The following is a 71,584-nucleotide window of genomic DNA, read 5'->3' on the forward strand; positions in this document are numbered from 1 at the left end:
TCAGAAGACATATTTTTTACCACTTTTAAGATGATAAGATCACCCTGCAACTTATTCCAAAACATGAAAGGAACAAGAAGAATTGATTAAACTAAAACCCTTGATCAACTCCTTAGACTTAATTAAACCCTGTTTTTCAATGCAAAAGTTTCTTTTTTTTTTCTCTCACAATCGTAACTTCTAATGTAACCTCTCATAGGCATTTAGTCGAACAGGTTACGTGCTCTCAAGATTCATGAATGAACAGATGCCACATTTGCCAAATTTGCCAAATTCACTTTTTTGTTTGTTGAACCAGAAAGAAAACCGAAAAGTGGTTCTGCTGGCAAATACCCAGACAAAACTCGATGAGCTACATCCACTGTAATCCAGAAGTGATTTCACAGGTTTTATAAGATTGAACTGACGAAAACTCAAGATACCCATTTCGCAATTTTCGCAAATACCCAAGAAACTACACCCGCTACAATCCAAAGCGAATAAACAAAAGTATATATGGTATTTGTAGAAATAAGTAGTCGCATTCCGTGATTCCCTCCACGTGGAATGTAGAACGTTCGTTCTTTCTGATTCTCTTGCATGAACAGTGAACACAAAAATACTCCAAGCGGGCGGCTGTTGTTCCCATGCATTTGAAACTTGAAAGTGTAGTGTAGGTATATATACAAACAAAACATTTAAAATTGATACAGTATTTGAGTCAACTCTATATAGTGCCAAAACGGTTATAGTGTCGGGGTGCTTGGACCCATGTGTTTTTCAAATACAGAAATTAGTATTTATTGTTTAGGCAAGATAACGATTTTTATATTTATAGTGTTATTTAAGAATGAAATAACAAATTTTATAGCATTTGTTTACTAAATTCACAATATCCTCCCTAATAAATGAAAATGTTTTTGACACACGTCATTTTCTTTTTGATTTGGACAAATGACATTTTCTGATTTTATTGTTTTCCACATGTAATTATCTTATTTGTTCAGAACAAATAAATGTCACATACTCACATATTATTCCCTTAAATCTCATAATAAATGCAAAATCAATCTTAAAATAAATAATAATCAATGCTATGAATAATATCACACCAAAAATTGTTTTCTTTATAAATCCGTAAATTCAATCTATATTCACAAAATTCATTGTCATTCATACAAACTTTCCATAGGTGTCAATGTCTATTTCCATAAATAATTCTTTAATGTTAATAAGTTGATATTGATTTTTTTTTAATAAACTCATGTAAAACACGGTCTCACACCTATTATATATATATATATATATATATATATATATATATATATATATATATATATATATATATATATATATATATATATATATAGGGTTGAGATCGGTTGAGAACTCAAAGTTTTCCGAGAACCCGAGAACTAAAAGTGAAGTGTTGGATCAAAAGTAATTCGTTAAGAACATGATCGTCATCTTACCAATCTCATTTAATGTTTAACTTTTTTGTGTTATTTAATATATTAATATAAATGTCTAAAAATTAACAAAATAACTCAAAATTTCGGATTTATTTTTTTTTTAAATATTTTTCGATTTTTTAAAAAAATGGAGATTTTTTAATTTTTTTCAAAAAACATGAATTTTTAAAAAAAATGAAAAAAAGTATTTTTTTTTTTTAAAATTGCATATTTTTTTCAAAAAAAAAACTGCATTTTTTTTAAAAAAAAAACTGCATTTTTTCTAGAAAAAAAAACTGTATTTTTTTTTTACAAAAACACTTCATTTTTTTTTCAAAAAAACTGCATTTTTTTTCAGAAAAACTGCATTTTTTTCAAAAAAAAAAAAACTGCAATTTTTATAAAAAAAAGTGCAATTTTTTTCAAAACTGCAATTTTTGAACAAAAAAATCAACGTTTTAGGTGCATATATGCATATTTTTTCAAATGCATATATGCATTTTTCTTATACTATAATATTCGTAAGTAAATTATAAAAATCTCATTTTTATTAATCAATCTATAAACATAATACAAGTATTTTATTCGATACAAAATAAAATATAAAAAAACTACAAAGATTCACAATGTTATCATTTCTTCATATCAGCATTTCTATATTTTCTTCAATTTATCATTTTTCACCTATTCAATATTTTCAACAAATTCTTCAAAACCTACAAGAAAATTTAAAAAAAAATTGATTAATGCAAGAACACTCATAAAAATGCACAAGTATATATCATGTAAGATTCACATGTGATTATATCATGTAAGATTCAAATGTGATTATATAATGTGATATTCACATGTGATTGTATCTTTTAAGATTCAAATGTGAAATTCACAAGAAAATAAAAAAAATAATTAACAAAGACCACTCACACAAAATGCATGTGTGCATATTGACGTAATTCATATATGATTCACTAGTGATTTACATGTGAATCACATGTAATTCATATGTTATTCACTTGTGATTTACATGTGAATCACATGTAAATGATATGTGATTCACTTGTGATTTACATGTGAATTACATGTGATTAATATATGAATTACATGTAATTTATATGTGAATCATATATGAATTACATGTGAATCACATATGAATTACATGTGATTCACATATAAATCATAAATGAATTAGATGTGATTCACATGTAAATCACATGTTATTCACATGTAATTCATATATGAATCACATCTAATTCATATATGATTTACATGTGAATCACATGTAACTCATATATGAATTACATGTGATTCACATGTGAATAACATGTGATTTACATGTAAATCACATCTAATTCATATATGATTTATATGTGATTCATATGTGAATAACATGTGATTTACATGTGAATAATATGTGATTCATATGTGAATCACATGTAAATAAGAACAAAAATTGCAGGAGAAAAGTTTTTGGGAACAAAATTGAAAAAAACAGCAACACTCAGGGACCAAAATTGTAATTTACTCTAAAAACAAATTTGAATCTCATTCTCACCACTTCAAATGTGTCAAGCAATCTACCAAGCTGGTGGGCATGCTGCTCCTCATCATTCACACCATCCAGCATTATGTACTCAATGAAAATCTTTTGCTGACTGTAAAGTCAATACCAGAAGGGTATTTTAGTAATTTTACACTTTGAGGAAATTAAAAAAAGAAGCAAAAAAAGAGCTACCTTTTCTTTTGATATTCTGCTAAATCATTCATAAGTTTTTCTAAAGGAAAAGCGCGAGCTGCAGGCATTATTTGACACCTAATATCTTGAACTGGTGCATGAAGAGACACTGCTAGGTTTATATTTTGTAAGTCACCATGAAGCTTGTTTATTGCATGAATTATTCCAACCTACAAGAAATTATGATAATGATAGATATGAATCCAGAAATGTTCTTAAAAAGACTAATATTGAGGATGTAAAATGGAGCAAACAAAACAAACCGTTGAGACAGTAATTTTCTTGGGTGAAAGCTGAAAAGGGAATGTTGTCATTACTCGAATAGCTTCAACTAAAGCATTGTAGTTGTTTAATGGCTCTCCCATTCCCTGAATACAAGATGATGGTATCAGTTGTAGTGACATAAATTTCAAGGAAAACAAGTTTTTTTTGAGGTATTTACCATGAAAACAACATTGCGAATGGGTGATAATCGAGAAGCATGTACTAATTGTTCTACAATCTCTGTTGTTGAGAGGTTGCTCTTGAATCCCATACTTCCAGTTGCACAAAATGTGCAGCCCATTTTGCATCCAACCTGTTGAAGAGAATGACTCACATACATGTGTTGTGATATAGAGCAAAATGTCGATTGAATCTATCAACTTAAGAACTCAAATCAGGAAAGAATTTCGGTTTGGAAGGAATGGATAGGGTAATGGTTTACCTGTGAGGATATGCATAAGGTAGATCTTGGACCACCAGGACGAGGTTTGCCTCCATATTTCCCTAAAAAAGTCAAAAAACAGCAAGAGTACCTGAAGTTGAGGTAGATTAGATCGCATGAATGGATTAGTTTCTAATTCTTGTTCAATGATTGATGGAATAGTTGCAAGGCCAGATTGTGTCTGACATGTATAAAATATGACATCTAGTATTAATTAATTTTAGTACAAACTAACAAATACAAAAACAATATAAGTATTAATTTACCTCATGCCCACAGTAAACTTTAGTTGGTTTTGACAAAGAAGCCAAAGTCACACATAGTGACTCATGCATCTGTTCTGTTGTTCCCTCAAAAACTTGCCACAACCACCAAAAAACTTAAAAAAATACAACATGAGAAATAAAAAATGGAAGTAGAATGCTATTTCTAGCATTTAGCAGAAAATGTATATCATGAAATGACACCACCCAGCAGTGTGTCGCCTGTAAACACAGCAGGGTCCTCTTCTTTTTTCCAAGTTACATAGTAACTTATGTGTCCCTTTATGTGGCTGACAAACCAACAAACCACATTAAAACTGCTTTGTAAAAATATTTGGCAATGTATTTTTTAGATTAACCTTACTTTTTTATCTACTAAAAACATTTACATTTTTGTGTAAAACTAAAAGATTACTAATAGTATTACTAATAATTAAAATAGACGAATTGGAAACGTTAAATATTTATGACCAAATCCATAACAATACAAAAACAACACCTTTTGTGATACGATCTTCAATGGCGTTCTTCAGTGATAAAGCTTCCCTCCAATCTGGTGCAATCTACAATACAAAACCACATCACTTAATCACTCATAAAATCCATGTCAAAAATAACAAACACAACAAATAATGTAAATCAGACAGTTAATGATTCCTATTAAATAACTTGACTTAATGTGGCTGTTTCGGAACCTTAGAATTTTGCTAAGTTGTAATTACTTGTTACATTTAATACTTTTTTATTTACATACTTCATAAATATATAATTATTCATATCAAATATTTAAAAATCTATATCATTATTATATCAGTTAACTTTTGTTTGGATATTTCGTTAATTTGTAATCTTTTTGTCAGACATTCAGACCGATTATCAAACAAATAACCCATTTTTCATTCGCATTAGTTCCAAACAAAAGGGTAAAATAGTCAGTGACGGTTCATTCAACTCAAATAAGAAACATCATTTACAGATAACACTCAATAAAGAAAAAAGAGAAACAGACCTTAGAGTTTCCTTAATCATATGATTATTATTGGTCTATATTCTCATCAAGCACTTAATCATATGATTACTATCAAACAGAGAAGAGAGTGTCAACTTGGCACATTTTTGTTTTTGTTCCCTGTGGGGTGGGTTGCAAGGAGAAGGATTTGAAGATAGTTAGTTTTCTTTTTTTTATGCAAGTGACATACTTTTGGAACGCTTTCTTAGCTATTTCTTATAAAAAAAAGTAAATAAAAATGTGAAATGAGAAGACTTTTACCAAAAATGCACTTTTATCCACATCTCATGATAGCCATTCAATACATCAACTTCGTCGGATGTTAGTAATTTGTCTCTAGAAAAAGAGAACATTGGAATCACTGATTCTTGAGGTAATTGGCAAGAAGTAAAGAGTATTAGAGTAATAGTATGTACCTCAATTCCGGAAGGAGAATCCATCCTATCACTGTTCCGTCTGCATATGAGATTCTAGCTATGTGGTTACTTTGTTAAAAAAGATGTTACATTTTTTTATAAAAAAAATAATATAGAATAACAAAATATACTTGTCAAATGTTTGCATGACGAAATAAATTTTTTTTTGTAAATAATTAAAAAAAATATTATACAAACCTTTCATTGTCTGAGGGTTGATGGTTGTAATGAATCATGTTGGAATTGGATCCTACATATCAATTATGTTTGAAGTTAATTGGTACTGGTCATATCAGATACCTTAAATGGTACTACATGAGTACATGGTGTTAATCGAGATGCAACATGATGGGTATTGTGTGAGTAGGTCAAAAATCTGATTTAAGCATTTTATCAAACAGTTGGTGTGCAACATTAAACTTACTTTGTAATCTCAAAACTAACTGGGTGCGTATAACCGAATTGTATTCATGGGATACGATGAGTCATCCTCCTCACATAACCTGAAAATAGAAAGTAAAAATAATTTGAATTTCAAGATATGGCGAAATTGGTAAGCAATTGTAGATATTTTTGCAAAAAGGGGTAATCTTTTTCTTCCTCACAAAGAACATTTGATAGGTTTTGGTTTCATAAGTGGTTGCCTAAAAGAAATTACAGGTTCGGGTTTATAAATCAGAATTGCATCAGACCTTATTCAGAATTGTATCGGACCTTCAAACAACAATAAAAATGTAAGAACTAAGCACCAATTTGAAAGATAATCACCTGATTTGAAATCCTCACAGGGTCGATTTTATGGATGGTCGACGACAGAAGTGCAGGGTTCGAACTTGGAAGGAAGTAACGATTCATACAGCAATTAAGCATGAATTGTTGATGATCAACGACAATTAAGCCTAGATTATTGGAGGATGTTGGATTCCATATCGATTGATGATAACGACTACGAAATATAGATCGATTGTGGATCCAGATCTGAAGGCGAGAAAGTGATGACTCTGGATTGAACGGACGGTGTTGCTGCTTCCGAACATCGAGTCGTCCTCTGGCTGAGAGACCGGAAGCTCAGAGGCGAAGGAGAATCGGGAGGTTCGGAGCGATCAGACCTCTGGTTGATTTATTAGGGCACGAAACTTCGAGAGGGAAGAATGACGCAACCACCGCGATGTTAAATCTATCAATCATCGGAGAATCTTCAATGAAGGCGGTGGTTGTTAACAGAGGTAGGGTGGTTGTTAGAGGGGGGAGGGAGGGGTCTACGAAGAGGGAGGAGGTCGATGGAGTCGGTGAAGAATCGGAGAAGGGAACGAGCGATAGAAAGACTAATCACGATCTGATATGTTTATTTGGGGAGCTAATTACATGTTCCCTTAAATGCCCTTATCTTATTTTATTAAGATACCCTTCCTTGTTTTTTTTCTATTTATTTACAAAATTGCCATCAAAGATCTTAGCTCTTAACTTTTTTAATCTAACGGTCCACTTTTAGTTTTCAGGTTCTCAGGAAAATATGAGTTCTCAAATGATCATTGCTATATATATATATATATATATATATATATATATATATATATATATATATATATATATATATATATATATATGGAAAAGTTCAATAGAGAACCATAATTATTGGTTCTTCAAGGAACCAAAACTTTTTTTCAATTTCTAGAGCTTATTCTTTATCGAAAAAAAAATCTAAAAATATCTAAATTCATATATTAACATTGTGAATGTGAAAAATATTTTTCGGATTCACATTGTGAATTTTCAAAGATTCACATTGTGAATTTGACGTAAAAAAAATTGAATTTGATATCATTGGAAAAAGGATAAAAAGTTATGAATTTCTGTATTTTTACTTTTTTTTTTGATAAAAAATAAGTTCAAAAAGTTGAAAAAAAGATTGGTTCCTTGGTTAATTATGGTTCTCTATTGAACCTCACTCTATATATATATATATATATATATATATATATATATATATATATATATATATATATATATATATATATATATATATATATATATATATATATAGGCTAATATTACTAGATGGTTAATTTTTTAAATTCTATCAACAAATGATCACTGACTATGCAAAAATCATACTTCGTAGTCACATAACATAAATATCTATTTAAATACTACAGTATTAAATAAAAAAAAATGTAGTGGTTATTGGTTAAGACATGTCTTTCTGGGAACTTGTCTAAGGTAGCCCAAAATGGAGTTTCATCCCTCTCATGGCTGAGCATTTCCAATCATCAAAACAAGTGCATAACCTCTTCGGATGCCCAATTTCTCGGCATTTCATCATGTCAACAAAGATATGAAAATTTTCACTATGAAGAGCCACAAAGGCCTGAACGAAAGGGAAGAAATCAGCATCATCATCACAATTCACAACCACCACAACATGAAGAACTACTAAAGACTGTTTCTGAATTTTCCCAACTCATCAACTTTAACAAAAAAAAAGATATTGAGAATAAAAAACATCGAGTGCAGCTAGAGGGGTTCAAGAAAGAGAAGTTGCTTATCATAAAGGAGAAACAGGAAAATAAGATATATACATTATGGAGTAGTTGTGCATGATGCAAGAAAAGAATGAATAAAGATATACAGTTCAATGTCACCTACCACAATGCATACAAATTTAATGAAATACAGTTCAATGTCACCTACCACAATGCATACAAATTTAATGAACCTTTTAAACCAAAACCCAAAAGTTGGTTTGGTTATAGTGACATTATCCCTTCAGAAAATAACTATAATATGAAATAATGAAAACTAGTGTAATAAGTTGTAATAAAATATATTCCAAACAAAGTCACTAAAACTGTAATAATCAGATAATCTCTTAAAATTGAAAAAGTACATATAAAGATAGCTTTCTCTAAAACACTCAAAACTGCCATTTTAACCAAAATCTATCTACGATTCCTCCTCCATTTCATTTGCATCCCCTTTTAACTCATTATCAGTGAACAAATCCTCTTGAACAGGCACATCCTTTAACTGCTGTGATGAAACAATATTCTCAATGCTTTTTTTAGCAGCCAACTCTTTACTGTTTTCATCAGCTACAGCCACATCATCTTTCTCTAAACCACTTTTCTTTTCACCTTCTGCTGACGTGTCATCTAGTTTTGGGGGTGGTACAAAAAAGGGTATTTTACCCCTTTGCCAATCATGAAGAACCATCTTTGCAGCAGTCGTCAAATCAGGTTCACCTCCCTATTACACACAATACAATATCTTTTATTTTTTAGTAAACATTTCTGATTCCATTCCATCTGTAGACAATTGGAATTGGAATAGAGAATTAATTACCCTCAGAAGTTTGCCTGATAACTTGCATAGCTGAAGCAAAAAGTCATACTCATCTACCCTGTTTTACACAAAACACAATCCACTTACAAATTGAATAACTTTTAATTTATTAGTGTTGAAATTACTATAGTTCAAAAAAAATGAAACATACCATTCTTTTATCTTGTATGCTCTTTCAAGGTGCTCTTTCTTGACACGATTTAACACTTCCCCAATATGCTCTGTTGCATCATGCAGATTTGTAACTCTCACCTAAACAATAACAAAACTTATTTACATTCAATCACAACAAAAAGAATCTTTTAGGTCAAAAAATTTGAAACCCTAAATCCTAGGGTTTAGAGGGATGATAAATCTAATGATAAAACTAACCACTCCCTTCAAAACAATATCAGTTTCAGTGTCACTGCTTCCATAAACAACACCAGGGCAATCAATCAAGAATATCTTCTTTGTGAGTGTTATGTATTGCCAAACTTTAGTCTCCCCAGGGATTGGAGCAACTTTGCAAACCTTTTTATTAAAAAGAAATAGTTAAATAATTTAACAAAAGACATCACATTGTAATTCTAAACACTAAAATAAATACAACTTACATTTTTCGTGCGCAAAGTGTTGATTACAGATGATTTTCCAACATTGGGATACCCCACAAATCCAACTGATATTGCTTGCTTGTCACTTTTTAGACGCGAAAATTGTCTCAACACAGATAAAAGAGAGTTCTATAAGAAATAAAAATAACATAATTAGACAGGAATTATATAATGCAGAGTAGATAATATGATATCAACTATTACCTTTCCATAAGACTTGTTAATGCTTGCATGAAATGCTAGTGTAGGATATTCCCTAGATAGGACCCTAAGCCATCCTTTTGTAACCCATGGAGGTGTCAAATCACACTGTAGAAAATACAAAAAGAAAAGTCAATAATCAGTTAACTTTCTTTGGGAAACTTCATAAAACAAATCATTGTTACCTTGTTTAACAATAAAATCATGTGCTTGTGTTTGCAATGTTCTTTCAGATGTTTCTCAAGATGATGGCATCTTGTACCTTGGGGATCCCTAGCATCGAGTACCTGTAATTGATAAAAACAAGTATGATTTGATAATGTGAAGTGATATTGTGAATTATACAAAATTACAGTTGCTGGTAGCAGAAGAAGACTAACCTGGATGACAACATCTGAAGAGTCTATGACTTTGTAAAGTTCACCCCAAATGCGTTTACTTTGACCCTTTTCAAACATTGTATGGCGAACAAGATCCCTGAATCCATCTGCATTTGCATCCTCTGGATCATCACCATGTTTTTCTTCAAAAGCATCTACAGAGTTGGCACACATGTTAGTGCAAGTTTTGATCAATTAGCAATTCACTAGAAGAAGACAAGGAGTTGCATAAAATCAACTCCAAAATTGAAAAACAAAGGATAGATTTTCATGTCTAGATAAGGTTATTTTACCTTGAGAACCATCGGCCCTCTTAGCTAATGATTCATAATCAGAGACAGCTAGCTTTGGACGTTTTCTCTTCCCCTTTGGTCCAAATGCATCAGCAAATGGCTCTGTATCAAGAAGGTGAACTCTTGCTTGCTGCAAAATAGGTGAAAAAAACCAGTATTAGAAAGGGTAAATAAAGATCATAAGGTGAACTCTTGCTTGACTAATGGTTTACCTTCTGATGATCATTCAATAGGGACATTGGCAACTTTCTCTCCTTCATTATGACATTATAATTGCTTGAGAGTCGACTTTGTAGCTCTTCACGGAAGAATTCAAGCTCTTTCTGATTTACAACTCTAGTGTTACCTGAATGCCACAATTTTATGTTGTTAATACGTATAACTGGAAAACCGATGTAGATTTTGTTACAAACCGAACACCAACAAGGTCAGTCATCAAATCCTTCTACAAAAATTTCATATCAATACCAAATTTCAAGTTGAAAACTAATTTTTTTAACGTCCAACTAAAAGCGCCGCCCTAAATTTTTTTTGGAACAGATGCAGTAGCTCAAACTTGTTAATCGTGTGTTTTGGAATCATGCATCTGCCTTGAATGCCTTACTATGATACATATAGAACATCATGTAATAACAGTATACAGTACGAACAAAAATCGAAAATGTTACTTACCAAACCAGCGGCGATCAGGTTGTATGCGAGTAGATGGCAACTCCTTTGACTGCAATTCGTGTTTGAGAATTGTTCCTTTGCTGTCACGCTTCGGCCTCGTCTTGTACATCTTAAGACGACGAACGGTGGCGGCGGTACGGGCGGTGCCACCACTTTTGTTCTTGTTGCCGGCATCTCTGTTGACATCGAGAGAATGCTTCGGCTTTCCCGAAACGTTCACTGACCTCTCTTTCTTCTTCACCATTTTTTCCGATCAAACTTGCTACGATAAGTTGATCGCCTACAAGTTCTGTGCCGCCCGCAAATCAAAGATGATAAATAGGAGGTCGAGACCGACACCAATGCGGCAGCCGGTTGTTTATAGGGTTTTGATGATGTTTAAGTGATTTACAAAATAGTTCCTTTACTATTTTATATTGGCAATTTCAGTCCATTAAACTATCTTTTTCAAAGAAAAAATACATAATTTGATTTTCAACAATTACATGAGATCTATCCTTGATCAATACCATAAATTATTTAATTTGATTTCAATGGTCATTATTTGCTAAAGAAATTGAAAGGTAAGAAACCCTAGAGACATATGGTCAAAAAACTCCGATCAAAATCCATTATGTATTTTTTGTGATTGAGATTACACAAGTATCGTAGGAGAATTTAAGCTAAGTTTGATTATGTGTTAAGAGAAGAGGATTGCATACTTACATGCGAGTTCAGCTTCGTACTTAGTAGTGCACAAAGTGGGTCTTAGGGTCTACCTTTTTTTTAATAGAACAAATATATATGAAGAAAAAAAAGACAAAGGTGCATGAATGGTCCTTGTGCTTAGGATGAAAGTGGGTCCAAACCTAGACCGGATGGACCCTGACCCGGAAAACTCAAAACCGGTTAATAGGGTTTTGTAGAATCGAAAACCGGACCGGTATATAGGAACTGGTTCCGGTTCGGTTTCGGGTACGGTACCGAGTAAAGTGGGTCTAGAACCGAAAAACCCAAAACATCAAAGTGGGTAGATTAGAACCGGATAAAGTGGGTTTAGAAACGGAAAACCCGAAAAATCAAATTTTTTTGGTAGTTACTTACTACTTAGTGGGTTGAACTTTGAAAATTTTCATATTGATATCCTGAATTCGGGGGACTGTAAGTCATTGAATATGAAACCAAATTTGACAAAATTATAGTCTAAAATCATGTGCAAACTCTATACTACACTCTGGAAAAAAAACGCATGTCAATCCGACTTTAGACGAACGAGATATGTATGTGTTAACGTTTTCACATAATTCAAAATACAAAAACAAATAGCTGAAAAGTTGAAAATTTTTCAGTTTTGATATCCCGAATTCGGGGGACTGTAAGTCATTGAATATTAAACCAAAAATGGTAAAATCTAAAATCATGTAAAAACTCTAAACTACAAGTTGGAAAAACACCGCATGTCAATCCGACTTCAAACGAATTAGATATGTATGTTTTAAAACTTTCACAGAATATAAAAAAGTTGAAAAACTAAAAACTTCCATCATTAATATCTTGACGTTAAGAGACTGTAAGTCAATGAATATAAAACTAAAAATGACAAATTTATAGTCTAAAATCATGTACAAACTCTAAACTACACGTTGGAAAAAACCGTATGTCAATCCGAATTGAAACGAATAAGATATGCATGTTTTAAATGTTTCACAAAAACCGGTTTCGGCCCCTAAAAACTTCCATCATTAATATCGTGACTTTAAGAGACTGTAAGTCAATGAATATAAAACTAAAAATGACAAATTTATAGTCTAAAATCATGTATAAACTCTAAACTACATGTCGGAAAAAACCGTATGTCAATCCGAATTGAAACGAATGAAATATGCATGTTTTAAACGTTTCACAGAAACCGGTTCTGGCCCCTAAAAATGGTTTCGGTTCCTAACATCGGTTCCGGTTCTTGACCCGGTTTGCCCGGACTCGATGGACCTAAACCCGGATTACCCGAAACATAGATAAAGCCAAATTTTAAACCCGGAAACAGAACCGGTTCTATATATTCAGGTTCCAATGTTTTCGGTTCCGATCTGATTCTAGTTCCGGTCCGGTTTTCCGGTTTTAAATCTCATCCCTACTTGTGGTTAGCTGAAATTTGTCACTTTGGTCCAAAAAGGTTTGGACTGACACCAGAGTTCCAAACTTTTTATTTTGTTACGAGTTTGATCCAATCATGTTTGAAATTTTTTATAAAGACGATTTGCCCCTTATTATTTAATTTTTCATTTTTCCTTCTATTATAGAAATTAAAAAACAATTAAAAATTAAACAAAAATAAAATACCTCCCCCCTCGCTAAAGTCTACAACACCATCTTTTATAAATGTCGACGCACCACCACTTACCAGAAGATATGAACGTCGACGCACCACCGCCAGCCGCCGTCGTCACCATCGTCAACCACTGTCGTCTCCATCACCATCACTTTACCAGTCGATCTCTCTCCCTCTCTCTCTCCCCCTTTTTCTCTCTTATCTCCCATATTTGTTTCATCTGTACACATCATCATCAGTCAACAATACAACCACCACCACCGGTCAACACCCCCATTTGTAAAACAATGTCACCATCATAGATCTGACATTAACTCCATTTTTCTTCTCTTTTTCACTATCTCTGTCATATATTGTAACACCCGCATATTATGACTAGTCAATTTGAATATTATAGGCGTTAAAATTGACTTTTAATGGAAAGTTATTTATGATAAATAATCTTAACCAAAAATATCATATACGTGACAAAGATTCAACACATATAAAGAACGTCTAAATCTGACTTCGTGGGAGGAAGTTATGAGTTTTCTAATATTTCAGCGTAACAGTATACGACTCAGAAACCGAAATTGAAATCAGTCGATTATTAGGAAAAACAATCTAAACGAGAGTTGAAGATCTCGTCAATACCTATCTGTCGATAAAAAGACAGTCGAGAACGGATATCATATAAGAGAGTTATGAATTTTTAACGAACTTTAACAGTGTAAGTCTATTAAAAATATAAATTTAAAAATAAAGTCAAAATTAGCCGACTGAATCTAAATGAAAGTTGTAGATCTTGTCGATAACTATGCGTAGATATAAAACCCATCGAAAACGGAGCTCGTATGAATAAGATATGAATTTTCTAAGAAACATAAATTCTTCGCGCGCACTTGCACGCAACGATAGAGTGTGTCACACGCACTGTCACTCCACTCAGAATGCGACACGTGGCACCACGCAGAAACGACACGTCATCACTTCCGACCAAATGTGCGGCGCACAGGGGACATATGTGCGACGTGCACTTCGATTTCGACTATAAATACCCTGCAATGCCTCGTTCGAATTCCACACCATTCCTACGTTTCTCTCTCAATTTCTCTCAATTTTAAGCCCTTTCTCCCTTAAGTTTTTTAGTCGTCGAAGCCCTGCAGTGTCTGATAGCCGGTAAATAGAAGCTCTCGAGTTAGAGTTCTGCCCGCTTTATTCCCAGTTTTCATTAGTGTGCTCTGTAAGTTAAGCTACACTTACTTTATTCAAGTGTAACTTTTAATTATAGTCATAGTCGTTATTATGAACCTATAATTAATATTTATCAGTGATTCCAAGTCATTATACTTATTGCTCTACTTATGAGAGTGATGTTTAGGCTGGATTTAGTGAGGTGTTTAAAGTGAGATTTCCAAACATAATACTTTGTATACCAAACGGACCCTACCTCCGATATGATCCTACCTGGTTGTTCCTTACTTGATAGATCTTGATGTAGACATTGGGACTAGTGAGGAATTTAGATTGTTATTAGTCACCAGGAATGTAAGACTAAGACTTAGTGACATCCGTATTTAGGTCACGTCAGAAGAAAAGTCAAGGAGTTTGGCGGAGCGCGGCCGAATTCTCCAGTCACCCACCTAAGTCAAGTAAGTGCATAGTTACTTTCAAACTTACACATAGATACAAGTAATCTATTTGCTTAAATGTTATGTGCGCTGTTTTTTATGTGTTTAATATATTTGTACGATATGACATGATTTTTACTTGATCTAATCATATATTATACTTAATAATATAACTATGTAGTAAAGGGTTGTGTGTAATAACAAATGAGAGGTTGTGATAGGGTTGTGTGAATTAGTGGTCGTGATAGGCTAGTGAGAGATGTATGAAATAATAAGTCATGACTTGACATGCATAACCAAAAGTACTATTGTATTGTCGTGCATGTTGTGTTGTCCAAGGTACTTTTGTACTGTTGTGCTTATCAAAGTACTATTATACTATCGTGTTTGTAGTGTTTATCAAAGTACTATTGTATTGTCGTGTTTATCCAAGTACTTTTGTACTGTCGTGCTTACCCAAAATGTTATCATGTTGCCAACAAAGATCCTTTAGGAAAGATCTCTCGAGATCATCATATTAGGATTAGAAAGTGAGGATAACGGGAATGGGGTAATTGGGTTATTTGAATGTTGAAGAATATATAATTATGTGGGTTGAAAACCCTATGTATCTCACCAAGTTTCCCAACCTGACTCACTCAGTTTCTTTGTATTACAGGTAACGATATGAATGTACTGATAGATAATGTAATTATCTGCTGAGAGATTCAAGGAGATGTAGATCTTTAGTATATTGAGATTTTGTAAGTCTCCATTTATGCTTATATTTCTTGTATCAGTTATGACATGCCAGGTTTTTAAAATATAAAATCTTCTAAAATGCCTTGATTTTGATTTTATATCATGTCAAAGATATTTTGGGACCAATTCCGCAATCACAAATGTTTTAAATAAGCATAAACAAAAATTTTAAAAAGGTCGTGAAAATAGGGATGTCACAGTTGGGATCAGAGCATTAGTTTAAGCGAACTACAGATTTTAGGGAATTTCTAGACTTAAGCTTAGAATGCTAAGCAATGACTGTGAGGTGAGTGTCTATTTTATTTTAGGTAGTATACCTAAATTGACACAAGCACTATAGTACATTAGAGAATGTGCCTTAATTGATATTATGTGTTAAATGATTTATATTATAGCATTCCTTAGGTTGCCTATCCAAATTGTTGTTATTTGAATAAGTTTAAAGGTCTATTGCCGACCTAAAATTAGGAAATTTTATGTGTTTAGGTTTCTAAACGTTAAATTACGGTATTAGAACTGACATATAACTTTTCGGAGTAATAAGGAGAATTACGCGTCTAACCTTCCTTATCTATATTTTCGTCTAGTTACACTGAATGACTACTTTGGTATATAGAATGTCATGATAAGGACTCGTAGCGGATTGAGAAAATGGAGGAAATGATAAGGCTTACGATATTGAACGATACATATTGAAAGGTATCGTAAGAATGATATCTTACCTTTAGAATACGCTGATAAATAATATGTCCGGTACGGGAGAAGTACACTTTTGATTTGGCGGAAGGATATAACTTTTGGTGTAAATCCCTGAAGTCGTCCCATCGTCTGGCATTTCCACCGTCGACCAAGTTGAAGCAAATTGCTATTAAAGATACGCATGGAAAAATCCTAGTGGAGTCTAGGGAAATTCGTTATATGTGCTTGTTTGGACACATTTGTATGTGTTAAATCGTTGTGTGAAATTTAGGAATAAGAACTTGGGGACTGCGAGACAATTCTTGGGATGAGTATGAGTAGGTGTGAAAGGTATTAAAGGCCTATACTACCGAAAGCACAAGACTCACACTTGAATCAGAAAGGGTCACAAGGTACCACAACACTAATAATTGATTGTGTTTTGAACGTGTATGTCGTTACCATCGTTTTGGTAATGACTAAAGAAAATGATTGTTATTCCGACCCTAGTGGTCATATCGAATTGAGTCAGGCTAAGATAAGTCTACAAAGTAAGTTACATAGAACCATGTTCGATGTAGCATCCGACTTAAGCCGGGAGATTAAAGGAAAATATAATTGAAGTGGTCAATAAAAGTATCGTAGTCGTCGTTAAGGCTAAAGCAGCATGTAGCTAGAAGAGCTATGTGCTATAAAACGATTATATCACATTAGAACATGATGTTGGGATTTGATACGAAATATAAGTTTGTTTTTCACAAAAACCGACAACGAATGACTTTAAAAATAATAAGTTTATTTTTAGTTAATAACAAAACCAAACCATCATCGTCGTGGGGACTAGTATGAACAGCTCAAACGAACTTAATCCATTTTCTTCCGATTTCAAGAACTCCAAAGCTTAGATATGATCCTTTCCAAGGTCTTAATGGATAAAGTTTCTAACTTTATCATTAGAAAGGTCCAAACCACAGGTATCTAGAATTTAAGTCTCAAAAGGGACCCAAAAATGCATATTTCTCAACTTAATCCATTAAGTCCAAGTCTCCAACTTTCATATATGAATCAACAAGATGTCTAAATGGATAAAGTTTCCAACTTTATCCATAATAACGCTACAATCTTTCAAGATCTAAACTTTAATACACCAAAATGACCTTAAGGACCAAGATAACTTTCATGACTTAAATGGAAGGCAAAAGATCACAACTTTCCTAGCCTATGAGGTACAAGAAGCATTCTAAACTGATCAATGGATGTTGGAGTCCACTCAACTCCAATATCTCCCATAAAATGGACCAAAAGAGCCAAAAATCTCAAATGACAAGATCTAAGGAACTAGATGGAAAGATTGGAACTTTATACTTACAATAATCTAGAAATGTATTGCCTTTGATGGATCCAAACTTGAAGCATTATTCCTTGAAACCAAAAGAACCTTCTTGATATTTAAGCTCCATCAAAATAGCATAAAAAGCATCCAAAAGAGTAGAGATGAGAGAGAGGAGAAACTCAAATCTTGAAGGTGGAGGTTAAGATTTCTCCCAAGGGGTCCTAGAGGTGATGAAGGCTGATAAAATGCCAAAAATTGAGGAACATTAAACTTAAATACATTGTAAATCCTAAAAATCATAGGCTTGGGCCTGACTGATCCCCACGTCGTGGCCACGACATTTCACCTAAATCCATTTCAGCTTCAAACAACCATAACTTCTTCGTTTCAACTCCGTTTTTGGCGATCTTTATATCCACGAAAAGGTATTGACGAGCCCCACACCCCTATATAATTACTATTGGCTTAAACACGTCGAACTAAAATCCTTAATTCATAAAAGAAGTCTGGAACATCACTTTTCCCATTTTACCCTTTGACTCCAAGACACAAACCAAAGCTTTAATCACTTATCCAACACTATCATCATCCAATAAGGTCTAAACCCCATTACCTTGAAGCCCAAGGCCTTTACTTTATCCATTTATTGTCCATAATCCCGAAATAAGAAACTTCTCGAAACAAGATGTTACACGATTGAAGGCTTCCTTATTATCATTCCTTTTCTCTCGCTCGACTTCTTTATCACGACCGTCCCTTGGTTTTTTTCCTTCTTCTTTCCTGATGGACACAAGTCTCACAGCTGTGGAAGTGCATCATGGATCAGGAGGTGGTGGTGTCGCTGGATGACATCCAGGTCGATGAGCGCCTTAATTACGTGGAGAGGCATGTGGCCCTACTGGAGAGAAATATGAAGATTTTGAGGAACAAGGAGATACCTTTGGTGAAGGTACAGTGGGAGCATCGGAAAGGGTCCGAGTGGACATGAGAGTCGGAGGCTGAGATGCGGGAGCATTACCCAGAGTTATTCGCTACATCAGACTCCGCGGACGAAGTCTCAGTTTAAGTTCTACTCGACGAGTTGACGCTGTGACTCGTCGAGTAGCAGCGGGCCAGGACACGTCGTTTAATGAGTGACTCGGCGAGTCTGCATGGGGGACTCGATGAGTAGGAGCTGGCAGTGGAAACCCTAAGTTTCAGGGTTTTTGCACCCTATATATTGGACCATTAGCGCCTCCCACTGTCCTCTATCACCCCTTGAGAGCCAGAAACCCTAATTTCCGTGAGTGAGAGCTTGGAGAGTGTTTTGGAGCTTTGAGAAGTGATTTTTGTGAAGGGAACTTGTAGATCAAGAGGCTAACATCAAGGATTTCGTGTGGATCCAGAGTCTATTTCAGTTTGGGCACACCTTGGAGGCAATAAGCTGTTACCTTGACCTCTTTTCTTCTAGAATCATTCATATATGGAGGCTAGGGCTTTCTTTAGTTATTCATTAAGGGATTTTGGTATGAGAGCTAGAGCGGAAGCTGAAACTTCAGATCTGAACCTCTTTTGGGTCCTAAGTCCATAAAGTTTCCAGCTTTTGCAAGGATGAGACTCTCCTAAGGTGTAAAGCCCCATTAGAAGCTTAGATTGGTCATTTAGAGCCTTTAGGGCCTTGCATGCGTGTAAAGTTTGCAACTTTACGTGATAAACATGCCTTAGAAGCTTGGATCTGTAATCTGGAACCTTGGCATGGCTTAAAAAGTGTCTGCATGGATGAAGGTCTGCAAGGACTCGGCGAGTTGCATAGTCAACTCGGCGGGTCATATGAAGATGGTCATGAACTCGCCTAGTTGATGAACGAACTCGGCGAGTCCGTTGAAGATTGCCTTGAACTCGGCAAGTCGTTTGAAGACTCGGCGAGTCGGCTAGGGTTTCTCCCAATTCTTGGACACGTATGAACTCGGCGAGTTAAAGGGGAACTCGACGAGCCAATCAAGGATTTCACGGCTTCTCGAGTTCAGGAAGGACTCGACGAGTCGGTGAACTACACTCGACGAGTCGAGTCAACATGGACTGTTGACTTTGGCTGAGGACTTTGACTTTGACCAAGAGTTGACCAGTTGACTTCTGAGAGTATTTTGGTAATTTGGAAACTTATGTAAAAGGGTTTTATGGTAGCTATAGGTGGGGGAGTTCGTGTGGGTGATCCGGGAGTCAAGCTTTCTAGTTTTAGATGACAGTTGCGAGGTGAGTTATCCTCACTATACTAAGGGGACTAAGGCACCAATGTCGGCCCATTGGATATGTTATCCTAGTAGTGTTAAATGTTGAGTATGAGTTAGTGTTGCATGCTAGTGGTTATGCCAGTTAGGTAGACCTGTAGGAGTACCTGTGATGTTATATGATTATTGCATGCTCAGTAGTTATGTTATATGTTATGTGGGTTGGGTTGAGGTTGTACTGCTCCATGCGGTAGCCAACAAACCCTAGAGTATTCCAGATATGAGCTGAGGGCCCGGTAGGCATTCCCGACTCATACTGAGGACTCGGGAGCATTCCAGATACTAGTTGAGGGCCCGGTAGGCATTCCAGACTCATACTGAGGGCTCGATGGCATTCCAGATACGAGCTGAGGGCCCGGTAGGCATTCCAGACTCGTACTGAGGGCCCAGGGGTAGTCCAGCTTGTAAAGCTGTTGACCATTACATGTTGTTCGGTTTGTTATGATATGTTATTGTTGATATGGTTATGTGGACTGTATGTGTATCGGTATTTTGGGGGCAACTCACTAAGCTTTCGGGCTTACAGTTTCAGTTTATTGTTTTAGGTACATCAGGAGATCGTGGCAAGGCGAAGGCATGATCGTACATCTCCTCGTATTTTGTTTGTGTTTTTGGGAATACTCTGATAAATAATATTTTGAAAACAAATTGTAATGTTTTAATGTATTTGGCATGTTTCTAAAAGTTTAAATTGGTTTGAAAATTTTGGGTGTTACAAGTTGGTATCAGAGCCTTAGTTTGAGTGAATTGGAGGAGCATTCGTGTGAATCCAGTCTCAAATCAAGGAAAGGTTTTCAAAATGATTTATAAAATGGCTTTCAAAATAAGTAAAGGAGGATGCAGGGTGTACGATCAGCCGGAGCCAGTAAGTAGACCCTAAAATACCATACAAGTTATTTGATTATGTGATATGTTAGAACAACATGCTAGTACTAGGTTAGGGATCTTCAGGAATTGCATGATAGAATTGCCTGATTACATGATGCCTGTTAGCCTAGGGTTTCCTTATATGAGATTGACATCATTAATGTAGTTGCTTAGTGTATGCATCACGGTTATACATAATTAAGATATTGTAGCCTGAGAATGTTTGATTTGGCCTTATGTTCTGTTCTTGTTTGATTGGGAGCTTAGGGTAGGATTGGATATTCGAAAGTCTATAGGGTCCAGCGTTATGTATGGCTAGCATACACTAGTGCTGCAGGGTTGGTCGAAGTTTCATGGATGGATGGGTTGTGTGAGACCGGTAGGTCAGTTGTGAGACAGTTAGCCTTCCTCTAGGAGTGAGGTTGAGCGACCACCAGGGGCATGTATAGTGTTAGGGTGTTGTGGTGAAACTTAAGACAAATATGGGTAGGTGTGGAAGGTAGTAGGGGCCCATACTACTGAAAGCACAGGACCCATACGCGTAGCAAGAAAGTCACAGCCCCTAGGGTTGGTCGGGAGTTGGCTCCCAAATATTATGTGGATTATCTGACATCTTGTGGTATGTTTCAGAATGGTGATGACGAGACGCTTTGTGGCTGGATCCGGTTCGGGGTCAGGATCAGGAGACAGAGGCCAGGAGGGGCCAACAACACCTAAGTCGGTGGTGCAGATGAGTACAGAGGAGTTGGATGCCAGGATTCGAGAGATCCTGCATGATGAGGTTGCTGCTGCGTTCCGAGCACAGCTGCCGGAGATGTTCGGGTCGATTAAGACCGCCATGGTGGAGTATTTTGATGAGCGCTACGCAGCCCTTACAGAGACAGCTGCCGCAGTAGCTGCATCAGCTGTATCCGGGGCAGGGGGGGAGTTGGTAGGGGTTTTCAGTACAGGGACTTCGATAACACGAAGCCCCCTACTTTTGATGGGACGCAGGATCCCATCAAGGCTATGAGATGGATTTCAGATGTGGAGGGGTGTTTTTTCACCTGCTCGTGTCCTACTGACCAGAAGGTCGGGTGTGCTCTGAACCTGCTTAGGTCCGGGGCCAAGGACTGGTGGAGACTTGTGACTGGGTCGTACACTGATGATCAGAGAGCTGATGTTACTTGGGAGCAGTTCAGGGACATGTTCCACGCCCGTTACATTCCACGGGTTGAGCGGGAACGTTTGGCACAGGAGTTTCTGAGTTTGAGACAAGATGGGGAGTCAGTGACGGAGATCACCCGTATGTTCACTGAGAGGGCGATGTTTTGCCTGGAGTTTGATTCAGAGCAGGCTCAGATGACCCGTTATCTGAGCATGCTCAAGACGGATATCCGTCAGTTTGTGTCTACCCAGCGATGTGATACTCTTCTAGAGTTGCAGGAGGCCGCCAGACGGCGTGAGTTGGAGATTGAGCTGCAGTTGAGAGAGCAGCGGCAGGCCCCGACACAGTCTCAGCCGGCGCCGAAGCGGTCTAAGACCGTTGATACTAGGACCGGGGGTCAGCAGAGTCGCACTTGTGGGAAGTGTGGCAAGGGTCATTCTGGTGTGTGTCGAGTTGGTAGTAGGTGCCACAGGTGTGGCAAGGAGGGGCATTACGCGAAGGATTGTCGCCAGGCCGCCCTAGTTCAAGGTATGAGGTTATGCTATCACTGCGATCAGGTTGGCCACATGAGGTCCAACTGTCCACTACTTGCTGCCAAGCTGGCACAGGCTCCTGCACCGGCTACGTTGAGGATTACCGATGGGAGGCAGGGTAGAGCAGAGCCTCCGAAGGCTCAGGGACGCGCATTTCAGCTTACGGCCGAGGAGGCCAAGGCAGCACCGGATGTGGTTGCTGGTATGTTTCTATCCTTTATCTCATTTACTATATCTGTTGTATGCTTATCTGTTGTACCTGTGATTAGGTACGTTTCTAGTGAACTCCTTACCTGCTTTGGTTTTGTTCGACTCGGGGGCGAGTCGGTCTTTTGTATCTCAGACATTTAGTAGGGAGTTCAGAGTGCCAGTAGGCGAGCTAGAGTGTCCGTTGTGAGTCTCTATCGCCAACGAACACGGGGTTTCTGCTACTTCGATCTATCGAGGGTGTGAGATGGAGATCTTCGGGGTACTTTTTCCGATAGACTTGATTCTGATTCCCATGAGGGATGTATGCGTGATTGTGGGAATGGACTGGCTCAGTAATTTCGGTGCCATGATTGATTGCGAGGGTCAGCGAGTAGTGGTTCGAACCCCAAGTGGGGGAGAGTTGATTATATATGGTGAGGGCACCAGAGTGGGATCAGGGTTTTGTTCAGCCGCCAGGGCTCAGCAGTATATTCAGCACGGGGGTGCGGGTTATCTAGCGTATGTATTGGATACGCGAGCCAGGGAGCAGGTTTCGGTTACCGATGTGCCTATGGTCAGGGAGTTTGTTGATGTGTTTCCGGAGGAGTTGCCAGGGATACAACAGACTTCGAGGACGAAGTCTAAGTTAAGTGGGGGAGAATTGTAACATCCCAACCGTCAGGTATCATTATTATTCCATTTAGATTTCATATTGTAAGGTCTACTCGACGAGTTGACGCTGTGACTCGTCGAGTAGCAGCGGGCCAGGACACGTCGTTTAATGAGTGACTCGGCGAGTCGGCATGGGGGACTCGATGAGTAGGAGCTGGCAGTGGAAACCCTAAGTTTCAGGGTTTTTGCACCCTATATATTGGACCATTAGCGCCTCCCACTGTCCTCTATCACCCCTTGAGAGCCAGAAACCCTAATTTTCGTGAGTGAGAGCTTGGAGAGTGTTTTGGAGCTTTGAGAAGTGATTTTTGTGAAGGGAACTTGTAGATCAAGAGGCTAACATCAAGGATTTCATGTGGATCCAGAGTCTACTTCAGTTTGGGCACACCTTGGAGGTAATAAGCTGTTACCTTGACCTCTTTTCTTCTAGAATCATTCATATATGGAGGCTAGGGCTTTCTTTAGTTATTCATTAAGGGATTTTGGTATGGGAGCTAGAGCTGAAGCTGAAACTTCAGATCTGAACCTCTTTTGGGTCCTAAGTCCATAAAGTTTCCAGATTTTGCAAGGATGAGACTCTCCTAAGGTGTAAAGCCCCATTAGAAGCTTAGATTGGTCATTTAGAGCCTTTAGGGCCTTGCATGCGTGTAAAGTTTGCAACTTTACGTGATAAACATGCCTTAGAAGCTTGGATCTGTAATCTGGAACCTTAGCATGGCTTAAAAAGTGTCTGCATGGATGAAGGTCTGCAAGGACTCGACGAGTTGCATAGTCAACTCGGCGGGTCATATGAAGATGGTCATGAACTCGCCGAGTTGATGAACGAACTCGGCGAGTCGTTCAAAGACTCGGCGAGTCGGCTAGGGTTTCTCCCGATTCTTGGACACATATGAACTCGGCGAGTTAAAGGGGAACTCGACGAGCCAATCAAGGATTTCACGGCTTCTCGAGTTCAGGAAGGACTCGACGAGTCGGTGAACTACACTCGACGAGTCGAGTCAACATGGACTGTTGACTTTGACTGAGGACTTTGACTTTGACCAAGAGTTGACCAGTTGACTTCTGAGAGTATTTTGGTAATTTGGAAACTTATGTAAAAAGGTTTTATGGTAGCTATAGGTGGGGGAGTTCATGTGGGTGATCCGGGAGTCAAGCTTTCTAGTTTCAGACGACAGTTGCGAGGTGAGTTATCCTCACTATACTAAGGGGACTAAGGCACCAAGGCCGGCCCATTGGATATGTTATCCTAGTAGTGTTAAATGTTGAGTATGAGTTAGTGTTGAATGCTAGTGGTTATGCCAGTTAAGTAGACCTGTAGGACTACCTGTGATGTTATATGATTATTGCATGCTCAGTAGTTATGTTATATGTTATGTGGGTTGGGTTGAGGTTGTACTGCTCCATGCGGTAGCCAACAAACCCTAGAGTATTCCAGATATGAGCTGAGGGCCCGGTAGGCATTCCAGACTCATACTGAGGACTCGGGAGCATTCCAGATACGAGCTGAGGGCCCGGTAGGCATTCCAGACTCGTACTGAGGGCTCGATGGCATTCCAGATACGAGCTGAGGGCCCGGTAGGCATTCCAGACTCGTACTGAGGGCCCAGGGGTAGTCCAGCTTGTAAAGCTGTGGACCATTACATCTTGTTCAGTTTGTTATGATATGTTATTGTTGATATGGTTATGTGGACTGTATGTGTATCGGTATTTTGGGGGCAACTCACTAAGCTTTCGGGATTACAGTTTCAGTTTATTGTTTCAGGTACATCAGGAGATCGTGGCAAGGCGAAGGCATGATCGTACATCTCCTCGTATTTTGTTTGTGTTTCTGGGAATACTCTGATAAATAATATTTTGAAAACAAATTGTAATGTTTTAATGTATTTGGCATGTTTCTAAAAGTTTAAATTGGTTTGAAAATTTTGGGTGTTACAAATCATGCATGCATCAACGAACTCCTTGAAGGTTTGACTATCCCATACACATTTTGTTCTATTCTTTTTACAGATGGTCACAATCAACGACATTAGTGTAGTTTTCGTCTATTATTTGAGAACTACATAATAAGATGTAAACAAACTAACAATTAACACAACTAACAATTAACAACCCAAGGAAATTCACACACATATAATCAATTTCACAGTTAACACAACTAACATGAAACAAACTAACAGTTAACATCAAACCAAGGCAATTCACACACATATAAACAATTTCACAGTCCCACAATCAACACAACTAACAGGTTCATCAATTTCACTATTAACATCAATAATCCATCTCTAATTTCATAATTTTCTAGTTTTATAGTTATAATTTCCCAGTTTCATTGATTTTAGAAAAATAGGGGATGCAATACCTACTGTGGCTACCAAACCCAGAAAAACACAACAATGATCTGTTTCTTCACCATAACTACAATCCACTGTGTTTTAAATTGTGAAAAACCAATAAAAATCGGAGATGGAACTGATGAACGTAAAAAACAATCGAAGATACATGTCTAAATGCATCAAATCTGAGATGCAATGTAAACAGAAAAAAATCGCAGTTGTTACCAGATCGGAAGTGGAGGTTGAAACCCAAGTCGACGACACTGAACTGGTGTAGAAATCGGAGGAGGATCGTGCAGAACTGGAGCAGAAATCGGTGCTTTCATGGTGAAGAACGAGAGACACAGGGGTGAGATTGAGATGAATGAATCTTATGAATGTTTTCACCTGTAAAATTGAATGCGGTGGGTGAGTGCATATTTGTAATTTTGGGGTTAAAAAGCTAAAAAGCTTCGATTCTTTAGCTTTTAGAACTCTTTCCATTTTGCCTATCAAGAGGGTGTTTGAGATTTCTTTTTAATCAACATTTTGACTTTTAACTTTTTCAAAAAGTTAAAAATTACCAAAAGTTGTTTGGTAAATTGAAAAGTTCTTTTCAATTCAACTTTTAGCTAAGAAGGAAAAGTTGGGTGGACAAAAGATAATAATTTCTATCTTTTTGTGACTTTTGGCTTTTGTCACTTAAAAGCCTTAAAAGACAAGCCAAACATATTTTAAAAACTTTCTTTTAGAAAAAATTCTTTTTCAAAAATCCTTTTATAAATATAACTAGGGATGAGCTTTAGAACCGGACCGGTTTCCCTATATTATAAGAACCGGGAACCGGACCGCCGGTTCTAGCACCGGTTCCGGTTCCGGCCCCGAGTTTTCGGTTATTTTTCAAACTAGAACTGGTTAAAATGTTATAGATGATATGTTATATTTCGGAACCTATAAATGATTCAATATTTAACCAAATTATAACTTTTTACATTCTAAATTGAAGTACAAACACTAAATTACATGATGAAAAAAGAATCAAGTAATTCCGACTTCATATAAGTGAGTTATGCACATTTTAAAAGCAGGACGAATTCCAAAAAATAAAAACAAAATGTTGAAACAGAAAATACGCAACATTGATATGCTGTCTTCCGAGGTCTATAACTGATTCAATATCTAACCAAAATATGTGTTTGTACAGTCTAAAATGGAGTACAAACACCAAATTATATGCTGGAAAAAAATGAAGTAATTCCGACGTCACATGAATGAGTTATGCACATTTAAAAAAGCGGGACAGATTTAGAAAAACAAAAAAGTGCTGAAATATAAAAAACGCAGCATAAATATTTTTTCTTTCGGGGCATGTTTCCGATTCAATATCTAACCAAATATATGTTTGTACAGTCAAAATAGAACTACAAGCTCCAAATAACATGTTGGAAAAAAAATCAAGTAATTCCGACTTCATATGAGTGAGTTATGCACATTTTAAAAAACGTGAAAAATGTCAAACCGGTTCCGGTTTTTAGAACTGGGACCGGTTTTCATAAAAATGGAGAACCGGTAACCGGACCTTATTACCAATTCCGGTTCCGGTTCGGTTCCGATCCGGTTCCGGCGGTTCTAATGCTCATCCCTAAAAATAATTTTGAGTGTAATAAGTAATCCCCGATCACACCCTAAGCTTCAAAAAACTACTTGAAAAGCTATTTTCTCATATCCAAAACACATTTTTTTATGAAAACCTAATAAGCTAATCAAACTACTTTGAAATCCCAAACACCCGTTTAGTTGCTAAAAGTAAATAATGTAAGAAAAATAGTATGAAAATATTATTGTAAGAAAAATAGTATGATGGAAACCCTAGCGATAAATGTAAGAAAGTCAGAATCAAAAGACAAATGAACCTTTTACGAATTTATATATCGTGGTAAAAACATAAGTGATTTGGTGAGATTCAAATGAACGACTCAAGAGGCAAAATCAATGAATCTTCGATTCGATGTTCAGATAATCTGATCGTCTTACTCTGATGTTGTCAGCAGCGAAGTGATCTACACTACAGGAATAGATCAATGGAGCGAATGCTAAAAGCCGCCAGAGCCTCTGGCTCTCTCAATCTATCAAATCGCTCCCTCAAGTAATCATTTTTCGATCTCAATTTCTGTTGTACTGATATAATTCATTGATACGATTGTCTCTTCAGCTGGAAATATCTGTTTAAAAACATTCGGTTTTAATTAGACTATTTGAATCCGCATTTTGAAAACCACCTCATCAAGATCTATGAAATTCTTCTGAATTTTGAAAATGTCATCAGTTTGTGAACAAGTATTATCTTCGTAATCATGTTAGTGTTTTGTTGTGCTCTTGATGTTTGTATTATGTATCAGGGAAGTGCCCGATGATGTATACAAAAGCTTGGATGCAGTTGGTGAAGGTGAAAACTGGTGGGAGGTAATCGCCTAACATACCTTCTTTCTTATATTATGTATCATCTGTCTGTATTAAGTCCATTAAGTATAAAATAAAAACAAAAACTCACCTGTTTCACTACTACAGGCAGTGGAGTTACAGAAGCTGATATTAGCTCATAATGACATTGAATTGTTAAAGGAAGACATAAGAAACTTACCTATGTTGTCTGTGTTGAATATTAGCCACAACAAGCTTTCCCACCTTCCAGCTGCAATAGGAGAGTAAGAAGACACTTTAAACCTTCATGATCTAAACTATCTCCCTCCTCTTTCTTGATTATTTATGATCTGTGTTTCACCTTTTTATGATTTTATCCATTTACAGGCTCAAATCACTGAAGTCATTAGATGTCTCTTCTAATTTGCTACATGAGATACCTGAAGAAATCGGATCAGTGACTTCTCTGATCAAGTAGGTTTCATTTCCCTTTCTATTGCATAGCTTATAAAGAGTCAATTAGAGATCTTGACCCTTTAATCTAGTAGATGTATTTAATACAAGTAATTCACAGCTGAATGTTTTCATCAATATGTGGTTTTTATAGGTTTGATTGCTCCAACAACCAACTTAAAGATCTTCCTTCCTCCCTTGGTAACTGCCAAGATCTATCAGACCTCAAGGTGTGGCCTTAATCCTTATCATGCATTATGAGACTTGTACTTATGAATCATGATTATATAATTATTTACTACTTGCAGTATCATGTGGTAACAAATTTTGTCACCCCTTTAAGCAAAAGTTTCTTAAGGGCTGTTTTTTTATTGTTGATTTTTTAGTGCTTCCTTGTAGGCAACAAACAATGGCCTCATTAGCTTGCCAGAAGACCTAAGCAATTGCTCAAAAATGTTGAAGTTGGATTTAGAGGTATCACTTCACTTATCACTTATTCATAATATTCTTGTCTTTTTTCTTCCTTGTTATTGTTCATATAATCGTTAATTGTGGGCATAAATCATTTTTCTTTTTGCATTAGGGTAACAAGCTCACAGTATTATCTGAGAAGTTAGTTGGATCATGGACTTCACTTACTGAACTTAATGCAGGCATGTCATTTTCTTCCAAACATCTTCAGTTTTTAAGCCATTTTTACATGCTAATAACCTTTTAAGTTGCATTTCTATCACTAATAATGCAGCAAAAAACACACTTAATGGAATCCCAGAGAGTATTGGAGGCCTTTCACGTCTCATTCGCCTTGATTTACATCAAAACAGTGAGTATTTCACTGTTTCACTATTTCACTACTTGTTGTTCATTTTACTTTTATTAAAATCACTTTTTATTGTTAAATATTATCCATGTCATTATGATACAGGAATTTCAGTGATTCCATCATCAATAATGGGATGCTCTTTGTTGGCGGAGTTTTATATTGGGTATTTCTATGTTCTTCTTGTTAAATGGAAAAAAAAAAGATTCGTTATATTAGTTTTTAAATTGTTTTTTTTGTATTTGATTTTAATATTTATCTTCTTCTTTAATATGTAGGAATAACTTTCTTACATCAATACCAGCAGAGACAGGAAAACTTACGAATTTAGGGACACTTGATCTTCATTCAAATAAGGTAAAAACCAAAAACTTAGAGTAAATTACAAAAATGGTCCCTGTGCCTTTTGAATTTTACCGGGTTTAGTCCAAAATCGAAACTTTTATCAGTTTTGATCTTTATTTCACGGTTTCATATTGATTTTGGCTCTTATTCTGTACCAAACACACTAAAATTCAGAAAGCAAAGTGACAATTAATCTAATTTACTCTAAAAATTAATGTAATTTATAATTTACTAATGTTAATTCTTTGGATTTACTAATGCTCATACTTTGGATTCTCATTATTATTTATATAGTTGAAGGAATATCCAGTTGAGGCATGCAAATTGAAGCTTTCAGTATTGGATTTGTCTAATAATTCACTATCTAGCCTCCCCCCTGAGATTGGTAAGGTTAGCATTTTATTGTTATTTATTTATTTATTTGACTTTTTTATTGGAAAAGATATACTTTTATGAATTAATAATATTATTCTTTAATGTCTTTTAAGGTTTGATGACAACTTTGAGGAGGCTTGTACTCACTGGCAATCCTATAAGAACTCTAAGAAGGTTTTAAAAAACACCTCCATTTTATTTATTTGATCCAAATTTATATTCTTCAAGAAAGTTGCTTAACAAGTTTCATCTTTTTTTATTTTTTTATTTTTTTTATTTAGCTCACTGGTCACGGGACCCACTCCTGCATTGTTAAGGTTCCTGCGAAGTAGACTTCCTGCTGAAGAAGGTATTGAACTTTATTTTTTTAATTTATAGATTTTATAAGTTTGAATGATAATAATTTATGATGTAATTGTCTCATATGATATAATTCATAAAGTTTTTGTAATAAAAAGGTTGTGAGTCAAATTTGTCAAAAAATATTTAATATAATTAAAAATGATGCAGAAAGTGGAACAACATCTGAGAGCAAAGAAAAAGTTATTGTTATGGCCTCTCGTTTATCTCTTGCTTCAAAGGTTATATATATTTTTTTACTTTTTTCATCCAAATAGATTATTTATTAAAGAACTTGAATAATTTTGTACAAAATGTGAAAATATAATTTAAAAAAAAAAAATCATTTTCAGGAACTTTCTTTAGGAGGGCATGGGTTGAGTGTTGTTCCACCACAAGTATGGGAAACAAGTGATATAACAAAAGTTGATCTTTCAAGAAACACAATTGAAGATCTACCTGTTGAACTTTCTTCATGTGCTTCCCTTGAGGTTAAAATCGTCCACTTTTTAATCCAAATATGAAAAATATCAGTGGCATTTTGGTAATTAATTATTAAAGGGTTATTTGTTTTTGCAGACTTTGATTTTATCAAGGAACAAGATTAAAGTGTGGCCAAGTGCAATCTTGAAGTCACTTCAACATCTGGTGTGTTTAAAACTTGACACTAATCCACTTAAACAGGTATATTGAACTTTTTAAAAGGGTATATTGGTCATTTTTCATATGTTGTTATCTCATTCTTTTTCATTTGTAGATTCCATCAGATGGGTTTGAAGCTGCTTCCAATCTTCAGATATTGGATCTAAGTGGTAATGCAGGTTGTTTACCTGAATACCCTGCATTTTCTTCATTGATGCAGTTACAGGAGCTATATCTGAGGTGACTTTTTTTTTTTTAAATATTATTTTAATTAGAATGATTTTTGTTTTATTAAGTTTTACTTTCTGTTGAACAGGAGGATGCGGATTCCAGAAGTGAGGGTGGATATTATAAGTTTGCCTAAATTAAGGATTCTTGATATGAGTCAAAATTCCATTCAATCGATTCCAGAGGTAATATTTTCATTTTCATCAACCACTTATTTATCTATTGTAATATTACTTTCTACCACCTCATTTTAATAAAAATTTCATTTTACCCCCCTTGATGTTTTTTGTAGGGTTTTAAAAATGCGACATCTCTTCATGAGCTTCGGTTTTCAGACAATAACATTAGTGCACTTCCTGCTGAATTGGTTTGTTACTCTCCCCCATTCTTGTTGTTAACAACAATGATACATAAAAAATGTTTTATTTTAAATGTATATATTAATAATAATTTTAATATATTTATGATAATTGGAATATTATATTGGAATCTGGTTTTTGCAGGGTTTACTGGAGCCCACTCTTCAAGTGCTACAGCTTGATGGAAACCCTTTGAGAAGGTATGTATGATTGAAATATATATATATATATATATATATATATATTGACTTTTTACTGTTTTTGTAGTATACGAAGAACAATTCTTGATCGAGGAACCAAAGCTATATTGAGCTACCTCAAAGACAGATTACCCAATCAGTAAAACATGTTTTAAGAAAAAGAAAAAATTCTATTCAAGACAAATGTTTGTGAGAAAATGTGTGTTGTATGTGTTTCTATTTGTTTTCCTTTGATTTTGAAGTTAATGTTATATTCTAAACTTGGTTGTTGATATGTACTTGTATGAGAAAATGCTAGAATGGAGGAGGGAATGGAATGGAGGATTCCATTCCGGTCCAAAAAAGTTGTTTGGTTGTCTTTATGGGAAGGAATAATACATTGTTTGAGAATGAGATTCCTTTTAAATCCCGTGTTTTATTTTTTATTCCAACAATCCTTAATATATAAAGTATATTTTTTTCGTTTGTTTCCTCCATTAATAATTGACTAATATACTATATATATATATATATATATATATATATATATATATATATATATATATATATATATATATATATATATATGATTGTTTTTGTCATTTATCTCTGGGAGACGCTGATATATTTTAATAAAACAATTTAGTAAGGTGTGTTATTAATTATTATGTAGATTTACCTTCACATAGTTTGTTTTTATATGAAATTAATATTTATTTAATATGTATATTTTTTATATAAGATATACTTTTTTAGTAGATAATATTGTAAAAAAAATATAAATTATATGCACTTTTTGTTATGAAGTATTTTGGTGTTTTTTTAAATGAGTTCCATGTAGTTTCAGGTAATTTTGTTGTTATCAATAACTATTACATTAAAGCTTCTATATAAGAAAAAAAAAAATACTAAATATAGCTAATTTCCTTATTGCCAAAAAATAGTATTGAAAAAATGGCAAATTGCAAGAAAGTCATTATATACCATAATATTTTGATTTTAACAACATTTTTTTATGCCATTATAATTACAATTTTTTTGTAATATCAACCAAATGACCGGTTCTTCCTGTTCTTCCGGTAGCCATTTTTCCCGAATTGCAATAAAGTTACTAAGTTTATCAAAATTTCGATTTTGACACCGAGTTTCATATTGCAAGAAAGTCATTATATTACCACAAAATTTTGATTTTGGCACCGAGTTTTTTTTTTCTCAATTATGTTATTACATTTATAATTTTGTTGTAATGTCAACCAATTGGCTGATTCTGGAGATGTTATTGTGGTCTAGAAGCTCGATTTGTACAACAAATAAAAAAAGGCCGGTCTAATAGTTCAAACTCACTTACATGTAAACGAAAATGACATAGTGACCATTTCAAAAGATGTTATTGTGGTTTAGAAGTTCGATTTATACAACAAATAAATGAAGACCCCTACAAGGTTGATTTAGTGGTTCAAACTCACTAAGCATCTCCTGGATCGACCTTGTAGGGGTCCTCATTTGATTGTTGTAAAATTCGAGCTGCTAAACCACAATAACATCTCTTGAAAGGGTGAGTACACCCTTTTCACCGACTTTTAAGTGAGTTTGAACTACTAGATTGACCTTCAGACCCCATTTGTGAAGAAATACTCTGATGAGAATTAAACATTAAACATTATAATAAAAAGTGCCACCTAAAAGGGTGAGTATGTTATTTTCGTTGACTTTTAAGTGAGTTTGAACATTGGATCGACCTAAAAAGATACATGAAACTGGGTTCGATGCAAACCTTATATTTGAAACTCAATTCTGTCACATAAGATCTAACGTGACTTCCACGTCATAATATTCTCATGTCATTTATTTGATAAACTGCTAGATTGATGGTAACCGGTCAATTGGTTGATATTGCAACAATTTGGTTGCCACATAACTATATTGTCATGTCATTTATTTAGAAGGTCGATTTGTACAACAAGTAAATGAAGACCTCTATAAGGTCAATTCAGGAGATGCTTAGTGAGTTTGAACCACTAAATTGACCTTGTAGGGGTCTTCATTTATTTGTTGTACAAATCGAGCTTCTAAACCACAATAACATCTCCTGAAAGGGTGACTATGCACTTTTCGCTGACTTGTAAGTAAGTTTGAACCATTTGACCGACCTTTATTTATTTGTTGTACAATTTGAGCTTCTAAACCACAATAACATCTCATGAATCGGTCGATTGGTTGAATTTGCAACAAAATTGTAAATGTAATGATATAAGTGAGAAAAAAACTCGGTATCAAAATTGAAATTTTATGGTAATATAATGACTTTCTTATAATTTGAAACTCGACATTAAAATCGAAATTTTGATAAACTTAGTGACTTTATTGCAATTCAAAAAAAATGGTTACCAAGAGAACATGGAGAACCAATTATTTGATTGATACTACAACAAAATTGTAAATATAATGATATAAATGAAAAAAGAACAAAGTAAAGTATCAAAATCGTAATTTTATAGTAACTAACGACTCTTTTGCATTTTGTGATACAACTAATTCTTCCGATAACTTTTGCTTCAATCTAAGAAGTTGACAACTCTCACCCTCTTCAATTAAATCCTTCATAATAAATCAAAATGATTTTGTCACTTGTCATCTTCTAATGCATTATGCCACATTATTTTTTTTATTTTTATTTTTTTTATTTTTTATTTTTTTTTTCTACATGTTATTTTATAGTTTTTCCATTTATTAAATTCCAAATAGTATTTAAATGTAATAATAAATATATATCAGTTTCATTAATGAACTTTCCTTCTAATTTCAAAATTATTAAATTAAAGCATCATTAGTTTTCTTGATTTATTTATTTAAATTATTTGTTTAAATTTAAAAGAGAAAAAAAAACACTTTAATTTTAATAATTTAATATATTTTTTTATTTTTTCTTATAAATTCAAAATTTTTAAATTTTAAATATTTTTTTAAAATAAACCTGTATATGGATTTCAAAGAAAAAGAAAAACAAAAATTACTTCATCCGATAATCCAGTAGTAAATTGCAGTGAAAAAAAAAAAAAGAATGCTGACAAATTACACGTGGACAACAACAGTCTTTCTTTTCAATTATCATACAACGATTACTATTACAAAATCCAACACCGCTTGTTGTTACCCGAAGCCGCCGCCGTTACCTTCTCCTCGCCGTCACCCGACGTCGCCGTTACCATCTCCTCAACCGGTCCACTCGGAACCGGAATATCTTCTTCATCAGGTGGTTCCAAAACCCAATCTCCATTTCCATCCAGAATCATACCTTTATTCTTCTCAATCCACCATGACCCTGGAACCAGAAACTCATCTTTCAAGAACTCACTCGATTTATTAACCAACGACAAGCTCCGATTCACCTTCAATTCAAACTCACCATCCTCCCCATTCCACCCAGCGACTACGTGCAACATTCCCTGCAAATTATGCCAGTCGCCTGTGTTCGTCGACTCCTTCAAGCTCGAAGACTTTCGTGTATCGATCACGAAATCTACACCGGAGTTCACGTACCCGAGTAACCCACTTGGGTAAAGCGGAATGAGATCGATCTTGTTTTTAATGTGAAGGATTTTGACATTTGAGAACTGGTTTAGACGATCGTTGAATGCTTGGTTGCCGACTTGAGGAGAACCGAAGACGAAGGCGGCAATTGGGACGTCTGTGATTCCGTTTTCTGCTAGATCGAAGGCGGATAAGATCGATAAACTTGCACCCAGGGAGTGTCCGGTGATAATGATGCTAGTTTCTTCGTTTTTGTAGATGCCCACCAAGTGTTTGATAGTTGTCAACACTTGTGTTCTTACGCTTTGTTTTGTGAAAGAGGAATTCGGATCATCTGAGGTGTAAATCGTTAGCCAACCCTGCATTACCCTCGGAATTTCATTGTTGTCACTATCGCTGCTGCTGCTAGTCTCGCCTGAATCTGCCGTCGTCGGAGTAGCACCAAATGTTTTCTGGCGTAATAGAGGTTCAGCAGACTCGCTTTTCGCGCCAAAAACATTAAGCCACTCGAAATCCCGACTTGTGCCTCGCCACACGATGTAGATCTCACGCCGGCCGAGTGTTCGACTCACCTCATCGGTGGTCGTCGCGATGTATCCAATCCAGTTTGACTCTCGATCCCATGACTCGCGAGACAGGGAGTGAACAAAGATGGCTTCAGGGATGGAGACTTTGGCGGTGGCGTAGAGGAAGGCGGCGATTTGGTAGTCGGAAGGAGATGGTCGGAGCATGACTTTCTCGAAGAAGGATTTCTTGCCATAGCGACTGCTGCCGGCGTACTTTGAGTTCTTGTCGTTGTTGAAGGCGTCGTAGGTGGCTTGACAGAAGTCACCGCACCGGAGGATGAGTAACCGGAGAGTGATGTCGAATGGGTCGAGAAGTCCTTCCCAATTGTTGCTTCCGAGGACTTCCGGCCATGGCGCTTTGGATTCGGTGGTGGTGGATTCCATGGCAGTGGTTGCAGTTGCAGGTATGAAATGAATGGTCGTATTGTATGCATGTTTGGTATATAAGATAGGGGATAGGGGATTTTTCATCACGTGACAAATTAATAATTACTCAAATTTGACATAATTAGTTGGTCCCACTTGGTAGGCTTTTGGGTTTGATTTTTGTACAAAAAATCGACATAAGAATAGTTACATAAATGATAAAAATGACACAATGATTCGTTCATTTAAAGCCTACTTTAACAAAATAAATGGGAGTTGATAGAGAGTAAGCGTCAATCTATCTTGAAGAATAATAATCTTGTAACAATAACAAAACTCATACATAAGCAATCATACAAACCCCCTAACTTAATCACGAAAAGGGTATGTAGAAAACTCAAAGCATGGAACACAACTGGTTTTTCCTACGAAATGGAACTTCTGAAATATTTTCGGTTCTTTTCGTGTACAATTGTAATGGAGAAATGAAAACACACTCTTTCTAATGCGGCTCTCTTACATTTTCTCCTTATTTCCTGTCCACTAATGCATTTGCATTTGGAGAAGATCGAAAGAGTTTAAGATGGAAAAGAATTAGATATAAGGTTAAAAAGAAGAAGAGTTATGTGTGAGTAAGGGAAAGATGAGAGGACTTTTGACTGGAATCAAAGATGGATAAAAAATTTCGATGTGGAGAAGGTAAGAGGAATATTTATGAAATGGACCATTCTAAATAAAACCTTGACATTATCATAATCATGAAAATCTTTCGTCCCAATTGCTTATGATTTGAATTCCTTCGAGAAGTTTTTGTTTCAAGAAAACGAAAACTCTAATTAGCAAAATAAAACATGCTGATTTCTAAACATAACCTTCAAGATTAGGGGGGTGTCGAGGTCGGTCCATTCTTGGTGAGATAAATGATGAGGTATTGGTTATACTGTAAAATCCATAATTAAAAAGGACTATATGATTGAATAAAGAGGATGCAGTTTCTTGGGTTGTTTAATAACTCATCAAAAACTATATATTAATATAATATAATATAGGGATAATAACATAAAACCCTTAATATTGCAAGTTTTTGTCGTTTTACACATAGTTGTATTTTAGGTCCATTAATGTCTCAAATTTACATTTTTTTTTTCAAATTTACCATATCGTTTATTAAAGCCCTTATATTTGGCAAAAAATATTCGATTTTATATTTTTTTGGTTCATAAAAGCTCTTAAGTTTGAACGAAAAAATTCATTTTTACCAGATAAAAATACAAAAAGGGTAAAATTGAAAAAAAAAATTGCAAATTTTCGGCATTAAGGCAGGAGGGAGTGGTAACACCCTTCGCACTTTGCCACAATATTTTTTTGAAGCCACATAAGATTTTTTGAAGCCACATAGACTAAAAGAAATGGTAGCACTTAAGTTGTAAAAAGGTAAGGAGTGGGGATTTGTTATTTTAATAAGGTTTAATTTACAAAAAAAAATAAATTAAAAAAAGAAAAAGAAAAAAGCTACAGCCAATAAGAAACCAGCTATGCACTTTATCTCTTCTCTCTCCTATCGCTAGCTCCTTGGCGAGTTGTTGCTGGCGAGTCTTGTAACACAAAGCAAGGAGTGGTGCATGAACTTTGTAACGAGGCTGGTAGCGAGTGGTTTAGCGAACCACTCCTCCAAACCTAATGAACCTAAATACAATTTTAAGTAAAATCAACAAAAACTTACATATTTATGGTTTTTATGACGTTTGGCGTATAATAAATAGAATACAATCTAATATAATTAGACTAAATTATAGACAACGGTCACATGGTTTAGTCAAAATGTAGTTTTAGTCCAACTTTTAATAAGTTGATATGTTGAGACAATTGTCAATTGAGTTCTTTTAGTTTTATTTTTTGTAATTTTGGTCCATGGTCATATGAAATACCTATTTTCCTTTCCATTAATTATTTTCTTTTACTTATTATAATTGTTATATCTTATAATAAAAAAAACTACAAAATATTCTATATAAGATTAGAGTTGTAAAAATTAAATTTTGTTTTCATAATGACACTTGACACCATGCCGATTTTCCTTTTAACCATGATGATGGTAAAGTTAGTGATGAAAAAGTGATTTGGCCAAAAAAATTATTATTGTTTAATAATATAAAATTTAGCTTTCTTATTATAACATTTAATTTGTATTTTTTTTATTTGTTTAACATTTGATGTGGATGCAAAAAGAAAACTAATCACATGTCCACTTCTTTTCTTTTGTAACATCACATGTTCACTTGTTTTGGTTACCTCTTATTTAACTTTTTCTATGTTTTTTTCCCTCCAAAACCATAACATCCATATTCACTTGGTTTTGTTTTGTAACAGAGTGATTTTTGTTTTATATTTGACATCATATCTAAGTATTATATTATGCTGGAAGTCGAGTTTTGTAGCACTAAAATTAAAATAAAGTGAAAAAATGGAAGAAGATGAAAAAGGTAGGGGCAAAAAGGTCATTTTAACGACTTTAACAACTATAAACATACAAACAAAATTTCATTCATTTCACGTCTCAACAATTAAAAACTAGTCGTTCTTCATGGTACTATGTTCAATTGTTGGATCTTCAACAACATTGTTGGTTTGATCATCTTGTAACAACTTGAACCTAAGAACCTTTTGAAGTTGACAAACAGGTTTGACTTGCTTTCTTGTAACCTCATTTGGATTAATTATACATTTTCCTGAAAAAAGGTTTACTTCGGATGATCCCGTTTCTTCATGAACCACAGGCGAAGCATCTACAATACAAACTTTATCGGTACTTTTATTTTGAAGTTTTTATTTTTATTTATTTTTCTATTTTTATCTGTATTCAAAGGCACAAGTCTTAGAAGCTTGAACTTACCGTGTTCGCTGAAAACAAGACATGTTCCAATAGTTTCCTCGTATTCGCCAATCTGCAAAATCCAAAAGCCCACAACATGTAATTAAAAATCACATAACTTGTTTCTTTTTGACTTAATGGATTTAAGAAGAATGTGACTAAATCATGTAAGCTGTATATGAGTTTTTCTGTTTAACTTAATGCAAAAAAAAAAAAAATTAAAAAAAAACGACTTAATACCAGCTTTATTTTGTCATCAATAATTAGGATTGGGTTCAATGTATCCAGGCCCTGCATTTTCAACCAAATGGGTTATCTAAAAAAAAACTAGGGTTTTTATAATACTGAAAGTGTAAATTTTGTAGGCTAAATACGTACAGAGAGAGCATAGGGAGCATTAGGTGGAATGTGAAGTTGCCCAGAAACTGAATCCAAGTCAAGCAGCACATATTCTTCTTCACGAGAGGTTGCCATACACTTAAAAAATCTGCATAAATATATCACAATTTCACAAAACTATATGGTAGCTGAATTCTATAAGGTTTTGACGACGACAAAGATTCACCATTTCTTTAACAGAAAAACTGAACTATGGAGAATTAACAATCCACACTGAATCAATTGTCCTATACACATCAATAAACATAAAAAATAAAAGATTAACAGAAGTTGAAGTAGGAAAGATTAACAATCGAGAAACCTGGAAGTGGGAATTACAAGAAAGTAATCAAAAATGAAAAACAAATGGAACCCAACTCCGAAACTCTCTGTTTTCACTTAAATTGATATACTCAACAATCAGCACAGTAAAATTAATCACATATATACAACATTCAGAGCACTCAATTTTATCAGACACTTAGAAAATGTATTGGAAAAAGAAAACCATAGGCTATTAGGCTCCAGTCGAGAGTCGAGACTGATTGGGGCAAGATCAAAGAGAGAAACGTTCCAGTCGCCTACAGTCAAAATCATCGTTCCAAATTAGGCAGAAAAACAGAGTACCTGATTACGTTCGAGTTCGTGGTGATGGTAGAATCACCGCCAAATAGAGTTCTCTCTAGTTCTGAGGATTAAACACACATAAACATTGGTTAAACTCATAATCTGTTTGTGTGTGGGTTACGACAGTGGTGTTTGAAAGAGGCGATGGAGGGGAGTAGTTGAGCGATGGTCGAAGGCGGCTGGATTACTAACGGGAGTTGGAGCAGTCGATCTCTATAATAGAATAGGGGATGTAAGGTTCAAGGGAGAGGCAGCGGGAGATGAGGGTGCGGAATTGGCAGTTTAGGGACTGAGAGGTGTTGTTGACGTCGACGGAGGCAAGGGCGGCGGTGGAGGTTAGGTCTAGCCAGAGAGAGTAAAGAAGGATGAGCGAGAGAGAAGATGCAGTGGGTATGGCGTATGCATCCGATATATTGGGGTGGAGTGGTGGACCACATCTTTATTTTTTAATTATTAAAAATGACTAATAAATAAATAAAATAGAAAAAATATATATATTAAAAAAAGGGTAAAACGGTCATTTTAAAATTTTTACGAACCAAAACCATAAAAAAATTTGGTTTTTGGACCACTCATGTTTTGATTTTTGGATTGGTTAGAGGGAATATAATAATCATAAAATTCATTAAAATTTAAAACTTTTTCAAACATCCAAAAACCATTATTTATTATAAAATGTCTTCAAAATAGTTTCATATCAGAGTATCCCAGAAATCAAAATCATAAAATGTGAGGAGGTGCACAATTAAGCATTCGCCTTCCCGCGATCATCCGAAGTACCTGAAACAAAATCCAAAACTGTAAGCCCGAAGCTTAGTGAGTTCCCCCAAAATACCAACGTCATACAAACCATAACCATAACATAACAAACAACATGCATACAAAGTCTACAGTATGACTGGACCACCCTCACCGGGCCTTCAGTCTGTCTGTCTGGCCCACTCTCAGAACCTTCAACATGTCTGGTCCGCCCTACCGGGCCTTCAGCCTGGACCGTTCTCCGGGCCTTCAGCCTGACTGATATGCCCCATTGGGCCTGCAGTCTATTCGGGCCGCCCTGGGTATGTTGGCCTACAGCACAAAGTAGGTCCGCCTCAATCCACTCCCAAGCATACAATCAACACATAAATAACAAATGTTAGCATATACAAGCAGTCAGACCAATCTAACAAATCACTAATCATAGCATCATCCTATATACCAGGATACCGACCTAACAGGTCACTAAGCATATCATCATGCGATAACCGGGATAACAAGACATGTTCCAACAGTTTCCTCGTATTCGCCAATCTGCAAAATCCAAAAGCCCACAACATGTAATTAAAAATCACACAACTTGTTTCTTTTTGACTTAATGGACTTAAGATGAATGTGACAAAATCATGTAAGTTGTATATAAGTGTTTCTATTTAACTTAATGCAAAAAAAAAAAACGACTTAATACTAGCTTTATTTTGTCATCAATAATTAGGATCGGGTTCAATGTATCCAGGCCCTGCATTTTCAACCAAATGGGTTATTTTAAAAAAAAAAGTAGGGTTTTTATAATACTGAAAGTGTAAATTTTATAGTCTAAAGTACATACTGAGAGAACATAGGGAGCATTAGGTGGAATGTGAAGTTGCCCAGAAATTGAATCCAAGTCAAGCAGCACATATTCTTCTTCATGAGAGGTTGCCATACACTTGAAAATATGTATCAAAATTTCACAACCACTATATGTAGCTGAATTCTATAAAGGTAATGCATCTAACTAGATATAATTCCCGCACTAATTGAAACAATGTGTTTCTAAACAAGACAATCACTTCAGTTTCAAAGGAGGCAGAAATCAATCAACCATCTTTAAGGTGTTGACAACGACATTGGTCACCAACAAAGATTCACCATTTCATTAACATAAAAACTGAACTATCGAAAATTAACAATCCACACTGAACCAATTGTCGGATACAAATCAATAAACATAATAAATAAAAGATAGCAGAAGTTGAAGTAGGAAAGATGAAAAATCGAGAAACCTGATTACGCCGTTGATGAGTAAGAACCAACAGATTGAATATCTGAGATCAGACTCCAAATTTAGAAACTACCGAGAAGTGGGAATTACAAGAAAGTAATCAAAGATGAAAAACAAATGGAACCTCTCTCCGTTTCTCTTGAATGGATTTTTCAGTACGGATATTAGCGTATCGGGGATAGATTTTGTGCCGTACAGGGACGAACGGGGACGGCGTCAGGGGTGGTTTTTGTGTCGCCGTTGCCGGTGACGAAGAGAGAGAGGAGCGGGGCGTTGTTTTCCGACGATGAAGATGGTGGGAAGGGTTTTGTGCGAGAGGAAAAGAGAAGAGAGATTATTTTTGAAAAAAAAGGGTTTTGATTAAGCCTGTTTTTTCATTTAACGTTTGTTTCTTTGAGGATATTGATATTAAAAAAAAAAGAAGGGGGAAATGACCTTTTAGGGTAATAAAGTCTTCTACAAGTATTCTTTTTTTTTTACACCATTGATCTTGTTGTAGATGTTCAAAAGATATCATTATTACCGGGTATTGAAGGTTTCTGACGAGTATGTCACTCCGGTTGTCTTCTCCGACGAGTTTCCGACCAAATGCTTTTAGCAACAATTTCCGATCTACAAACGATTTCTAGAACACTCACTTCCATTTGTTCGTTTGTTTCTGTGAACGATTTTAGTTTTCATGTTCTTTGTTCATGTTTAATTTTTGGGTTCATGTTCAAGAACACACAAAAAATGATTGTGTGTGCTCATCAGTGAGTTTGAATGTCAAGAAAGCGAAGGATTGAAAGTGTGTGTCGGATCTGAGAGGTGTTCATCTTCATCGTGTCCAACAAAACCCATAAATCAAAATTCTCAAGTTCAATAAATCGATTTGTCTCAGCAATGTTTATGTGTTCTTCATATTCACCTGTTCAGAAACACTTTGGTTTGCATACAAATCTTCAAAGATCCCAACGTTTTCAGATCAAAAAAATGATTTCAAGAAAACACACACTTACATCTAGTTCATCTGAAATCAAGCAAAATATGGCATCTTGTTCGTGTTTTTCAAGAACAAACCCAGAAATCGACGAGTATGTGTGTGTGTGTGTGTTTATAAGTCTTCGAACTTCAAGAATACCCACCAAAAAGCTACATAGATCGAACGGTTTCTTATTGTTCTTGAAAACCCAGAAATGCAACCCTTGAAATCGAAGGTTTCAGTTCTTTGGGTTTGAGTTCCAGAAATAAAAATAGATGCAGAGCTTCAGGTTTTGGGTTTGAAATCGATTAACACAACACATTTGGAATCATTTTCTGGGTAAGAGCTTCAAGAAATTAAGATCTTCATTTCTTCAGTTCTTGAGTCGTGAGTTCCATAAATAAATGAACCCTAGATTTTAGGGATTTTGATTTTCAAGTTTTGGGTTTGAATCTAGATTCTTGTGAGTTCTTCAACCCTTGGTTTTGAAATCGATTTTAAGAAGCACACCACAAAAAAATCTAGATTTTAGATTTGTGTATATGTGTGTTTGTTCAAATTGCCCAGAAAATTCATAGTGTTCATCGAAAATTTTATGTTTGGCCGGAAAATTCATAGGCTTAACGGAAAATTAAATTTGACCGGCTAAACTTCTGTTAGCCGGTTATAATGGTATATTAAGACGACAACAACGAGTTAAATGGTAAATGGAATACAAAAAAAAAAGTGACCAAATGAATACTTGTTGAAGACTTTATTACCTTAAAAGGTCATTTTCCCTAAAAAAAGCTGAGTGTTATTTCATTTTTGACATAATAAATCGATATACTTTGACGAATTATAAAAATAATTACCAATTTTGTAAATTGATTAATTAATTTTTTTGGAAATACATTCTCTAATCACAACACAAAATCAACTAAGGGCGTGTTCGGCAAAACTAGCTGGTAGCGGATAGCTTGTAGCATGTAGCGGGTAGCTTGTAGCTTGTAGCGTTTTGTTAAACGCTACATGAAGTAGCATTTGGATTTGGAGCGTTTTGATTAAACTAAACGCTAGAAGCTTGTAGTACCAAACAAGGCTTTTTGTTTTAAACGGAGCGTTTTGTCAACAACAAAGATTCACCATTTCATTAACATAAAAACTGAACTATCGAAAATTAACAATCCACACTGAACCAATTGTCGGATACAAATCAATAAACATAATAAATAAAAGATAGCAGAAGTTGAAGTAGGAAAGATGAAAAATCGAGAAACCTGATTACGCCGTTGATGAGTAAGAACCAACAGATTGAATATCTGAGATCAGACTCCAAATTTAGAAACTACCGAGAAGTGGGAATTACAAGAAAGTAATCAAAGATGAAAAACAAATGGAACCTCTCTCCGTTTCTCTTGAATGGATTTTTCAGTACGGATATTAGCGTATCGGGGATAGATTTTGTGCCGTACAGGGACGAACGGGGACGGCGTCAGGGGTGGTTTTTGTGTCGCCGTTGCCGGTGACGAAGAGAGAGAGGAGCGGGGCGTTGTTTTCCGACGATGAAGATGGTGGGAAGGGTTTTGTGCGAGAGGAAAAGAGAAGAGAGATTATTTTTGAAAAAAAAGGGTTTTGATTAAGCCTGTTTTTTCATTTAACGTTTGTTTCTTTGAGGATATTGATATTAAAAAAAGAAGAAGGGGGAAATGACCTTTTAGGGTAATAAAGTCTTCTACAAGTATTCTTTTTTTTTTTACACCATTGATCTTGTTGTAGATGTTCAAAAGATATCATTATTACCGGGTATTGAAGGTTTCTGACGAGTATGTCACTCCGGTTGTCTTCTCCGACGAGTTTCCGACCAAATGCTTTTAGCAACAATTTCCGATCTACAAACGATTTCTAGAACAATTTCCGGTTGTCTTCCATTTGTTCGTTTGTTTCTGTGAACGATATTAGTTTTCATGTTCTTTGTTCATGTTTAATTTTTGGGTTCATGTTCAAGAACACACAAAAAATGATTGTGTGTGCTCATCAGTGAGTTTGAATGTCAAGAAAGCGAAGGATTGAAAGTGTGTGTCGGATCTGAGAGGTGTTCATCTTCATCGTGTCCAACGAAACCCATAAATCAAAATTCTCAAGTTCAATAAATCGATTTGTCTCAGCAATGTTTATGTGTTCTTCATATTCACCTGTTCAGAAACACTTTGGTTTGCACACAAATCTTCAAAGATCCCAACGATTTCAGATCAAAAAAATGATTTCAAGAAAACACACACCTACATCTAGTTCATCTGAAATCAAGCAAAATATGGCATCTTGTTCGTGTTTTTCAAGAGCAAACCCAGAAATCGACGAGTATGTGTGTGTGTGTGTGTGTTTATAAGTCTTCGAACTTCAAGAATACCCACCAAAAAGCTACATAGATCGAACGGTTTCTTATTGTTCTTGAAAACCCAGAAATGCAACCCTTGAAATCGAAGGTTTCAGTTCTTTGGGTTTGAGTTCCAGAAATAAAAATAGATGCAGAGCTTCCGGTTTTGGGTTTGAAATCGATTAACACAACACATTTGGAATCATTTTCTGGGTAAGAGCTTCAAGAAATTAAGATCTTCATTTCTTCGGTTCTTGAGTCGTGAGTTCCAGAAATAAATGAACCCTAGATTTTAGGGATTTTGATTTTCAAGTTTTGGGTTTGAATCTAGATTCTTGTGAGTTCTTCAACCCTTGGTTTTGAAATCGATTTTAAGAAGCACACCACAAAAAAATCTAGATTTTAGATTTGTGTATATGTGTGTTTGTTCAAATTGCCCAGAAAATTCATAGTGTTGATCGAAAATTTTATGTTTGGCCGGAAAATTCATAGGCTTAACGGAAAATTAATTTTGACCGGCTAAACTTCTGTTAGCCGGTTATAATGGTATATTAAGACGACAACAACGAGTTAAATGGTAAATGGAATACAAAAAAAAAAAGAAAAGTGACCAAATGAATACTTGTTGAAGACTTTATTACCTTAAAAGGTCATTTTCCCTAAAAAAAACTGAGTGTTATTTCATTTTTGACATAATAAATCGATATACTTTGACGAATTATAAAAATAATTACCAATTTTGTAAATTGATTAATTAATTTTTTTTGGAAATACATTCTCTAATCACAACACAAAATCAACTAAGGGCGTGTTCGGCAAAACTAGCTGGTAGCGGATAGCTTGTAGCATGTAGCGGGTAGCTTGTAGCTTGTGGCATTTTGTTAAACGCTACATGAAGTAGCATTTGGATTTGGAGCGTTTTGATTAAACTAAACGCTAGAAGCTTGTACTACCAAACAAGGCTTTTTGTTTTAAACGGAGCGTTTTGTCACCAACAAAGATTCACCATTTCATTAACATAAAAACTGAACTATCGAAAATTAACAATCCACACTGAACCAATTGTCGGATACAAATCAATAAACATAATAAATAAAAGATAGCAGAAGTTGAAGTAGGAAAGATGAAAAATCGAGAAACCTGATTACGCCGTTGATGAGTAAGAACCAACAGATTGAATATCTGAGATCATACTCCAAATTTAGAAACTACCGAGAAGTGGGAATTACAAGAAAGTAATCAAAGATGAAAAACAAATGGAACCTCTCTCCGTTTCTCTTGAATTGATTTTTCAGTACGGATATTAGCGTATCGGGGATAGATTTTGTGCCGTACAGGGACGGCGTCAGGGGTGGTTTTTGTGTCGCCGTTGCCGGTGACGAAGAGAGAGAGGAGCGGGGCGTTGTTTTCCGACGATGAAGATGGTGGGAAGGGTTTTGTGCGAGAGGAAAAGAGAAGAGGGATTATTTTTGAAAAAAAAGGGTTTTTGATTAAGCCTGTTTTTTCATTTAACGTTTGTTTCTTTGAGGATATTGATATTAAAAAAAAGGGGAAATGACCTTTTAGGGTAATAAAGTCTTCTACAAGTATTCATTTGGTCTTTTTTTTTACACCATTGATCTTGTTGTAGATGTTCAAAAGATATCATTATTACCGGGTATTGAAGGTTTCTGACGAGTATGTCACTCCGGTTGTCTTCTCCGACGAGTTTCCGACCAAATGCTTTTAGCAACAATTTCCGATCTACAAACGATTTCTAGAACACTCACTTCCATTTGTTCGTTTGTTTCTGTGAACGATGTTAGTTTTCATGTTCTTTGTTCATGTTTAATTTTTGGGTTCATGTTCAAGAACACACAAAAAATGATTGTGTGTGCTCATCAGTGAGTTTGAATGTCAACAAAGCGAAGGAATGAAAGTGTGTGTCGGATCTAAGAGATGTTCATCTTCATCGTGTCCAACAAAACCCATAAATCAAAATTCTCAAGTTCAATAAATCGATTTGTCTCAACAATGTTTATGTGTTCTTCATATTCACCTGTTCAGAAACACTTTGGTTTGCACACAAATCTTCAAAGATCCCAACGATTTCAGATCAAAAGAATGATTTCAAGAAAACACACACTTACATCTAGTTCATCTGAAATCAAGCAAAATATGGCATCTTGTTCGTGTTTTTCAAGAGCAAACCCAGAAATCGACGAGTATATGTGTGTGTGTGTGTGTGTGTTTATAAGTCTTCGAACTTCGAGAATACCCACCAAAAAGCTACATAGATCGAACGGTTTCTTATTGTTCTTGAAAAACCAGAAATGCAACCCTTGAAATCGAAGGTTTCAGTTCTTTGGGTTTGAGTTCCAGAAATAAAAATAGATGCAGAGCTTCAGGTTTTGGGTTTGAAATCGATTAACACAACACATTTGGAATCATTTTCTGGGTAAGAGCTTCAAGAAATTAAGATCTTCATTTCTTCTGGTGTCGTGAGTTCCAGAAATAAATGAACCCTAGATTTTAGGGATTTTGATTTTCAAGTTTTGGGTTTGAATCTAGATTCTTGTGAGTTCTTCAACCCTTGGTTGTGAAATCGATTTTAAGAAGCACACCACAAAAAAATCTAGATTTTAGATTTGTGTATATGTGTGTTTGTTCAAATTGCCCAGAAAATTCATAGTGTTCATCGAAAATTTTATGTTTGGCCGGAAAATTCATAGGCTTAACGGAAAATTAATTTTGACCGGCTAAACTTCTGTTAGCCGGTTATAATGGTATATTAAGACGACAACAACGAGTTAAATGGTAAATGGAATACAAAAAAAAAAAGAAAAGTGACCAAATGAATACTTGTTGAAGACTTTATTACCTTAAAAGGTCATTTTCCCTAAAAAAAAACTGAGTGTTATTTCATTTTTGACATAATAAATCGATATACTTTGACGAATTATAAAAATAATTACCAATTTTGTAAATTGATTAATTAATTTTTTTTGGAAATACATTCTCTAATCACAACACAAAATCAACTAAGGGCGTGTTCGGCAAAACTAGCTGGTAGCGGATAGCTTGTAGCATGTAGCGGGTAGCTTGTAGCTTGTAGCGTTTTGTTAAACGCTACATGAAGTAGCATTTGGATTTGGAGCGTTTTGATTAAACTAAACGCTAGAAGCTTGTAGTACCAAACAAGGCTTTTTGTTTTAAACGGAGCGTTTTGTCACCAACAAAGATTCACCATTTCATTAACATAAAAACTGAACTATCGAAAATTAACAATCCACACTGAACCAATTGTCGGATACAAATCAATAAACATAATAAATAAAAGATAGCAGAAGTTGAAGTAGGAAAGATGAAAAATCGAGAAACCTGATTACGCCGTTGATGAGTAAGAACCAACAGATTGAATATCTGAGATCATACTCCAAATTTAGAAACTACCGAGAAGTGGGAATTACAAGAAAGTAATCAAAGATGAAAAACAAATGGAACCTCTCTCCGTTTCTCTTGAATGGATTTTTCAGTACGGATATTAGCGTATCGGGGATAGATTTTGTGCCGTACAGGGACGGCGTCAGGGGTGGTTTTTGTGTCGCCGTTGCCGGTGACGAAGAGAGAGAGGAGCGGGGCGTTGTTTTCCGACGATGAAGATGGTGGGAAGGGTTTTGTGCGAGAGGAAAAGAGAAGAGAGATTATTTTTGAAAAAAAAGGGTTTTGATTAAGCCTGTTTTTTCATTTAACGTTTGTTTCTTTGAGGATATTGATATTAAAAAAAGAAGAAGGGGGAAATGACCTTTTAGGGTAATAAAGTCTTCTACAAGTATTCTTTTTTTTTTTTACACCATTGATCTTGTTGTAGATGTTCAAAAGATATCATTATTACCGGGTATTGAAGGTTTCTGACGAGTATGTCACTCCGGTTGTCTTCTCCGACGAGTTTCCGACCAAATGCTTTTAGCAACAATTTCCGATCTACAAACGATTTCTAGAACACTCACTTCCATTTGTTCGTTTGTTTCTGTGAACGATGTTAGTTTTCATGTTCTTTGTTCATGTTTAATTTTTGGGTTCATGTTCAAGAACACACAAAAAATGATTGTGTGTGCTCATCAGTGAGTTTGAATGTCAACAAAGCGAAGGATTGAAAGTGTGTGTCGGATCTGAGAGATGTTCATCTTCATCGTGTCCAACAAAACCCATAAATCAAAATTCTCAAGTTCAATAAATCGATTTGTCTCAGCAATGTTTATGTGTTCTTCATATTCACCTGTTCAGAAACACTTTGGTTTGCACACAAATCTTCAAAGATCCCAACGATTTCAGATCAAAAGAATGATTTCAAGAAAACACACACTTACATCTAGTTCATCTGAAATCAAGCAAAATATGGCATCTTGTTCGTGTTTTTCAAGAGCAAACCCAGAAATCGACGAGTATATGTGTGTGTGTGTGTGTGTGTGTGTTTATAAGTCTTCGAACTTCGAGAATACCCACCAAAAAGCTACATAGATCGAACGGTTTCTTATTGTTCTTGAAAACCCAGAAATGCAACCCTTGAAATCGAAGGTTTCAGTTCTTTGGGTTTGAGTTCCAGAAATAAAAATAGATGCAGAGCTTCAGGTTTTGGGTTTGAAATCGATTAACACAACACATTTGGAATCATTTTCTGGGTAAGAGCTTCAAGAAATTAAGATCTTCATTTCTTCTGGTGTCGTGAGTTCCAGAAATAAATGAACCCTAGATTTTAGGGATTTTGATTTTCAAGTTTTGGGTTTGAATCTAGATTCTTGTGAGTTCTTCAACCCTTGGTTGTGAAATCGATTTTAAGAAGCACACCACAAAAAAATCTAGATTTTAGATTTGTGTATATGTGTGTTTGTTCAAATTGCCCAGAAAATTCATAGTGTTGATCGAAAATTTTATGTTTGGCCGGAAAATTCATAGGCTTAACGGAAAATTAATTTTGACCGGCTAAACTTCTGTTAGCCGGTTATAATGGTATATTAAGACGACAACAACGAGTTAAATGGTAAATGGAATACAAAAAAAAAAAAAAGTGACCAAATGAATACTTGTTGAAGACTTTATTACCTTAAAAGGTCATTTTCCCTAAAAAAAACAAAACTGAGTGTTATTTCATTTTTGACATAATAAATCGATATACTTTGACGAATTATAAAAATAATTACCCATTTTGTAAATTGATTAATTAATTTTTTTTGGAAATACATTCTCTAATCACAACACAAAATCAACTAAGGGCGTGTTCGGCAAAACTAGCTGGTAGCGGATAGCTTGTAGCATGTAGCGGGTAGCTTGTAGCTTGTAGCGTTTTGTTAAACGCTACATGAAGTAGCATTTGGATTTGGAGCGTTTTGATTAAACTAAACGCTAGAAGCTTGTAGTACCAAACAAGGCTTTTTGTTTTAAACGGAGCGTTTTGTCACCAACAAAGATTCACCATTTCATTAACATAAAAACTGAACTATCGAAAATTAACAATCCACACTGAACCAATTGTCGGATACAAATCAATAAACATAATAAATAAAAGATAGCAGAAGTTGAAGTAGGAAAGATGAAAAATCGAGAAACCTGATTACGCCGTTGATGAGTAAGAACCAACAGATTGAATATCTGAGATCATACTCCAAATTTAGAAACTACCGAGAAGTGGGAATTACAAGAAAGTAATCAAAGATGAAAAACAAATGGAACCTCTCTCCGTTTCTCTTGAATGGATTTTTCAGTACGGATATTAGCGTATCGGGGATAGATTTTGTGCCGTACAGGGACGGCGTCAGGGGTGGTTTTTGTGTCGCCGTTGCCGGTGACGAAGAGAGAGAGGAGCGGGGCGTTGTTTTCCGACGATGAAGATGGTGGGAAGGGTTTTGTGCGAGAGGAAAAGAGAAGAGGGATTATTTTTGAAAAAAAAGGGTTTTGATTAAGCCTGTTTTTTCATTTAACGTTTGTTTCTTTGAGGATATTGATATTAAAAAAAAAGGGGAAATGACCTTTTAGGGTAATAAAGTCTTCTACAAGTATTCATTTGGTCTTTTTTTTTTACACCATTGATCTTGTTGTAGATGTTCAAAAGATATCATTATTACCGGGTATTGAAAGTTTCTGACGAGTATGTCACTCCGGTTGTCTTCTCCGACGAGTTTCCGACCAAATGCTTTTAGCAACAATTTCCGATCTACAAACGATTTCTAGAACACTCACTTCCATTTGTTCGTTTGTTTCTGTGAACGATGTTAGTTTTCATGTTCTTTGTTCATGTTTAATTTTTGGGTTCATGTTCAAGAACACACAAAAAATGATTGTGTGTGCTCATCAGTGAGTTTGAATGTCAACAAAGCGAAGGATTGAAAGTGTGTGTCGGATCTGAGAGGTGTTCATCTTCATCGTGTACAACAAAACCCATAAATCAAAATTCTCAAGTTCAATAAATCGATTTGTTTCAGCAATGTTTATGTGTTCTTCATATTCACCTGTTCAGAAACACTTTGGTTTGCACACAAATCTTCAAAGATCCCAACGATTTCAGATCAAAAAAATGATTTCAAGAAAACACACACTTACATCTAGTTCATCTGAAATCAAGCAAAATATGGCATCTTGTTCGTGTTTTTCAAGAGCAAACCCAGAAATCGACGAGTATGTGTGTGTGTGTGTGTGTTTATAAGTCTTCGAACTTCAAGAATACCCACCAAAAAGCTACATAGATCGAACGGTTTCTTATTGTTCTTGAAAACCCAGAAATGCAACCCTTGAAATCGAAGGTTTCAGTTCTTTGGGTTTGAGTTCCAGAAATAAAAATAGATGCAGAGCTTCAGGTTTTGGGTTTGAAATCGATTAACACAACACATTTGGAATCATTTTCTGGGTAAGAGCTTCAAGAAATTAAGATCTTCATTTCTTCAGTTCTTGAGTCGTGAGTTCCAGAAATAAATGAACCCTAGATTTTAGGGATTTTGATTTTCAAGTTTTGGGTTTGAATCTAGATTCTTGTGAGTTCTTCAACCCTTGGTTTTGAAATCGATTTTAAGAAGCACACCACAAAAAAATCTAGATTTTAGATTTGTGTATATGTGTGTTTGTTCAAATTGCCCAGAAAATTCATAGTGTTGATCGAAAATTTTATGTTTGGCCGGAAAATTCATAGGCTTAACGGAAAATTAATTTTGACCGGCTAAACTTCTGTTAGCCGGTTATAATGGTATATTAAGACGACAACAACGAGTTAAATGGTAAATGGAATACAAAAAAAAAAAAAAGTGACCAAATGAATACTTGTTGAAGACTTTATTACCTTAAAAGGTCATTTTCCCTAAAAAAAACAAAACTGAGTGTTATTTCATTTTTGACATAATAAATCGATATACTTTGACGAATTATAAAAATAATTACCCATTTTGTAAATTGATTAATTAATTTTTTTTGGAAATACATTCTCTAATCACAACACAAAATCAACTAAGGGCGTGTTCGGCAAAACTAGCTGGTAGCGGATAGCTTGTAGCATGTAGCTTGTGGCATTTTGTTAAACGCTACATGAAGTAGCATTTGGATTTGGAGCGTTTTGATTAAACTAAACGCTAGAAGCTTGTAGTACCAAACAAGGCTTTTTGTTTTAAACGGAGCGTTTTGTCACCAACAAAGATTCACCATTTCATTAACATAAAAACTGAACTATCGAAAATTAACAATCCACACTGAACCAATTGTCGGATACAAATCAATAAACATAATAAATAAAAGATAGCAGAAGTTGAAGTAGGAAAGATGAAAAATCGAGAAACCTGATTACGCCGTTGATGAGTAAGAACCAACAGATTGAATATCTGAGATCATACTCCAAATTTAGAAACTACCGAGAAGTGGGAATTACAAGAAAGTAATCAAAGATGAAACACAAATGGAACCTCTCTCCGTTTCTCTTGAATGGATTTTTCAGTACGGATATTAGCGTATCGGGGATTGATTTTGTGCCGTACAGGGACGGCGCCAGGGGTGGTTTTTGTGTCGCCGTTGCCGGTGACGAAGAGAGAGAGGAGCGGGGCGTTGTTTTCCGACGATGAAGATGGTGGGAAGGGTTTTGTGCGAGAGGAAAAGAGAAGAGGGATTATTTTTGAAAAAAAAGGGTTTTGATTAAGCCTGTTTTTTCATTTAACGTTTGTTTCTTTGAGGATATTGATATTAAAAAAAAGGGGAAATGACCTTTTAGGGTAATAAAGTCTTCTACAAGTATTCATTTGGTCTTTTTTTTTACACCATTGATCTTGTTGTAGATGTTCAAAAGATATCATTATTACCGGGTATTGAAGGTTTCTGACGAGTATGTCACTCCGGTTGTCTTCTCCGACGAGTTTCCGACCAAATGCTTTTAGCAACAATTTCCGATCTACAAACGATTTCTAGAACACTCACTTCCATTTATTCGTTTGTTTCTGTGAACGATGTTAGTTTTCATGTTCTTTGTTCATGTTTAATTTTTGGGTTCATGTTCAAGAACACACAAAAAATGATTGTGTGTGCTCATCAGTGAGTTTGAATGTCAACAAAGCGAAGGATTGAAAGTGTGTGTCGGATCTGAGAGGTGTTCATCTTCATCGTGTCCAACAAAACCCATAAATCAAAATTCTCAAGTTCAATAAATCGATTTGTCTCAGCAATGTTTATGTGTTCTTCATATTCACCTGTTCAGAAACACTTTGGTTTGCACACAAATCTTCAAAGATCCCAACGATTTCAGATCAAAAAAATGATTTCAAGAAAACACACACTTACATCTAGTTCATCTGAAATCAAGCAAAATATGGCATCTTGTTCGTGTTTTTCAAGAGCAAACCCAGAAATCGACGAGTATGTGTGTGTGTGTGTTTATAAGTCTTCGAACTTCAAGAATACCCACCAAAAAGCTACATAGATCGAACGGTTTCTTATTGTTCTTGAAAACCCAGAAATGCAACCCTTGAAATCGAAGGTTTCAGTTCTTTGGGTTTGAGTTCCAGAAATAAAAATAGATGCAGAGCTTCAGGTTTTGGGTTTGAAATCGATTAACACAACACATTTGGAATCATTTTCTGGGTAAGAGCTTCAAGAAATTAAGATCTTCATTTCTTCGGTTCTTGAGTCGTGAGTTCCAGAAATAAATGAACCCTAGATTTTAGGGATTTTGATTTTCAAGTTTTGAGTTTGAATCTAGATTCTTGTGAGTTCTTCAACCCTTGGTTTTGAAATCGATTTTAAGAAGCACACCACAAAAAAATCTAGATTTTAGATTTGTGTATATGTGTGTTTGTTCAAATTGCCCAGAAAATTCATAGTGTTCATCGAAAATTTTATGTTTGGCCGGAAAATTCATAGGCTTAACGGAAAATTAATTTTGACCGGCTAAACTTCTGTTAGCCGGTTATAATGGTATATTAAGACGACAACAACGAGTTAAATGGTAAATGGAATACAAAAAAAAGTGACCAAATGAATACTTGTTGAAGACTTTATTACCTTAAAAGGTCATTTTCCCTAAAAAAAACTGAGTGTTATTTTATTTTTGACATAATAAATCGATATACTTTGACGAATTATAAAAATAATTACCAATTTTGTAAATTGATTAATTAATTTTTTTTGGAAATACATTCTCTAATCACAACACAAAATCAACTAAGGGCGTGTTCGGCAAAACTAGCTGGTAGCGGATAGCTTGTAGCATGTAGCGGGTAGCTTGTAGCTTGTAGCGTTTTGTTAAACGGTACATGAAGTAGCATTTGGATTTGGAGCGTTTTGATTAAACTAAACGCTAGAAGCTTGTAGTACCAAACAAGGCTTTTTGTTTTAAACGGAGCGTTTTGTCACCAACAAAGATTCACCATTTCATTAACATAAAAACTGAACTATCGAAAATTAACAATCCACACTGAACCAATTGTCGGATACAAATCAATAAACATAATAAATAAAAGATAACAGAAGTTGAAGTAGGAAAGATGAAAAATCGAGAAACCTGATTACGCCGTTGATGAGTAAGAACCAACAGATTGAATATCTGAGATCATACTCCAAATTTAGAAACTACCGAGAAGTGGGAATTACAAGAAAGTAATCAAAGATGAAAAACAAATGGAACCTCTCTTCGTTTCTCTTGAATGGATTTTTCAGTACGGATATTAGCGTATCGGGGATAGATTTTGTGCCGTACAGGGACGAACGGGGACGGCGTCAGGGGTGGTTTTTGTGTCGCCGTTGCCGGTGACGAAGACAGAGAGGAGCGGGGCGTTGTTTTCCGACGATGAAGATGGTGGGAAGGGTTTTGTGCGAGAGGAAAAGAGGAGGGATTATTTTTGAAAAAAAAGGGTTTTGATTAAGCCTGTTTTTTCATTTAACGTTTGTTTCTTTGAGGATATTGATATTAAAAAAAAAAGGGGAAATGACCTTTTAGGGTAATAAAGTCTTCTACAAGTATTTATTTGGTCTTTTTTTTACACCATTGATCTTGTTGTAGATGTTCAAAAGATATCATTATTACCGGGTATTGAAGGTTTTTGACGAGTATGTCACTCCGGTTGTCTTCTCCGACGAGTTTCCGACCAAATGCTTTTAGCACTAATTTCCGATCTACAAACGATTTCAAGAACACTCACTTCCATTTGTTCGTTTGTTTCTGTGAACGATGTTAGTTTTCATGTTCTTTATTCATGTTTAATTTTTGGGTTCATGTTCAAGAACACACAAAAAATGATTGTGTGTGCTCATCAGTGAGTTTGAATGTCAAGAAAGCGAAGGATTGAAAGTGTGTGTTGGATCTGAGAGGTGTTCATCTTCATCGTGTCCAACAAAACCCATAAATCAAAATTCTCAAGTTCAATAAATCGATTTGTCTCAGCAATGTTTATGTGTTCTTCATATTCACCTGTTCAGAAACACTTTGGTTTGCACACAAATCTTCAAAGATCCCAACGATTTCAGATCAAAAAAATGATTTCAAGAAAACGCACACTTACATCTAGTTCATCTGAAATCAAGCAAAATATGGCATCTTGTTCGTGTTTTTCGAGAACAAACCCAGAAATCGACGAGTATGTGTGTGTGTGTGTGTGTGTTTATAAGTCTTCGAACTTCAAGAATACCCACCAAAAAGCTACATAGATCGAACGGTTTCTTATTGTTCTTGAAAACCCAGAAATGCAACCCTTGAAATCGAAGGTTTCAGTTCTTTGGGTTTGAGTTCCAGAAATAAAAATAGATGCAGAGCTTCAGGTTTTGGGTTTGAAATCGATTAACACAACACATTTGGAATCATTTTCTGGGTAAGAGCTTCAAGATATTAAGATCTTTATTTCTTCAGTTCTTGAGTCGTGAGTTCCAGAAATAAATGAACCCTAGATTTTAAGGATTTTGATTTTCAAGTTTTGGGTTTGAATCTAGATTCTTGTGAGTTCTTCAACCCTTGGTTTTGGAATCGATTTTAAGAAGCACACCACAAAAAAATCTAGATTTTAGATTTGTGTATATGTGTGTTTGTTCAAATTGCCCAGAAAATTCATAGTGTTCATCGAAAATTTTATGTTTGGCCGGAAAATTCATAGGCTTAACGGAAAATTAATTTTGACCGGCTAAACTTCTGTTAGCCGGTTATAATGGTATATTAAGACGACAACAACGAGTTAAATGGTAAATGGAATACAAAAAAAAGTGACCAAATGAATACTTGTTGAAGACTTTATTACCTTAAAAGGTCATTTTCCCTAAAAAAAACAAAACTGAGTGTTATTTCATTTTTGACATAATAAATCGATATACTTTGACGAATTATAAAAATAATTACCAATTTTGTAAATTGATTAATTAATTTTTTTTTGGAAATACATTCTCTAATCACAACACAAAATCAACTAAGGGCGTGTTCGGCAAAACTAGCTGGTAGCGGATAGCTTGTAGCATGTAGCGGGTAGCTTGTAGCTTGTAGCGTTTTGTTAAACGCTACATGAAGTAGCATTTGGATTTGGAGCGTTTTGATTAAACTAAACGCTAGAAGCTTGTAGTACCAAACAAGGCTTTTTGTTTTAAACGGAGCGTTTTGTCACCAACAAAGATTCACCATTTCATTAACATAAAAACTGAACTATCGAAAATTAACAATCCACACTGAACCAATTGTCGGATACAAATCAATAAACATAATAAATAAAAGATAGCAGAAGTTGAAGTAGGAAAGATGAAAAATCGAGAAACCTGATTACGCCGTTGATGAGTAAGAACCAACAGATTGAATATCTGAGATCATACTCCAAATTTAGAAACTACCCAGAAGTGGGAATTACAAGAAAGTAATCAAAGATGGAAAACAAATGGAACCTCTCTCCGTTTCTCTAGAATGGATTTTTCAGTACGGATATTAGCGTATCGGGGATTGATTTTGTGCCGTACAGGGACGGCGTCAGGGGTGGTTTTTGTGTCGCCGTTGCCGGTGACGAAGAGAGAGAGGAGCGGGACGTTGTTTTCCGATGATGAAGATGGTGGGAAGGGTTCTGTGCGAGACGAAAAGAGAAGAGGGATTATTTTTGAAAAAAAAGGGTTTTGATTAAGCCTGTTTTTTCATTTAACGTTTGTTTCTTTGAGGATATTGATATTAAAAAAAAAGGGGAAATGACCTTTTAGGGTAATAAAGTCTTCTACAAGTATTCATTTGGTCTTTTTTTTTTACACCATTGATCTTGTTGTAGATGTTCAAAAGATATCATTATTATCGGGTATTGAAGGTTTCTGACGAGTATGTCACTCCGGTTGTTTTCTCCGACGAGTTTCCGACCAAATGCTTTTAGCAACAATTTCCGATCTACAAACGATTTCTAGAACACTCACTTCCATTTGTTCGTTTGTTTCTGTGAACGATGTTAGTTTTCATGTTCTTTGTTCATGTTTAATTTTTGGGTTCATGTTCAAGAACACACAAAAAATGATTGTGTGTGCTCATCAGTGAGTTTGAATGTCAACAAAGCGAAGGATTGAAAGTGTGTGTCGGATCTGAGAGGTGTTCATCTTCATCGTGTCCAACAAAACCCATAAATCAAAATTCTCAAGTTCAATAAATCGATTTGTCTCAGCAATGTTTATGTGTTCTTCATATTCACCTGTTCAGAAACACTTTGGTTTGCACACAAATCTTCAAAGATCCCAACGATTTCAGATCAAAAAAATGATTTCAAGAAAACACACACTTACATCTAGTTCATCTGAAATCAAGCAAAATATGGCATCTTGTTCGTGTTTTTCAAGAGCAAACCCAGAAATCGACGAGTATGTGTGTGTGTGTGTGTGTGTTTATAAGTCTTCGAACTTCAAGAATACCCACCAAAAAGCTACATAGATCGAACGATTTCTTATTGTTCTTGAAAACCCAGAAATGCAACCCTTGAAATCGAAGGTTTCAGTTCTTTGGGTTTGGGTTCCAGAAATAAAAATAGATGCAGAGCTTCAGGTTTTGGGTTTGAAATCGATTAACACAACACATTTGGAATCATTTTCTGGGTAAGAGCTTCAAGATATTAAGATCTTCATTTCTTCAGTTCTTGAGTCGTGAGTTCCAGAAATAAATGAACCCTAGATTTTAAGGATTTTGATTTTCAAGTTTTGGGTTTGAATCTAGATTCTTGTGAGTTCTTCAACCCTTGGTTTTGGAATCGATTTTAAGAAGCACACCACAAAATAATCTAGATTTTAGATTTGTGTATATGTGTGTTTGTTCAAATTGCCCAGAAAATTCATAGTGTTCATCGAAAATTTTATGTTTGGCCGGAAAATTCATAGGCTTAACGGAAAATTAATTTTGACCGGCTAAACTTCTGTTAGCCGGTTATAATGGTATATTAAGACAACAACAACGAGTTAAATGGTAAATGGAATACAAAAAAAAGTGACCAAATGAATACTTGTTGAAGACTTTATTACCTTAAAAGGTCATTTTCCCTAAAAAAAACAAAACTGAGTGTTATTTCATTTTTGACATAATAAATCGATATACTTTGACGAATTATAAAAATAATTACCAATTTTGTAAATTGATTAATTAATTTTTTTTGGAAATACATTCTCTAATCACAACACAAAATCAACTAAGGGCGTGTTCGGCAAAACTAGCTGGTAGCGGATAGCTTGTAGCATGTAGCGGGTAGCTTGTAGCGTTTTGTTAAACGCTACATGAAGTAGCATTTGGATTTGGAGCGTTTTGATTAAACTAAACGCTAGAAGCTTGTAGTACCAAACAAGGCTTTTTGTTTTAAACGGAGCGTTTTGTCACCAACAAAGATTCACCATTTCATTAACATAAAAACTGAACTATCGAAAATTAACAATCCACACTGAACCAATTGTCGGATACAAATCAATAAACATAATAAATAAAAGATAGCAGAAGTTGAAGTAGGAAAGATGAAAAATCGAGAAACCTGATTACGCCGTTGATGAGTAAGAACCAACAGATTGAATATCTGAGATCAGACTCCAAATTTAGAAACTACCGAGAAGTGGGAATTACAAGAAAGTAATCAAAGATGAAAAACAAATGGAACCTCTCTCCGTTTCTCTTGAATGGATTTTTTAGTACGGATATTAGCGTATCGGGGATAGATTTTGTGCCGTACAGGGACGAACGGGGACGACGTCAGGGGTGGTTTTTGTGTCGCCGTTGCCGGTGACGAAGAGAGAGAGAGGAGCGGGGCGTTGTTTTCCGACGATGAAGATGGTGGGAAGGGTTTTGTGCGAGAGGAAAAGAGAAGAGGGATTATTTTTGAAAAAAAAAGGGTTTTGATTAAGCCTGATTTTTCATTTAACGGTTGTTTCTTTGAGGATATTGATATTAAAAAAAAAGGGGAAATGACCTTTTAGGGTAATAAAGTCTTCTACAAGTATTCATTTGGTCTTTTTTTTTTTTTTTTTTTTTTTACACCATTGATCTTGTTGTAGATGTTCAAAAGATATCATTATTACCGGGTATTGAAGGTTTTTGACGAGTATGTCACTCCGGTTGTCTTCTCCGACGAGTTTCCGACCAAATGCTTTTAGCAACAATTTCCGATCTACAAACGATTTCAAGAACACTCACTTCCATTTATTCGTTTGTTTCTGTGAACGATTTTAGTTTTCATGTTCTTTGTTTATGTTTAATTTTTGGGTTCATTTTCAAGAACACACAAAAAATGATTGTGTGTGCTCATCAGTGAGTTTGAATGTCAACAAAGCGAAGGATTGAAAGTGTGTGTCGGATCTGAGAGGTGTTCATCTTCATCGTGTCCAACGAAACCCATAAATCAAAATTCTCAAGTTCAATAAATCGATTTGTCTCAGCAATGTTTATGTGTTCTTCATATTCACCTGTTCAGAAACACTTTGGTTTGCACACAAATCTTCAAAGATCCCAACGATTTCAGATCAAAAGAATGATTTCAAGAAAACACACACTTACATCTAGTTCATCTGAAATCAAGCAAAATATGGCATCTTGTTCGTGTTTTTCAAGAGCAAACCCAGAAATCGACGAGTATGTGTGTGTGTGTGTGTGTGTGTGTTTATAAGTCTTCGAACTTCAAGAATACCCACCAAAAAGCTACATAGATCGAACGATTTCTTATTGTTCTTGAAAACCCAGAAATGCAACCCTTGAAATCGAAGGTTTCAGTTCTTTGGGTTTGAGTTCCAGAAATAAAAATAGATGCAGAGCTTCAGGTTTTGGGTTTGAAATCAATTAACACAACACATTTGGAATCATTTTCTGGGTAAGAGCTTCAAGAAATTAAGATCTTCATTTCTTCGGTTCTTGAGTCGTGAGTTCCAGAAATAAATGAACCCTAGATTTTAGGGATTTTGATTTTCAAGTTTTGGGTTTGAATCTAGATTCTTGTGAGTTCTTCAACCCTTGGTTTTGAAATCGATTTTAAGAAGCACACCACAAAAAAATCTAGATTTTAGATTTGTGTATATGTGTGTTTGTTCAAATTGCCCAGAAAATTCATAGTGTTCATCGAAAATTTTATGTTTGGCCGGAAAATTCATAGGCTTAACGGAAAATTAATTTTGACCGGCTAAACGTCTGTTAGACGGTTATAATGGTATATTAAGACGACAACAACGAGTTAAATGGTAAATGGAATACAGAAAAAAAAGAAAAGTGACCAAATGAATACTTGTTGAAGACTTTATTACCTTAAAAGGTCATTTTCCCTAAAAAAAACTGAGTGTTATTTCATTTTTGACATAATAAATCGATATACTTTGACGAATTATAAAAATAATTACCAATTTTGTAAATTGATTAATTAATTTTTTTTGGAAATACATTCTCTAATCACAACACAAAATCAACTAAGGGCGTGTTCGGCAAAACTAGCTGGTAGCGGATAGCTTGTAGCATGTAGCGGGTAGCTTGTAGCTTGTAGCGTTTTGTTAAACGCTACATGAAGTAGCATTTGGATTTGGAGCGTTTTGATTAAACTAAACGCTAGAAGCTTGTAGTACCAAACAAGACTTTTTGTTTTAAACGGAGCGTTTTGTCACCAACAAAGATTCACTATTTCATTAACATAAAAACTGAACTATCGAAAATTAACAATCCACACTGAACCAATTGTCGGATACAAATCAATAAACATAATAAATAAAAGATAGCAGAAGTTGAAGTAGGAAAGATGAAAAATCGAGAAACCTGATTACGCCGTTGATGAGTAAGAACCAACAGATTGAATATCTGAGATCAGACTCCAAATTTAGAAACTACCGAGAAGTGGGAATTACAAGAAAGTAATCAAAGATGAAAAACAAATGGAACCTCTCTCCGTTTCTCTTGAATGGATTTTTCAGTACGGATATTAGCGTATCGGGGATAGATTTTGTGCCGTACAGGGACGAACGGGGACGGCGTCAGGGGTGGTTTTTGTGTCGCCGTTGCCGGTGACGAAGAGAGAGAGAGAGGAGCGGGGCGTTGTTTTCCGACGATGAAGATGGTGGGAAAGGTTTTGTGCGAGAGGAAAAGAGAAGAGGGATTATTTTTGAAAAAAAAAGGTTTTGATTATGCCTGTTTTTTCATTTAACGTTTGTTTCTTTGAGGATATTGATATTAAAAAAAAAAGGGGAAATGACCTTTTAGGGTAATAAAGTCTTCTACAAGTATTCATTTGGTCTTTTTTTTACACCATTGATCTTGTTGTAGATGTTCAAAAGATATCATTATTACCGGGTATTGAAGGTTTTTGACGAGTATGTCACTCCGGTTGTCTTCTCCGACGAGTTTCCGACCAAATGCTTTTAGCAACAATTTCCGATCTACAAACGATTTCAAGAACACTCACTTCCATTTGTTCGTTTGTTTCTGTGAACGATGTTAGTTTTCATGTTCTTTGTTCATGTTTAATTTTTGGGTTCATGTTCAAGAACACACAAAAAATGATTGTGTGTGCTCATCAGTGAGTTTGAATGTCAACAAAGCGAAGGATTGAAAGTGTGTGTCGGATCTGAGAGGTGTTCATCTTCATCGTGTCCAACAAAACCCATAAATCAAAATTCTCAAGTTCAATAAATCGATTTGTCTCAGCAATGTTTATGTGTTCTTCATATTCACCTGTTCAGAAACACTTTGGTTTGCACACAAATCTTCAAAGATCCCAACGATTTCAGATCAAAAAAATGATTTCAAGAAAACACACACTTACATCTAGTTCATCTGAAATCAAGCAAAATATGGCATCTTGTTCGTGTTTTTCAAGAGCAAACCCAGAAATCGACGAGTATGTGTGTGTGTGTGTGTGTGTGTGTTTATAAGTCTTCGAACTTCAAGAATACCCACCAAAAAGCTACATAGATCGAACGATTTCTTATTGTTCTTGAAAACCCAGAAATGCAACCCTTGAAATCGAAGGTTTCAGTTCTTTGGGTTTGAGTTCCAGAAATAAAAATAGATGCAGAGCTTCAGGTTTTGGGTTTGAAATCGATTAACACAACACATTTGGAATCATTTTCTGGGTAAGAGCTTCAAGATATTAAGATCTTCATTTCTTCAGTTCTTGAGTCGTGAGTTCCAGAAATAAATGAACCCTAGATTTTAAGGATTTTGATTTTCAAGTTTTGGGTTTGAATCTAGATTCTTGTGAGTTCTTCAACCCTTGGTTTTGGAATCGATTTTAAGAAGCACACCACAAAAAAATCTAGATTTTAGATTTGTGTATATGTGTGTTTGTTCAAATTGCCCAGAAAAATTCATAGTGTTCATCGAAAATTTTATGTTTGGCCGGAAAATTCATAGGCTTAACGGAAAATTAATTTTGACCGGCTAAACTTCTGTTAGCCGGTTATAATGGTATATTAAGAGGACAACAACGAGTTAAATGGTAAATGGAATACAAAAAAAAGTGACCAAATGAATACTTGTTGAAGACTTTATTACCTTAAAAGGTCATTTTCCCTAAAAAAAACTGAGTGTTATTTCATTTTTGACATAATAAATCGATATACTTTGACGAATTATAAAAATAATTACCAATTTTGTAAATTGATTAATTAATTTTTTTTGGAAATACATTCTCTAATCACAACACAAAATCAACTAAGGGCGTGTTCGGCAAAACTAGCTGGTAGCGGATAGCTTGTAGCATGTAGCGGGTAGCTTGTAGCTTGTAGCGTTTTGTTAAACGCTACATGAAGTAGCATTTGGATTTGGAGCGTTTTGATTAAACTAAACGCTAGAAGCTTGTAGTACCAAACAAGGCTTTTTGTTTTAAACGGAGCGTTTTGTCACCAACAAAGATTCACCATTTCATTAACATAAAAACTGAACTATCGAAAATTAACAATCCACACTGAACCAATTGTCGGATACAAATCAATAAACATAATAAATAAAAGATAGCAGAAGTTGAAGTAGGAAAGATGAAAAATCGAGAAACCTGATTACGCCGTTGATGAGTAAGAACCAACAGATTGAATATCTGAGATCATACTCCAAATTTAGAAACTACCCAGAAGTGGGAATTACAAGAAAGTAATCAAAGATGAAAAACAAATGGAACCTCTCTCCGTTTCTCTTGAATGGATTTTTCAGTACGGATATTAGCGTATCGGGGATTGATTTTGTGCCGTACAGGGACGGCGTCAGGGGTGGTTTTTGTGTCGCCGTTGCCGGTGACGAAGAGAGAGAGGAGCGGGGCGTTGTTTTCCGATGATGAAGATGGTGGGAAGGGTTCTGTGCGAGACGAAAAGAGAAGAGGGATTATTTTTGAAAAAAAAGGGTTTTGATTAAGCCTGTTTTTTCATTTAACGTTTGTTTCTTTGAGGATATTGATATTAAAAAAAAAGGGGAAATGACCTTTTAGGGTAATAAAGTCTTCTACAAGTATTCATTTGGTCTTTTTTTTTTTACACCATTGATCTTGTTGTAGATGTTTAAAAGATATCATTATTATCGGGTATTGAAGGTTTCTGACGAGGATGTCACTCCGGTTGTCTTCTCCGACGAGTTTCCGACCAAATGCTTTTAGCAACAATTTCCGATCTACAAACGATTTCTAGAACACTCACTTCCATTTGTTCGTTTGTTTCTGTGAACGATGTTAGTTTTCATGTTCTTTGTTCATTTTTAATTTTTGGGTTCATGTTCAAGAACACACAAAAAATGATTGTGTGTGCTCATCAGTGAGTTTGAATGTCAACAAAGCGAAGGATTGAAAGTGTGTGTCGGATCTGAGAGGTGTTCATCTTCATCGTGTCCAACAAAACCCATAAATCAAAATTCTCAAGTTCAATAAATCGATTTGTCTCAGCAATGTTTATGTGTTCTTCATATTCACCTGTTCAGAAACACTTTGGTTTGCACACAAATCTTCAAAGATCCCAACGATTTCAGATCAAAAAAATGATTTCAAGAAAACACACACTTACATCTAGTTCATCTGAAATCAAGCAAAATATGGCATCTTGTTCGTGTTTTTCAAGAGCAAACCCAGAAATCGACGAGTATGTGTGTGTGTGTGTTTATAAGTCTTCGAACTTCAAGAATACCCACCAAAAAGCTACATAGATCGAACGATTTCTTATTGTTCTTGAAAACCCAGAAATGCAACCCTTGAAATCGAAGGTTTCAATTCTTTGGGTTTGAGTTCCAGAAATAAAAATAGATGCAGAGCTTCAGGTTTTGGGTTTGAAATCGATTAACACAACACATTTGGAATCATTTTCTGGGTAAGAGCTTCAAGATATTAAGATCTTCATTTCTTCAGTTCTTGAGTCGTGAGTTCCAGAAATAAATGAACCCTAGATTTTAAGGATTTTGATTTTCAAGTTTTGGGTTTGAATCTAGATTCATGTGAGTTCTTCAACCCTTGGTTTTGGAATCGATTTTAAGAAGCACACCACAAAAAAATCTAGATTTTAGATTTGTGTATATGTGTGTTTGTTCAAATTGCCCAGAAAATTCATAGTGTTCATCGAAAATTTTATGTTTGGCCGGAAAATTCATAGGCTTAACGGAAAATTAATTTTGACCGGCTAAACGTCTGTTAGCCGGTTATAATGGTATATTAACACGACAACAACGAGTTAAATGGTAAATGGAATACAGAAAAAAAAAGAAAAGTGACCAAATGAATACTTGTTGAAGACTTTATTACCTTAAAAGGTCATTTTCCCTAAAAAAAACTGAGTGTTATTTCATTTTTGACATAATAAATCGATATACTTTGACGAATTATAAAAATAATTACCAATTTTGTAAATTGATTAATTAATTTTTTTTGGAAATACATTCTCTAATCACAACACAAAATCAACTAAGGGCGTGTTCGGCAAAACTAGCTGGTAGCGGATAGCTTGTAGCATGTAGCGGGTAGCTTGTAGCTTGTAGCGTTTTGTTAAACGCTACATGAAGTAGCATTTGGATTTGGAGCGTTTTGATTAAACTAAACGCTAGAAGCTTGTAGTACCAAACAAGACTTTTTGTTTTAAACGGAGCGTTTTGTCACCAACAAAGATTCACTATTTCATTAACATAAAAACTGAACTATCGAAAATTAACAATCCACACTGAACCAATTGTCGGATACAAATCAATAAACATAATAAATAAAAGATAGCAGAAGTTGAAGTAGGAAAGATGAAAAATCGAGAAACCTGATTACGCCGTTGATGAGTAAGAACCAACAGATTGAATATCTGAGATCATACTCCAAATTTAGAAACTACCGAGAAGTGGGAATTACAAGAAAGTAATCAAAGATGAAAAACAAATGGAACCTCTCTCCGTTTCTCTTGAATGGATTTTTTAGTACGGATATTAGCGTATCGGGGATTGATTTTGTGCCGTACAGGGACGGCGTCAGGGGTGGTTTTTGTGTCGCCGTTGCCGGTGACGAAGAGAGAGAGGAGCGGGGTGTTGTTTTCCGATGATGAAGATGGTGGGAAGGGTTCTGTGCGAGACGAAAAGAGAAGAGGGATTATTTTTGAAAAAAAAGGGTTTTGATTAAGCCTGTTTTTTCATTTAACGTTTGTTTCTTTGAGGATATTGATATTAAAAAAAAAAGGGGAAATGACCTTTTAGGGTAATAAAGTCTTCTACAAGTATTCATTTGGTCTTTTTTTTTACACCATTGATCTTGTTGTAGATGTTCAAAAGATATCATTATTACCGGGTATTGAAGGTTTTTGACGAGTATGTCACTCCGGTAGTCTTCTCCGACGAGTTTCCGACCAAATGCTTTTAGCAACAATTTCCGATCTACAAACGATTTCAAGAACACTCACTTCCATTTGTTCGTTTGTTTCTGTGAACGATGTTAGTTTTCATGTTCTTTGTTCATGTTTAATTTTTGGGTTCATGTTCAAGAACACACAAAAAATGATTGTGTGTGCTCATCAGTGAGTTTGAATGTCAAGAAAGCGAAGGATTGAAAGTGTGTGTCGGATCTGAGAGGTGTTCATCTTCATCGTGTCCAACAAAACCCATAAATCAAAATTCTCAAGTTCAATAAATCGATTTGTCTCAGCAATGTTTATGTGTTCTTCATATTCACCTGTTCAGAAACAGTTTCGTTTGCACACAAATCTTCAAAGATCCCAACGATTTCAGATCAAAAAAATGATTTCAAGAAAACACACACTTACATCTAGTTCATCTGAAATCAAGCAAAATATGGCATCTTGTTCGTGTTTTTCAAGAGCAAACCCAGAAATCGACGAGTATGTGTGTGTGTGTGTTTATAAGTCTTCGAACTTCAAGAATACCCACCAAAAAGCTACATAGATCGAACGATTTCTTATTGTTCTTGAAAACCCAGAAATGCAACCCTTGAAATCGAAGGTTTCAATTCTTTGGGTTTGAGTTCCAGAAATAAAAATAGATGCAGAGCTTCAGGTTTTGGGTTTGAAATCGATTAACACAACACATTTGGAATCATTTTCTGGGTAAGAGCTTCAAGAAATTAAGATCTTCATTTCTTCAGTTCTTGAGTCGTGAGTTCCAGAAATAAATGAAACCTAGATTTTAGGGATTTTGATTTTCAAGTTTTGGGTTTGAATCTAGATTCTTGTGAGTTCTTCAACCCTTGGTTTTGAAATCGATTTTAAGAAGCACACCACAAAAAAAATCTAGATTTTAGATTTGTGTATAAGTGTGTTTGTTCAAATTGCCCAGAAAATTCATAGTGTTCATCGAAAATTTTATGTTTGGCCGGAAAATTCATAGGCTTAACGGAAAATTAATTTTGACCGGCTAAACTTCTGTTAGCCGGTTATAATGGTATATTAAGACGACAACAACGAGTTAAATGGTAAATGGAATACAAAAAAAAAGAAAAGTGACCAAATGAATACTTGTTGAAGACTTTATTACCTTAAAAGGTCATTTTCCCTAAAAAAAACTGAGTGTTATTTCATTTTTGACATAATAAATCGATATACTTTGACGAATTATAAAAATAATTACCAATTTTGTAAATTGATTAATTAATTATTTTTGGAAATACATTCTCTAATCACAACACAAAATCAATTAAGGGCGTGTTCGGCAAAACTAGCTGGTAGCGGATAGCTTGTAGCATGTAGCGGGTAGCTTGTAGCTTGTAGCGTTTTGTTAAACGCTACATGAAGTAGCATTTGGATTTGGAGCGTTTTGATTAAACTAAACGCTAGAAGCTTGTAGTACCAAACAAGACTTTTTGTTTTAAACGGAGCGTTTTGTCACCAACAAAGATTCACTATTTCATTAACATAAAAACTGAACTATCGAAAATTAACAATCCACACTGAACCAATTGTCGGATACAAATCAATAAACATAATAAATAAAAGATAGCAGAAGTTGAAGTAGGAAAGATGAAAAATCGAGAAACCTGATTACGCCGTTGATGAGTAAGAACCAACAGATTGAATATCTGATATCAGACTCCAAATTTAGAAACTACCGAGAAGTGGGAATTACAAGAAAGTAATCAAAGATGAAAAACAAATGGAACCTCTCTCCGTTTCTCTTGAATGGATTTTTCAGTACGGATATTAGCGTATCGGGGATAGATTTTGTGCCGTACAGGGACGGCGTCAGGGGTGGTTTTTGTGTCGCCGTTGCCGGTGACGAAGAGAGAGAGGAGCGGGGCGTTGTTTTCCGACGATGAAGATGGTGGGAAGGGTTTTGTGCGAGAGGAAAAGAGAAGAGGGATTATTTTTGAAAAAAAAGGGTTTTGATTAAGCCTGTTTTTTCATTTAACGTTTGTTTCTTTGAGGATATTGATATTAAAAAAAAGGGGAAATGACCTTTTAGGGTAATAAAGTCTTCTACAAGTATTCATTTGGTCTTTTTTTTACACCATTGATCTTGTTGTAGATGTTCAAAAGATATCATTATTACCGGGTATTGAAGGTTTCTGACGAGTATGTCACTCCGGTTGTCTTCTCCGACGAGTTTCCGACCAAATGCTTTTAGCAACAATTTCCGATCTACAAACGATTTCAAGAACACTCACTTCCATTTGTTCGTTTGTTTCTGTGAACGATGTTAGTTTTCATGTTCTTTGTTCATGTTTAATTTTTGGGTTCATGTTCAAGAACACACAAAAAATGATTGTGTGTGCTCATCAGTGAGTTTGAATGTCAAGAAAGCGAAGGATTGAAAGTGTGTGTCGGATCTGAGAGGTGTTCATCTTCATCGTGTCCAACAAAACCCATAAATCAAAATTCTCAAGTTCAATAAATCGATTTGTCTCAGCAATGTTTATGTGTTCTTCATATTCACCTGTTCAGAAACACTTTGGTTTGCACACAAATCTTCAAAGATCCCAACGATTTCAGATCAAAAAAATGATTTCAAGAAAACACACACTTACATCTAGTTCATCTGAAATCAAGCAAAATATGGCATCTTGTTCGTGTTTTTCAAGAACAAACCCAGAAATCGACGAGTATGTGTGTGTGTGTGTGTGTGTTTATAAGTCTTCGAACTTCAAGAATACCCACCAAAAAGCTACATAGATCGAACGGTTTCTTATTGTTCTTGAAAACCCAGAAATGCAACCCTTGAAATCGAAGGTTTCAGTTCTTTGGGTTTGAGTTCCAGAAATAAAAATAGATGCAGAGCTTCAGGTTTTGGGTTTGAAATCGATTAACACAACACATTTGGAATCATTTTCTGGGTAAGAGCTTCAAGAAATTAAGATCTTCATTTCTTCAGTTCTTGAGTCGTGAGTTCCAGAAATAAATTAACCCTAGATTTTAGGGATTTTGATTTTCAAGTTTTGGTTTTGAATCTAGATTCTTGTGAGTTCTTCAACCCTTGGTTTTGAAATCGATTTTAAGAAGCACACCACAAAAAAATCTAGATTTTAGATTTGTGTATATGTGTGTTTGTTCAAATTGCCCAGAAAATTCATAGTGTTCATCGAAAATTTTATGTTTGGCCGGAAAATTCATAGGCTTAACGGAAAATTAATTTTGACAGGCTAAACTTCTGTTAGCCGGTTATAATGGTATATTAAGACGACAACAACGAGTTAAATGGTAAATGGAATACAAAAAAAAGTGACCAAATGAATACTTGTTGAAGACTTTATTACCTTAAAAGGTCATTTTCCCTAAAAAAAAACTGAGTGTTATTTCATTTTTGACATAATAAATCGATATACTTTGACGAATTATAAAAATAATTACCTATTTTGTAAATTGATTAATTAATTTTTTTTGGAAATACATTCTCTAATCACAACACAAAATCAACTAAGGGCGTGTTCGGCAAAACTAGCTAGTAGCGGATAGCTTGTAGCATGTAGCGGGTAGCTTGTAGCGTTTTGTTAAACGCTACATGAAGTAGCATTTGGATTTGGAGCGTTTTGATTAAACTAAACGCTAGAAGCTTGTAGTACCAAACAAGGCTTTTTGTTTTAAACGGAGCGTTTTGTCACCAACAAAGATTCACCATTTCATTAACATAAAAACTGAACTATCGAAAATTAACAATCCACACTGAACCAATTGTCGGATACAAATCGATAAACATAATAAATAAAAGATAGCAGAAGTTGAAGTAGGAAAGATGAAAAATCGAGAAACCTGATTACGCCGTTGATGAGTAAGAACCAACAGATTGAATATCTGAGATCATACTCCAAATTTAGAAACTACCGAGAAGTGGGAATTACAAGAAAGTAATCAAAGATGAAAAACAAATGGAACCTCTCTCCGTTTCTCTTGAATGGATTTTTCAGTACGGATATTAGCGAATCGGGGATTGATTTTGTGCCGTACAGGGACGGCGTCAGGGGTGGTTTTTGTGTCGCCGTTGCCGGTGACGAAGAGAGAGAGGAGCGGGGCGTTGTTTTCCGATGATGAAGATGGTGGGAAGGGTTTTGTGCGAGACGAAAAGAGAAGAGGGATTATTTTTGAAAAAAAAGGGTTTTGATTAAGCCTGTTTTTTCATTTAACGTTTGTTTCTTTGAGGATATTGATATTAAAAAAAAGGGGAAATGACCTTTTAGGGTAATAAAGTCTTCTACAAGTATTCATTTGGTCTTTTTTTTACACCAT

General features: G+C 35.2%; 6 protein-coding genes across 7 annotated transcripts in view; 1 reads left to right on the forward strand and 5 right to left on the reverse strand.

Moving 5' to 3' along the window:
• Positions 1-618, reverse strand: part of LOC145138350 (MLO-like protein 14) — a 3,688-nt gene extending 3,070 nt beyond the window's left edge. Inside the window, exon 1 of the mRNA XM_079072447.1 lies at positions 1-618. This exon is cut by the window's left edge and continues 121 nt beyond it. Coding sequence (XP_078928573.1) covers positions 1-65 — 65 coding nt within the window. The 5' untranslated portion in view covers positions 66-618.
• Positions 619-2,928: 2,310 nt separating this feature from the next.
• LOC145140220 (uncharacterized) lies at positions 2,929-5,580 on the reverse strand. The gene is made up of 7 exons (XM_079073786.1): positions 5,557-5,580; positions 4,631-4,694; positions 3,869-3,930; positions 3,605-3,739; positions 3,426-3,530; positions 3,163-3,332; positions 2,929-3,082 (listed from the first exon to the last, which is right to left on the reverse strand). Exons 1-7 carry the CDS (start codon positions 5,578-5,580, stop codon positions 2,929-2,931), a joined length of 714 nt encoding a protein of 237 aa, XP_078929912.1.
• A 2,741-nt stretch (positions 5,581-8,321) lies between these two features.
• Positions 8,322-11,383, reverse strand: ATNUG2 (GTP-binding family protein). Its single transcript, XM_079071613.1, has 11 exons — positions 11,041-11,383; positions 10,581-10,714; positions 10,369-10,498; positions 10,076-10,230; positions 9,881-9,982; positions 9,699-9,803; positions 9,495-9,623; positions 9,271-9,411; positions 9,050-9,150; positions 8,899-8,956; positions 8,322-8,802 (listed from the first exon to the last, which is right to left on the reverse strand). Exons 1-11 carry the CDS (start codon positions 11,282-11,284, stop codon positions 8,500-8,502), a joined length of 1,602 nt encoding a protein of 533 aa, XP_078927739.1. The 5' UTR covers positions 11,285-11,383; the 3' UTR covers positions 8,322-8,499.
• A 16,185-nt stretch (positions 11,384-27,568) lies between these two features.
• LOC145139764 (Leucine-rich repeat (LRR) family protein) lies at positions 27,569-32,288 on the forward strand. Its single transcript, XM_079073472.1, has 21 exons — positions 27,569-27,846; positions 28,100-28,163; positions 28,269-28,405; positions 28,509-28,595; positions 28,729-28,804; positions 28,974-29,048; positions 29,158-29,227; positions 29,320-29,397; positions 29,500-29,560; positions 29,673-29,751; positions 30,034-30,124; positions 30,228-30,288; positions 30,396-30,463; positions 30,625-30,695; positions 30,807-30,944; positions 31,033-31,137; positions 31,211-31,335; positions 31,412-31,508; positions 31,616-31,690; positions 31,827-31,882; positions 31,950-32,288. Exons 1-21 carry the CDS (start codon positions 27,782-27,784, stop codon positions 32,023-32,025), a joined length of 1,755 nt encoding a protein of 584 aa, XP_078929598.1. The 5' UTR covers positions 27,569-27,781; the 3' UTR covers positions 32,026-32,288.
• Positions 32,289-34,859: 2,571 nt separating this feature from the next.
• LOC145138286 (alpha/beta-Hydrolases superfamily protein) lies at positions 34,860-36,382 on the reverse strand. The gene has a single exon (XM_079072384.1). The coding sequence runs from the start codon at positions 36,340-36,342 to the stop codon at positions 34,987-34,989; it is 1,356 nt and encodes a 451-aa protein (XP_078928510.1). The 5' UTR covers positions 36,343-36,382; the 3' UTR covers positions 34,860-34,986.
• Positions 36,383-37,763: 1,381 nt separating this feature from the next.
• Positions 37,764-40,596, reverse strand: LOC145136015 (Transcription factor TFIIIC, tau55-related protein). 2 transcript variants are annotated; one of them, XM_079070217.1, is made up of 5 exons: positions 40,202-40,596; positions 39,575-39,683; positions 39,437-39,487; positions 39,218-39,269; positions 37,764-38,010 (listed from the first exon to the last, which is right to left on the reverse strand). In XM_079070217.1, the coding sequence occupies exons 2-5, from the start codon at positions 39,668-39,670 to the stop codon at positions 37,889-37,891; spliced, it is 321 nt and encodes a 106-aa protein (XP_078926343.1). In that variant the 5' UTR covers positions 39,671-39,683; positions 40,202-40,596; the 3' UTR covers positions 37,764-37,888. The 2 variants fall into 2 exon arrangements, with proteins under 2 accessions (XP_078926343.1, XP_078926342.1); XM_079070216.1 differs by lacking the exon at positions 37,764-38,010 and adding an exon at positions 38,809-39,110.
• Between the last annotated feature and the right edge of the window lie 30,988 nt (positions 40,597-71,584).

The sequence above is a fragment of the Lactuca virosa genome, chromosome 9 (assembly GCF_052849685.1).
Source record: "Lactuca virosa cultivar CGN04683 chromosome 9, Lactuca_virosa_CGN04683_v6, whole genome shotgun sequence".
NCBI lineage: Eukaryota > Viridiplantae > Streptophyta > Magnoliopsida > Asterales > Asteraceae > Lactuca > Lactuca virosa.

Bases quoted from the DNA above. Each gene is read 5' to 3' on its own strand.
- LOC145136015 (XM_079070216.1), bottom strand. From the start codon at position 39,670: ATGGCAACCTCTCGTGAAGAAGAATATGTGCTGCTTGACTTGGATTCA. The intron at 39,488-39,574 runs GTACGTATTTAG...TTGAAAATGCAG, and splicing joins ATGCTCCCTATGCTCTCTCT to GGCCTGGATACATTGAACCC. The intron at 39,270-39,436 runs GTATTAAGTCGT...TGGATTTTGCAG, and splicing joins TTGATGACAAAATAAAGCTG to ATTGGCGAATACGAGGAAAC.
- ATNUG2 (XM_079071613.1), bottom strand. From the start codon at position 11,284: ATGGTGAAGAAGAAAGAGAGGTCAGTGAACGTTTCGGGAAAGCCGAAG. The intron at 9,983-10,075 runs GTTAGTCTTCTT...TATCAATTACAG, and splicing joins CTTCAGATGTTGTCATCCAG to GTACTCGATGCTAGGGATCC. The intron at 8,957-9,049 runs GTATGTTTCATT...TGTGTAAAACAG, and splicing joins GCATACAAGATAAAAGAATG to GGTAGATGAGTATGACTTTT.
- LOC145139764 (XM_079073472.1), top strand. From the start codon at position 27,782: ATGGAGCGAATGCTAAAAGCCGCCAGAGCCTCTGGCTCTCTCAATCTA. The intron at 30,289-30,395 runs GTTTTAAAAAAC...TTTTTTATTTAG, and splicing joins CCTATAAGAACTCTAAGAAG to CTCACTGGTCACGGGACCCA. The intron at 30,696-30,806 runs GTTATATATATT...AATCATTTTCAG, and splicing joins GTTTATCTCTTGCTTCAAAG to GAACTTTCTTTAGGAGGGCA.
- LOC145140220 (XM_079073786.1), bottom strand. From the start codon at position 5,580: ATGGATTCTCCTTCCGGAATTGAG. The intron at 3,740-3,868 runs GTAAACCATTAC...TCTCTTCAACAG, and splicing joins CCTTATGCATATCCTCACAG to GTTGGATGCAAAATGGGCTG. The intron at 3,333-3,425 runs GTTTGTTTTGTT...AATTTCTTGTAG, and splicing joins AGAAAATTACTGTCTCAACG to GTTGGAATAATTCATGCAAT.
- LOC145138286 (XM_079072384.1), bottom strand. From the start codon at position 36,342: ATGGAATCCACCACCACCGAATCCAAAGCGCCATGGCCGGAAGTCCTC.